General features: G+C 40.8%; 1 protein-coding gene across 1 annotated transcript; it reads left to right on the plus strand.

The window, feature by feature from the left end:
- Positions 1-8951: 8951 nt before the first annotated feature.
- Positions 8952-58559, plus strand: BUB1B (BUB1 mitotic checkpoint serine/threonine kinase B). Its single transcript, XM_032417298.1, has 23 exons — positions 8952-9136; positions 12440-12586; positions 18003-18062; positions 18700-18844; positions 22680-22876; positions 31065-31234; positions 32918-33132; positions 33305-33396; positions 39324-39553; positions 41259-41371; positions 42078-42193; positions 42904-42950; positions 44506-44566; positions 44688-44793; positions 46773-47047; positions 48663-48817; positions 49091-49231; positions 49716-49816; positions 51853-52002; positions 53957-54099; positions 55582-55753; positions 56554-56660; positions 58045-58559. Exons 1-23 carry the CDS (start codon positions 9102-9104, stop codon positions 58274-58276), a joined length of 3210 nt encoding a protein of 1069 aa, XP_032273189.1. The 5' UTR covers positions 8952-9101; the 3' UTR covers positions 58277-58559.
- Positions 58560-72089: the final 13530 nt, after the last annotated feature.

The following is a 72089-nucleotide window of genomic DNA, read 5'->3' on the forward strand; positions in this document are numbered from 1 at the left end:
TCTGGACTTATTTCTCTGGATCGACACATTAGCTGTCTAGATATCTCCCATCAGAATGCACAGACACCACAGGTGGAGGTTATCATAAGAAAAAACCCGTTGGCATTACTGAGGAAAATTCTCTGGTGTTTACGATTAGCCACCCTCAGAAAAAAGTGTCTGGGGAAGGGGCACACAGGAGAGGTAAGTTTTGACATGGATAGGAAAGAAAGTCTGAAACCAAGTATACTGTCCAGGTACTCTGGGACAGTTGAGATTCTGTGAGAAATAGCGAGGGGCAAGGAGCCTGGATAACTGGAATAGAGGGGACATAGAGACAGTGGGGAATTGTGGGGACACAGAAAGCCACCAGAGAAATCATCAGTTGTTCCTCTGTGTCTAGCAGAATAGTTGAGCACAAGGAGCCAGGCTGTGGATCACAGAAGGACAGAGGGGCAGGGATGGGGCCAACATCCTGGCTAGCGGCCTGATGGGAGGTCCCTCTGGGCAGCAGCTTGTCAAGATGCTGCCCAGAGCCATTGGCCTTCTGCTGTGACACTCCAGGGGATGGTCCTCAGGGTCCTTGCAAGGCTGAAGCTGAACAGAAGAGGAAAGACCCTGTCCTCCATGCTTTCCAGATCCCCCCCTCCACTAGGACTCTGCACAGAGTCAGACCCGAGGCAAGTGGCATTCTTCCCAGGGCACCTACTTTTGTCTTTTTGCATAACCTGTCATGTTCTCTCCCCCTCACAGATATTTTTGCTCTAAGTACAATGGCATTACTTTATTATTAGTCACTCACCCTAAGTGATTCACTTTTTCTTTCTTTCTTTTAACCCCAGGTACATTGGATTAATCGCAGTCCTTGGTCTATAGCCCTCTCTCTTCTTTGATCCAGGCATGGCCCACCTTTGTGGTTATTTGTGTTTAGTTAATTATTTATTTCAAAACAATATAAAAAGCACCCATGAACACCCAGGGCTAGAACTAAAATATGGACAGACTCATATCTACCTATGAGTTCCTCCTATGTCCTATCCCTCTCCCTGCCATCCCACTACCCACCCTTGATTTTCTAAAATTTGATCTCCAAGGCTTATAAAGTATCACAACCACTACCAGAGTTTATTCTCTGGGAGCACACCCAGTCCTTCTGATTTCTAACTGGCTGGATACGTTCACGCTCAGAGAGGCCTGAGCTTCAGGCAATGACATGTGTTCACGGCAATGTGGCCAGGGTCACCCACTTGCAGTGAAGTCACACGGCACACACATATATTTCACATTGTTTTAAAATTTTATCTAAGCCAGTGTTTCTCAACCCTGGCACTACCGACCCTTTGGGCTGGATCCTTCCTTGTGAGTGGCTGTCCTGTCTGCCGTAGGATGTCTAACAGTGTACCTCTACCCACCAGATGCCAGGAGCAGCCCTGTCCCTGCCCCCCCCCCAGTTGTGACAGTCAAAAATGTCTCCTGGGGAGGAGACAAAAACCACTCCTGCTTGAAAGCCACCAATCTGAGCAAATATTTGGCAATATCCAGTCGAACAAATTCTGCAGTTCAAATGACCTAAAGGAACACCCATGCATGTACATTTGAGCCGTCCGCCTCGCGAGACACAGTGTGGTCCTGAAGCAGCAACCTGCACACCTGGGAGCTCATCAGAAATGCAGAATCTCAGGCCCCACCCTGGTCCTGCTGAATCGGGATCTGCATTTCAACAAGATCCCCAGGCGATTCATGAAGTTTGAGAAGCTCTGCTGCAGAGACTACACAAATTCTGCTTCTCTGAATAAAGTGGGCCCAGACACAGCGTTCCTCAGTGGGGGAAGTTACTGCCATTTTGGGTGGGACAATCCTACTGTTGTGTGGGGTTGTCCTTCGCTTTGCAGGACATCCCTGTCCCATCCCTATTAAATGCCCACAGCGCTCGCTCCCCAGTCCCCAAGAGAGAGCACTTTGTCTGATGGTAGGGCTGCCTCAGTCTGCAGACACGTCCAGGAGGCAAGGAAAGATGCAAAAGTGAAAACAGCCCCGTGCCCTTCATCACATCCTCAAGGTGGGAGGGCTATGGTGCCAAGGGATGAGCACTGGTCCCCTGGGGCCAACGGGAATGCGTCAGAGCTGGGCACAGCAAGGGGAGCAGGGAGCCCTCTGGGAGAGACAGGAGCTCTGACCTGCAGCCCAACCAGTTAGACCAGCTGGGGCAGTTCCCCCTGGTCCTGGCAGCCTTGATGGATGGCCTCATTGGGATAAAGCAAATGAGTGAAAACAGCTTGGCATCTGAGAGGTGTGTCTGAGGTGTGGAAGGGAATGCATCCAGGTGGGACGGGGGAGGTACCCATTCTGTGCCCTGTCCCCTTCTCACCTGGGACAATCTTCAGGATTTCCCCCAGCCAAGAAGATAGGTGGCTCCATGCATAGCTGGGAAACTTGAGAACCCACGGGGGAGAGACCCAGCTTCCAGGCTGCAGCTGGACACCACCCTACACTGGGAGCAGAAGGAGCTGAGCTTGCCCTCCAACCTTTCTGTTGGCCAGGCACAGCAAGTCTGGGGCCTCCCTGGCCAGATCCCCCCCCACCGACCCCAAGCTTCCACCATTATGATTCCCTGCAGCCCCACAGACCCCCAGAACACTTACTCTCTTGCCAACCTGTGTTAGACGTGTGGTTCCTTCTGGCTAGAAAGCCCTTCCTTTCCTTCGAATAACTGCTAGGCATTTTCCGAGACCCCTCTTGGGAGCAACAGTGTCACGCATTCACTATTCTCTTTTCTTCATTTCTGTCAGTCACTCAGTGAACCGGTGCTTATTGAGCACCTGCCTCGGGCCAGGTCCTGAGGATCTGATGAGCAGTGAGAGCTGCCACATCCCCCCTTGTGGCTCTTACCCATTCTTGCCGGGGGGGGGGGGGGGCTCAGGAGAGCGGTGGGGGGCAGAGCCTTTGGCTGCTGCGAGGAGCCAGCAGATCCAATCTCTTCGTTTGCAGTTGTGGAGGAAACGGCAGCCCATAGATTGGAGGGATAAACCTCTCTCAGACCTGTCTGGGTGGTGGGGTCTGCCCCACGACAGCCCCGTGGCTAATGCTGTCCACTGCCTGTCTGGCCCTGGCAAACATTCCCCCCCGCCGCCCCGGCAGAAGCCAGCCTCTCAAATGCCACCACTCCCCTGGTGAAAACACAGGGACTGCAGCTAGCCTGGCTCCCTGTCCCTGCTCTCAGGATGCCCACCGCCTTCCCTAACTCCTCCAAGGGGGCCTGGATGGAAACTCAGAAACAGGATCAGGTCAATCCACTTCTGTCTTTCGGCTCTTAGGGGAAGATGTTTTTCTCACTTTGCCTGTCTCTGGACTCTCTTCTCCCTGCTTCAGTTTGGGAGCCTGTGTTGGAAGAAAGGCATTCAAACTTCCTAGAGGTAACGCGTCCCGAAGACCTCTGTGGGAGAAGGGAAGCTTGTGTGGTTCTGTCCTGGCTCAAGAGACTGGGATTCGCATCACTGGCAAGTTCAAGCCCAGCAGTGAGCCTCAGATTCTGAAATGGGAAGAATTCCTCTAATGTTGCTCGAGAAGGTTCCCAAATTTAGGTCTCCCATTGGCCCTCAGACTCAGAATTGTTTTAAGAAAGGAAGAATGTTGGCCAATCCTGGGGAGGACCCACACCTTCAGACAGGGGGAAAAAAAAAGCTGGGAGGGAGGAGGGTAGAGTTGGAACAGAGGCCAAATAGCTTCTCACCTCACTTAACTCCTCTCTGAATCATCCCATTCTAGCCACGGTCAACTTCTCACGGTGCGATCCAAACAGCTCCATGTTGGCTCCCACATCCAGCCAAACTAAGTTGTTTCCCAACATCCCATCCTCTTCCAGCCTGTGGTCCCCTGACCTCTGGCCTTTCCTTGGAAGAGCCATGCAGAGCCCAGGAATGCCTCCCATGGCTGGGCCTCTCAGAATGTCAGAAGCGAACTTCCTACAGTGTGCACCAGGCCCCGGAGACAACATCTGGGAGAGGGAACAAGGAAGCCTGAGTGGCAGAGAAGCACTGGGAGCACCAACGTACCCACCCCCAGCCACGCCATCCTCCTGCCAGCTTCCCCACATTGCGTGGCTCTGCCAAGAACCATCCCAACTGTTGTTCACCTATCATGGGATCACCACCCCCTCCCATAAGGATAGACAGGCCTCACTGCTGTGGAGCTACATGAACGCAAGTGAGGAAGACTCCACTGGCTCCTCCATAAAATCCGCTAGGCCCAGGGCCACAGGGAGCAGACACGGTGCTTTCCGTGACTTAGAAAAAGGAGGCCCCTCTGAGCAGAAGAACTTTTAGAAGTGCCTCCTCTGAGTGAGCAAAGCAGGAAAAAGTGTCCCATCTGTGCCTCTGGATGGGTGCTCTTGGGCATGGCATAATTTGTATAGCTAAGTATGTGGTCCTGATTCAGCCCCCCTTTCACAGCCTCCCCTAGGTGGTCTGGGTATCTTCCAGAGCTCTTGGGCTCATCAACGAGTCATCCCCGCAGTTACTGCCCAGCATCTGCCACACTCTTCCTTTCCTGCTTCAGTTCCCTGGTTGATGGCTCTACCTCTGAGGCCACTGGAGGATATTTCACCTCTGCTGGAGCCTGCTGGGAGGGTGCTGATGTCCAGACACGGAGTAGCCCCCCAGTGCTCTCCCAGGCCTTCCTGGAGCACAAAACTCTGATCAGGATAATGGCAGGGCAAAACAGCCCAAATGTGTACTTCCTATTAGCTACATAGTTTATTGAGCATCGCATCTTACCCCATTTCTCAACAGCCCTGCCGTATGATTGCTCCAGTTCTCAGCTTGTGGTCCATTCCGACCTTTTGTTGTTGTTGTTTTTTCTGCCAGTTGAAGAAAAGTTGATACCTGGTATTGCCTTGTTCAGCATGTATATTTTTTGCATATATCAGTATGGAAATTCTGGGTCAGGCAATTCCCAATGGTTTGAGAAGACCCATGAAAAGTAGGGTAGTTCTGCAGAAAAGCAGAAACATAGTTCAGAAAAGAGTTTCCATGGAATTGAAGAGAGAGAAGCCCAGCTCCTTGGAGCATTCCCTAATCCCCTGTCAGCAACAGCTACTGTGAGATGCAACTGGGTAGCTGCCAGTAGTCCCCAGCCCTGGGCTAACGCATCTTTTCACCCTTCACCTCCCTTCCTCCTGCAAACACAAGATGGTTTGGATTATTATGCTTCCTTCTCATTGGTTCTTCTACCTCAAGACACCTCATCACTGGTAAAGACAAGATGCAGCTCCTGCCCTGATTGGCTGATCTGTTGCTGGGGTAAAGGCCAGCAGGGTGATTCTGCTTTCCCAGATGTGGTCTCCTTCAGGCCCTGAAGATACACACCCCCATTCAGTCTCTCTTGACCTTCCTCCCACCCCCAGATAGTCCCTCCTTCCTCTTGTGGTTACACAGTAAACAATCAGGCCATCCAAGGGTTCCCTGGGGAGACCCAGAGGTTTTCATCTTTGCAGTGGTTAGCCTGCTAAAGTAGGATTTCATATAATCCACGAAGGCAAAATTGGGGGAAATCAACCTTTGATAATCAAGAACACACACATCTCCACAAGACCAAGCAAGAGGTCATAGATTTCCTGACAACTAAATCCCTCTAACAGCCACTAATGCAGATTAAGTATGGCTTTGCATGTAAAGCAAATGTGTAAAAACGCAGGGCTTGCTAGTCCCCAACTGCTACCAGTCGCCACTGTGCCTGAAATTCTACCATTAAGATTTATTCCTTTATGAATTTTCTTCTCCTGGGGCTGACTGTTAAAATACAAAGAGCCCAAAGTCTGTTCTGAAAAATGTGCGAAAAGCGTGGCCAAATGAGTTCAGAGACACCAACATGTTTTAGCACCCCCCGCGATAGGCGGAATCGTGGCCCCTAAAGATGTCCACGTCCTAATCCATGGAACCTGTGGCAAAAGGGACTTGGCAGATGTGATTAACATTCAGGACTTTGAGATAGAAAGGTTAGCCTGGATTATCTGGATGGGTCCAATATAATTACATGAGCCTTTAAAAGCAGAGAGATTTTCCTGACTATGGTCAGAGAAAGAGACATGGTAATACAGAAGCCAAATCAGACAGATGCGTGTTGCTGGCTTTGAAGATGTCGGAAGGGGGCCACCAGTGAAGGAATACTTGTGAATGCCTCTAAAAATTGGAAAAAAGGAAACAAATTCTCCCAAAGGGCTTCCAGAAACACAGTCCTATCAGCACCTTGTTTAACCCAGTGAGGCTCGAGGCAAACTTCTGACCTGTCAAATTGTAAGATTATAAATCTGTGTTGTTTTAAGCTACTAAGTTTATGGTATTTTGTTGCAGCAGCAATAGAAAACTAAAAGGGAAGGGGTACCTTCCCTTAGAGATTCAAAGTGCATGTTGGCATATTAAAGGCTCGAGGGAGCCTTTCAGTAAAGATACCCATGTAAGTCAGCATTTCAGAAACTTATTTGAAAACCACACCTTTTATTCCCCTGTAACATCTGCTAACATCTTAGAACATGATGTGGAAAATACTGCAGTAAAGCATTAACTGCTATTAACATCTCAGTGTGACTTAGTTCCTGTTTTCAATGTGATAGCTAGGTGAGAGAGAACAGCACACAGGACAGGCAAGTTTTAGTGGGCCGACACGGAGGTCTAAAGGGCTGAGCTCTGGGTACAGGAAGTCAGTGGAGAGAGTGGGGAATGAAGAGGAAGTGGACACATACTAGAGAGAAACTTCAGCTGCGACTCAGCCTGTGTTGCTCAATAGTTTGTGCCAAACCTCCCCTACCTTTCAGGTTGGCCATCTTCTCTACAAAATTTGCCCTGACCTCCTCCTCTCCCCCACGCCTGGGCTGGAAGGTCCTCCATGTACCTCCATGGCCTCTTGTGTTTATTTACCTCTGGTTGTGGCAGCAATGTAGTGAAATTACCTGTTTATTTGTCTGTCTCTCCCACTAGCCTGAAGTTGCTAGAGGACAAGAGCTGTGTCTGGTTCACTGTTCACATCTTCTGTGTCCCACCATGCCCGGCATATTGAAGGACTCAGGCTGAGCCTCTGTCTTACCCTCTTTGGACCAGAAATGTGTATGAGCTTAATCCTGACTTTCTTCACGATCAGTGAGTGCTGTTGAGGGTCATATCACCACTCAGCCACAGTCCAGCCCAACAAGAACTCACCTTCCCAGTAAGACCATACAGCACATTCTGTCATACCTTTTTTAAAAAAAAACCTGTCTCCCTTCTCTGGTGAAACAAGCAGAGTTTAGCCTGAAAGTGTTCCATGTTGTACCACAATTTATGGAGCTTCTGACTAGGTTATGAGCAAGACAGATCAAAAGAGCAAACGTTACATCTTCCAAGATGGTTTATAGGAAGCAAACGGAATTAAGGAGTTGTGGTTGTGAACAGGACACTCTGGGGAAAGGAAATGAGGGGCTAGGTCAGTACTGGTGTGAGGTGAGAGATAAAATGAGCCAAAGAGAGAATCCCATATATCACCTCTCCCATAATCCAGGAAGTCTTTTTGGATGTAAAACACTTAGAAGTAAAGAGAAACCAAAATTTCCTGTAGGGAACCACCCCTTCCCCTCTCTCCTCCCAAGATGAAACACATGATCTGGGCTTGAACAATTAGAGCCCTGAATCTGCTAGTTCCAATGACGGGGGCGGGGGGCGGGGGGTGGGGGGGCGTGGCAAATGAGAGTGACTTCTGAGTCTGAACTTGAACCTGGAAAGACAAAGTCCTATAGCTGTTATTCAATGGAGAATGACAATAAACTAACATAAAGAAGAGCAGAGGTGAGAAATGGAGAGGGTCCCAGTCCTGGTGACACCACATGAGTCCTGGGTTAAGTGTCATCTGAAGTCTTTCATATATGAGCCAATAAACTCCCTTTTCTGAGGAAGTCAGTTCGAGTTGGATTCCCATTCCATTGCAATCAAGAGTCTTGAGGATGTGGAAGAAAGAAGAGCTTACATAGTATGAGAAAATGGTGGAGGGGCACCCAGCTGGCTCAGTCAGTAGAGCCTGCAACTCTTGATATCGGGGTTGTAAGTTCGAGCCCCATGTTGGGTGTAGAGATTACTTAAAAATAAAATCTTAAAAAAAATGGTGGAGAAATCTGAGAACCAAGAGGCAAGGAGCAGTGAACACCTACTCCCAGCTCCCCTCTCTGGGAACTGCCACCTCTCACCACCCTCAAGTTCACAGGAGGATGACTCCCTTGTACCTGGGTTTGTTCAAAAGCCCCTGCTCCCCTGGCCACAACTGAGCCCACCATATTTTCTTCCTCAGGAAACTGGAACGGGGACTAAGAGTCCAGTGCCAGTGGAGGCTGCTGCCCTGAAGAGGAAAAGACGCCAAACCTTGGGAGATGAGACATAGCTGTATTTTCTGCCTGTGGACTGTGCAGTAGAGATGAGAAATTTGAAGGTCAGAGAGACTATATGGCTTTGCCTAAGGATGCACACTTGTTACGATTTTCACAGAACTAGATTCCAGCTTTTCTGAATTCAAAATTAGACAGGAAACAGCTGGGTCAGGGTGCCCTAAGAACTCTAGACGTGGGAGCAACTTGAATCAGACAGCAAGGGGTGATCTCAGCCTGGCCAGCCACCCAAGAAGTTTCAAGCCAAGGGCAAGCACTCAAAGGTATCTCGCTATGCTCAAAACATCAAAGAAATTCTGGTGCTTGAAATGTCCCTCGATGGGCTCAGAGACTTGCTTTAGAGCACTTGCAGAGAATTTACACTGCCTCAACCTGCGCCTACTGAGCGGCCACGGACTCCCCGGAAACTACAACTCCCATTATGCATCGCGACTGCGTGGACTAAACCTGGGATAAACTACAAGCCCCAGAATTCCTTGGGGGAGAGAGAGATACGCGAGTACGAAGGGGCGGAGGGGCGTATTCACGTCAGCCGCGCGGGACCGTTAAATTTGAAATTTGGAGGGTTTGAGGTGGCTGGTTTGCCAAGGAGGCAGGTGCAAACTTTTGTCCCTCTGGTCGCTTCGTTACTCGAAGGGCAAGTTGCAGAAGGAAGCCCAGGCGGTCTGCGGCCCTGAAGAAAGGCCTGCGGCAGGACGAGGGCCCGAACCGGGAATGCAGGATGGCGGCGATGAAGAAGGAAGGGGGTGCCCTGAGGTAGGTACCCGAGAAAGGTTGCCGGGAGCTGTGCCTGCGAGACCCGATGGTGTAGCCGGTGACAGAGGCTCCGCTCAGAGCAGTCCAGAGGAACACGGTCGGGAGAAGAGCGGCCCGGCTGGAGCCTCCTTCCTGCTGGAGTTGGGCGCAAGGGTTGGAGGTGAAGACAGGGTTAGTTAGCATCGACCTCGGTGGGGTGAGGGCACGTGAGAACCCTGCTGCACCCAGCTTCAAAGCAAAGGAGTCTGTGCGACCCCAATGGCACAAAGAATTTGGAATTTATAGTGTGGTCTGTGTATCTCCGCTCAGCCATTTGCTGGGTCTTTGACCTTGGACTCGTCTTAGTATGGAAAATGCTGGTGGGGGGGTGGGTGGCGTAACTGGGTGATGGGCTTTAAGGAGAGCACTTGATTTAATGAGCACTGACTGGGTGTTATATGCAACTGATGAGTCAGTGAATTCTACCTCTAAAACTAATAATACAGTATGTTAATTAAATTGAATTTAAATAAAAAAGGATAGCAGAGATATAATAAATTGCTACTTAAATTGAAATCATACTGTAATCTTGTAAATAAAATCAGTTATCTTTTTTTAAAAAAAAATTGAAAATGCTGATGAATTCAAAGTATGTGTAAAGTAACTGCTTCCAAATAAGTGCCAAACAAATGGTAGGTGCTTCCATGTCAATGGCATACTTAGAAATATAAAAAGCCCTTCTCTGCATGCTTGCTGCTTTTCCTTATATAAATACGTATCAGTTCTTCTAGGTTGGACTTCTGAATGCATTTTTTTTTTTTAAAAGATTTTATTTATTTATTTGAGAGAGAATGTGAAAGAGAGAGAGCAGGGGGAGGGGCAGAGGGACAAGCAGACTCCCTGCTGAGTGGGGAGCCCTTGCGGGGGGGAACGGCCCCATCCCAAGACCCTGAGATCATGACCTGAGCCAAGTCAGATGCTTAACCTGCTGAGCTACCCAGGCACCCCAAGCTACGCATTTTCATTATGGGGTGCACAATACTTAGATAAATGCCATGTGGAGAACTCTTTAACTCGTTCGACAAATATTTATTGACTACCTCCTAAGCACTAAATATGGCAAATAAACAAAAGACACAAAAATCCCTGCCCTTGTGCAATTTAGTTTCTGGGGTGGGATGAGGGTGGGGGCAGCAGACAATAAACAAGATCAATAAACTAAAAGCTAGATGGTCAGTATGAAAAGAACTAAAACGATGGGGAGCAGGGGGATTGGTGCAATTTTAGACAATTTTGAACAGGGGGCCTCACTGAGAAGGTGTCATCTGGGTCAAGACTTGAAGGAAACTGCCCCGCGTTGGGTTCCCTGCTCAGCGTGGAGTCTGCTTCTCCCTCTCCCTTTGCCGCTTCCCCTGCTTCTGCTCTCTCTCTCTCTCAAATAAATAAATAAATAAAATCTTAAAAAAAAAAGACTTGAAGGAAACTTAAGAGCTAGTCAACACGTATCTGGGGGAAGTACAGAAATTTGGAGGGTGAGGGTTGGGGGAGGGAGCTGCACCTGGCAAGTAGCTGGAGCCAAGTGAACCAGAAGAGTAAAAGGAAATGAAGGATGAGGTAAAGGCAAGGATGTGGAGATTGTAAAGACTTGGTTTTTACTCTGGTTCAAAAGTCAGTGGAAGGTTTTGAGCAGAGGAAAGACAGGATCTGATACGAGTTTCAATAGGATCATTGGCTGCAGTGTTGAAAAGACTAAGGCAGAAAAGGATGAAAGCAGGGAGACCAGTTATGAGGTTATTAAAATAATCCAGGCAAGAGAAGATATTAGCTTGAGCCAGGCTAGAAACAGTGGAGATGATAAGAGGTTGATTTCTGAATCTATTTCGAAGGTAGAGCTAGTAGGATTTGCCAGGTAACTGGAGGTGGGGGATAATGAGAGGGGTGTCAGGGTTGGCACTGTGATTTTGGCTTGAGCAACTGGAAACTAAACGAGATGATGCATTTAGTGGTAAGCAACTGGAAAAATGAAAGTGCCATTTATTTGAGATGAAGGAAGACTGTGGGAGGAGCAGGTCTGGAAGGAAGCAAGGGGAGCAAGGAGGGAGGGGAGCAGTCCCAGCTCAGTTTGGGACATTAGCTGAGGTAGTTTAATTGCTATTTCAAGATCAAGAGAAGACATTCAGATGAACTCCGCAAACATTTATTCAGTGCTTACTAGAGTCAGATCCTATATTAGACCATCGGGGTTGTGAAAATAAATGACAAGGCCCTTACAATTATAAGATTCACACAATATGGTTAAAAAGATGTGAGTAGTTACAACCTAAATTATTAATCACTTACAGTTTACCTTCTTGAGTGTTTTCAGCTCTCATCTAGACTGAGGTCACATGTAACTTTCACTTTATTTTGAAGATTAGTGCCTGTTTCTCTGTTTTAAGCCCAGAGATTGTGTCTCTCAGACAGAAGTAGGCTTCTATCTGTCAGTTGCAGAGCTCTGAAGTTCAGAGCACATACCCCATATGGTGATTGCCTCCAAAAAACTTGTGGGAATTTCCCCATCAGTAGGCTTGATGGAGTGGGGGGGGGGGGCAGTTGTGACCAGTAAATTGTATTTTTGTCTGCTTCTGCTCTGGGCTACCTGTATATACATATACACTTCAGTTTTAAGTCACCAGTTGAAACATGGGGTGTTAGTCTGACAAACTGCTTATTTTTTTTAAAAAGATTTTATTTATTTATTTATTTGAGAGTGAGAGAGAGAGAGCACACAAGCAAGGGGAGGGGCAGAGGGAGAGGGACAAGCAGACTCCATGCTGAGCAGAGCCCAACGTGGGCCTCAGTCCCAAAACCCTGAGATCATGACCTGAGCCTCAATCAAGAGTCAGATGCTTAACCGGCTGAGCCACCCCGGCACCCCGGTTTGCTAATTTTAAACTAAACGAGATGATGCATTTAGTGGTAAGCATAGAACTGCTTTTTGTCTACCTTGCCAAATTTATAATTTTTTCCCCTTCTTTTCTTCCTGCCTTAAACTTTATTCTCATAACTGTCCACAGTACCCTAGTTAGATTCTCTCTTCTGTTAGGCAATACTACAGCCATAAACTTGGAATCCAGGTCACAGAAAGGCTCAGACACTTAGGAGTGTAAGAACACTACTCATGTGCCAGCCCACCATATTCAGCCCAAAGATCATGAATAGTCACTTATTTGAAAACATTTACAATAATCTAGTGATATAATAATACTTACACGTATATATGTTTATATATATACTTACATATACGTGTAAGTATGAAATTTACTTTTATTTCTCTCTTTACAGTGAAGCCATGTCCTTGGAGGGAGATGAGTGGGAGCTGAGTAAAGAAAATGTCCAACCGCTAAGGCAGGGGCGGATCATGTCCACACTTCAGGGCGCGTTGGCGCAGCAAGAATCTGCCTCTAACACTACTCTTCAGCAGCAGAAACGGTGTGTAGAACGGTGGGGGATCACCCTGTCATCATTCATCGTCAAGGCGGGATGGTAATGGAGATGTGGATCCATGCAGATTGGCATAAGAAATACTTTTCAAAAATTGATAGTGTGAGAATCTGTTCGCCACCTGCTTTTTCATCACACAACAGCTACCTAAAGATCTCCTTGAGTATGATTAAGAACACGAGCTATAGGATTTCATTTCATTATGGAGCAGCCAAACTCTTGTATCAATAGAAATAGATCTTATACAGGGGACAATGAGAAGCAAAGTAAAATAAGTATCATATTAAACAGTATTTATCAAAAGTATAATGTCATGCTGGATCCCTAAATGGAATTAATTCTTTAATAGTAATCAGTTAAAGAAATTGCTTCCTTGGATTCCGAGTAGTGAGGGAGAGGGGAATCTGCTATCTTGCATGTGTACTCAATTTTTAACTTTCTAGGAAAGCATTTTTGAGAGTATGCCAAAAAGAAATAGTGATCTCCAAAGAAAATATAAACCTGAGAGAAATTAAATTTATACTAGAATGTTTCTCATGAATGATTTAATGAAGTCTGAAAAAGGAAGCTGAAAAATACTACAGTTGGCCCTTGAACAATACAGGGATTAGGGGTGCTGACCCTCCGTGCAGTAGAAAATCCACGTATAAATTTTGACTCCCAAAACTTAAAAGCCTCTTGACTGGAAACCTTACCAATAACATAAACAGTTAACACATATTTTGTATGTTATATATATCATATACTGTATTCTTATAATAAAGTAAGCTAGAGAAAAGAAAATGTTAAAAAAATCATAAAGAGAAAATATGCTTACGGTACTGTACACTATTTACTTGAAAAAAATCCACATATAAGTAGACCCGTGTAGTTGAAACCCATGTTGTTCAAGGGTCAACTGTACTATGTTATTCAAATGGACCTACAGAACTTGCTTTCCTTTGACTAATACATGTTTTGATAAGTACGCTTTTTTCAAAAAAGTGAACTAAAGCATCAGTTTCTACCTTTAATCTCTGACAAAAAAATTTCACTGTCATAGGCAATTTTCAGAACTTCAGGTTATAATGTAATGAATATCCTCACTCATCTCATTGGATCTTTAAAAGCATTGAGTTTTATTTCAGAGATGGTGGTATTCTATTCTTAACTCTTCTTCCTGGTTTCTGTGACATTTTACTAGTGTTCCCACTTCTCTAACCTTCCTTTTTTCTTATTGGCTTCCTACTGCATTTTACCTAAGTCTTTTGTTCATTGCTCTATGTGTCCTTACAAATTTCACATTTTTCAGGATTGTTTAACTACTGTTTACATCTCTTATTTGCCTTCTAAATGTCTTTTTATCTACCTGTAATATATAATCAGTAGTGTATTAAATACGGAATCTCTTCTCTCATAAATGACCTTTCCATTTTGGTTAATGGTACCAAAACTCACTTGAATGATTTTACTCGTTGCCCTCTCATCCTAATTTTATTTAGTCAGTTACTAAGGTCTGGGGATTTTTTTTTCTTAAAGTATAATTTACATGCTATGAAATGCTCAGATTTTTAAGTTTACCATTTAATCAATTTTGACATGCATTTCAAGACAGAGAACATTTTTATTACCTCCAAAAGTTCTCTCAATGCCCATTCCCAGTCAACGTTCTTCCCCTCCTCATGAAGCAACCAGTGATCAGATATCTATCATCATAGGTTATTTTTGCTTATTCTAGAAGATTATATGAATGGGGTCATAGGTTCTTTCACTCAGCATGTTTTATTAGGCCTTTCGTGTTGCATGATCAGTAGATTATTCCTTTTTATTACTGAGCTGTATTCCATTTGTTTATCCATTTATCAATTGATGGACATTAGATGCTTTACAGTTTTGTGCTTCATGAATAAAGCTGCTGTAGACATTCTTGTACAAGGATTTTTGTGAACATTTTCATTTCTCTTAGAATAGAACTGATGGGTCAAAGAATAAACGTGTGTTTAACTTTTAAGAAACTGGCAGTTTTCCAAAGAGATTATAACATTTTACACTTCTGTCAGCAATGTATGAGAGTTCGCTTGCTCCAAATCCACTTCAGTATATGGTGGTGTCAGTCTTTTTTCCTTTTAGCCATTTCGGTGGGTATGTAATAGTATCTCATTATGGTTTTATTTGTCATTTCCCTGGTGACTAATGATGTGAGCACTTTTTCACATGGTTATTGGCCTTTTATATATCTTCTTTTGTGGTATATTTGTTCAGACATTTTGCCCAGTTTTAGAATTGGGTTACAAGAGACCTTTATAGGGCGCCTGGGTGGCTCAGTCGTTAAGCGTCTGCCTTCGGCTCAGGTCATGATCCCAGGGTCCTGGGATCGAGTCCCACATCGGGCTCCCTGCTTGACAGGAAGCCTGCTTCTCCCTCTCCCACTCCCCCTGCTTGTGTTCCTGCTCTCACTATCTCTCTCTCTGTCAAATAAATAAATAAACAAAATCTTTATAAAAAACAAAAAAAACAAAAAAAATACAAGAGACCTTTATATAGTCTGTATATAAGACCTTTATCAAATAATGTGTTGCAAACATTTTCTTCCAGTTCATGGCTACCTATTTTCATGGGGGTGTTTTCTGATAAGCAGAAGTTTTTCATTTAGATGAAGTTTAATGAATTACTGTTTTTCTTTTACGGTTAGTGCTTTTTCTGTCTTTAGATCTTTGCAGAGATCCAAATTTGCAAAGATATTCTCCTGTGTTTTCTTCTAGTAGCTTTATTGTTTTAGCTTTTATGTTTCAGTCTATGATTCATCTTAAATTTATCCTTGTGTATAGTGTAAGGCTGGGGTAAAAGTTCTTCCCCCACCCCCCATAAGGATTTCTAGTTGTTCTGCCTCCATTTGTTGGAAGAGATTATTTTCTTTTCCCCCACTGAATTGCTCTATGAAAATTCCCTTGTGAAAAAAGAAATCATTTGATTGTATATGTGTGGATTATTTCTGGCCTCTCTGTTCTCTTCCATTGATCTAATTGCTTATCCTTTCACCAATTACACATTTTCTTGATTAGCTTTTTTAAAATTTTTTTATTGTTATGTTAATCCCCATACATTACATCATTAGTTTTAGATATAGTGTTCCATGATTCATTGTTTGTGCATAACACTTGATTAGCTTTATATAATAAATCTTGACTTCGGGCAGAGTGAGTTCTCCAACTTTTGTTGTTCTTTTTCAGAATTATTTTGGCTATTTTTGGTCCTTTGCTTTTCCAAACAAATTTTAAAATCATCTTGTCAGTTTCTAGAAAAGAGTCTTGTGAGATTTTGGTTGGATTGCATTGCATTTATAGATACATTGGGAGGATTGCTGATTTTATTTTGTCTTAGATTTTATTTTTTCACCATTTCTGTAGGTAGTCGCCTCATTATCTCATACTTAAATCACCATATTAGCTTCATAATTGTGGTTCCTTTTCTAATTTCTTCTATTCTTAAAATATTAATTGATCTTTTTGAAATCTTTACTTAACATATTCAGGATACTCTCCAATTAAAGAACCAGTAGTGGCTTGAGCAGGTGGAATCCAAAGTCTTTATTTTTAATTTAGTTTTATTTTTTTGAAGTAATCTTTATGCCCAACGTGGAGCTTGAACTCACAACCCTGAGCTGCATGCTCCGCAGACTGAGCCAGCCAGGTGCCCAAAGTCTTTAAATTTACATTTAAAACATGCCCTTCTTGGGGTGCCTGGGTGGCTCAGTCAGTTAAGCATCTGCCTTTGGCTCAGGTCATGATCCCAGGGTCCTGGGATTGAGCCCCGCATCAAGCTCCTTGCTCAGCGGGGAGTCTGTTTCTCCCTCTCCCTCTGACTGCTGCTCCCCCTGCTTGTGTTCTCTCTGTCAAATAAATAAATAAAATCTTAAAAAAAACAAACAAACATGCCCTTCTTACTTCTCCAGTAGGCATTCTAACGTAGTGTTAGACTACTACTGACCTCCTGACAATATGTCAGAAGGAGGATCATCTGCTCCTGGAGCACGGTTATATGTATATATGTACATCATTGTAAGGTTAATCCCTTACTATTCCTATCTCCATTTATTCCTAATACTAACTGTATCTTATAGCTCAGTTTCCTCTGGATAAACTCTCCCACTTTTACAACTTTATTCAATACTGATTTCTTGGAAATCTTGGAAAACTCCATTTTTCTTTCAAATTTTATGGTTCCTTCAGAGTCCCACCTTCTGACGCTGCTTCTGTGATACCTCCTTTTGACTTATCAAAGCTTTTACTATCCATTCTTGGCAATTATAATATACTATCCTGCTTTGTATTGTTAGTTAATTTTCCCTTTGTGTACTTTGTCTTTCTTATTAGAGTATAAATTCCTTTGTGTCAGGAACTATTTTATAGTTCTTTGTATCAAATGTAACCCTTTCTACAGTTTTTATTGATGAAACATTTATCTAAATTGTGGTTTACTACTCAGTACTTCCTATCATTTATTGAGTGCTTATTATGTCTAAACACTTTATACTAAGCGTAATCAACCTAATAAGATAGGTGCTACAGTAGTCCTGCCTGATCTGTGATTTCACTTTCCTCAGTTTCACTTACCTGCTGTCAACTGTGGCCCAGGAGCAGATGATCGATCCTCCTTATGACATTTTGTCAGGAGGTCAGTAGTAGTCTAACACTACATTAGAATGCCTACATCATTCACCTCACTTCGTCTCATTGTGTAGGCATTTTATCATCTCACATCATCACAAGAAGATGAAAGATGAGTACAGTACAAGATAGTTTGAGAGAGAGAGACCACATTCACATAACTCTTATTATAGTATATTGTTACAGTTGTTCTATTTTGTTATTGTTGTTAATCCCTTACTATGACTAATATATAAGTTGAAGTTTCTCATAGATATGTATGTACAGGAATAAAACATAGTATATATAAGTTTCAGAAGTATCCTCAATTTCAGGCATCCATTGGAGGTCTTGGAAACTATCCCCCTGCAGATAAAGGGGGGATTTCTTTATAATTATCCCCATTTTACAGATGAGAAGACTGAAAATAGAATTTAAACGACTTGTCTAATGTCACTCTGCTAGTGATTAGTAGAGCTGCTAATTTGAACCTAGGGAGTCTTGTTCCAGAGCCTTAAACTGCTGTGTAATTCTGTTTTTCTATATGTTATTTTGGAATTTGTTTATCTAATTTCCCCATGTTTTGTCCTTCCTGTTATATTATCAGGCAGTATCTTGATTATTTCTATGTTTCTTCCTGTTTAATAAATCCTCAAACTCCAGTGCAGTTATTTGGATCAATATTAAACACTTAAAAAATGAATAAAAATGAAGGTGACACTTGTTTATTTGGCTGTTATCCCCATTGCTAATGCTAACATTTTCTGTTTAAATTTCAGGGCATTTGAATCTGAAATTCGATTTTACACTGGAAATGACCCTCTGGATGTTTGGGATAGGTGGGTCTTTTTTCATTTAACAAGGGCACTAGAAACTTAACAGATGAGTCCTTACGGCCATGCTTCTCAAATTAGGGCGTACAGAGCAATGTCAGAGTACAAAGTGGTATCTTGGGGACACAGAGAGACAGATTAATCACAGTGTTTCTTTCTGAGGTGTTCACGACTGAAGAAATTTCAAATTTGTGGCATGCACCTGAGAACTACACCCTTTTATCCCCAAACCCATTATTTCCCAGAGGCACATGTTAGCAATATTTGGAAAAGTTTGAGGGATATAGGTTTAGGATATGAGGGCCTCTCTAAATAAACATACTTTCAAATTAGATATTTCTGCTTAAGAAAGTCAAGAATGGGTCTTGGTGCAAGAATAAAAGTACACATTAAACTTTAAAATTATTCTTTTGTGGCACCTGTGTGGCTCAGTTGGCTAAGAATCTGCCTTCGGCTCAGGTCATGATCCCAGGGAGTCCTAGGATCGAGTCCCGCAGCGGGCTCCCTGCTCAGGAGGAAGTCTGCTTCTCCCTCTCCCCCTGCTCCTTCTCTTGCTCCCTCTCTCTCTCAAGTAAAATCTTTAAAAGTAAATAAGTGAGTAAATAAATAAATAAATAAAATTATTCTTTCCCTTTCCATTCAGGTATATTAATTGGACAGAGCAGAACTATCCTCAGGGGGGGAAAGAGAGTAATATGTCAACATTATTAGAAAGAGCTGTTGAAGCACTACAAGGAGAAAAACGATACTATAATGATCCCCGATTTCTTAGTCTCTGGCTTAAATTGGTAAGTCTTTCTTAAGTGCTGTTTGAATGTAAAATATTAAGCCAGGAGATTTTCTCTAGAGCTTTCTGGTACACACCAAAAAAATGGCAAAACCTGAGCCATTTAGTAAGTACTAAACATTTAATACATGCTCGATATTTGTTAAATTGGTTCTACTTAAAGATGGATTTTAATGTAAAGGTTTTTTTAACCCCTTTAAAAGTTATCAGAAGGCCTGTATACCTCCTCATGGGAGTGGAGTATTTATTTCAAATATAATTGGGCCATGCACCTGTACTGGGGGAGGTCGTGTAGGAGCCAACACATGGCAGTAGTATGATTGTGAAAAAGTTTTTGTAGGTGGTTCTGGTATCCCTTTGTCCCCTTTCTGAGAATCAACACCATGAAAAGGTAATGTTTTTTATGTAGTATATTGCTACATCCAAAAATATCTGCCTGACCACTTTATACTTTCTCATTTGACATGTAGTTCTTTTATTTCTAGAACACTCTTGAGGATTTTTTATGAAAACATCTTCAAATAAGATAATGACCAGAATTTCTTAGATACTAATTTCATTGCCTTTATCCTAAAAGAGATTAGAAAAAGTAAGTGATAAATATTTAGAATAGAATGTTAGATAATAGATAATTAGATAATGGATAACTAGATACTTATAAAAATAAATTATTTTTATTAAAAATAAAAAATGAACTATAAAAATAGATAATTATATAATAGAATTCTAAATAATAGAATATTTACAACAACCATTGTAATATGATAAAATATTGACATTTGAAATTGATAAAATTTCTGGCTAAAATATATCTCTTGAGGAGAACTTATCTTAAACCTTAAATATCACTAAAAAAGGAAATTAGGTGAGTCCTGAAGGCATAAGCTATCTTGGTTTCCATAGGACATTTGACATATGTTGGCATCATTATTAACAAGTTGGAGAAATTATCTGTAGAGTATTAGTGACAGGAGTCTATGACAAAGGATGGTACCCAAAGCATGTTGTTAGCATGGAGACTATGGTCCCTGGTAGCTTACTAATGGATTTTGTTCTTCATTCCATCCTACATAATATTCTTATCCTAAATAACATTCTTATATGTGATTTACTAAAAGTTTGGACTAGATAAACCTCTAAAGTAATTCTTTATCCCAGAATTCTATGATTATATTTAGTTGGAGCTATTAAAAGTAACAATTAGTTGGAATAATTTTTCTGTTCATAAATGCTAACCTGGTGCTGGTACTGAAGAGTAATATTATCATAAAATAAAAAGCATAGTCTAGACCAGAGCTACTGAAGAATGGTCTGCAGACTGTTCAAGATAAGTATAAAAGTTCAGAGCAAGCATTTAGAAGTTTTGCTAAGTTTTGTTAACAAATTTGACATTGCCACAACATCCAAACACATCATCATTTTTCTAGTAACTTCTATTTTTATTGTATTTTTTAAAAATGCTAGTCAACAATGGGGAAAAAGAATACCAGTCAATAGTGGAATGGAAACTTGAAACACACACCAAAACTAGCCCCTTTCCCACAGGCAATCTGAGAATCGCTGGTCTAGACAACCCTCAGATTCAGATGATCAGCCCTAGTATGATCAGCAATAATCTGAACTTTGTAGATGGTTAACAGGGTGCATATTGAACTATTTTGCTGAGGTTTTTCTCTTTATGGAATGGTCAAGAGGAGTTAACAGTTGGGTTCCTCACACTACTTTCTTTGCTTTGCAGAAAAATCTCTCCAGTCTAAGAGTTATTTTTGTAAGGGATAACTACAATCTAGCTAAGGAAAAAATTGTTTTTAGGAAATATCCAGGATTTTTAGTTAAAAGTGTAAAATTGTTTTAGTTGGCTTGTTAGAGGTTACCAAAAAGATTTGTTTAACTTATGGATATATTAATCTAACCATGTGGTCCTTTTATTTATGTTATTTCTTAAGTAATCTCATTCAGACTCTAGAATAACCTGATATTTATTGGCTGTTTCATGCTGAACCAGAGCTATTTAGAAAACCATTAACAAGTGCAGTCAATGTTAACCTTTATTTATGTAGTAACAGATATCAAGGACTGGATCTGATACTGATAACATATTCAGAATTAGAACTTTGCTTGAATTGCCATCACATATGGGAAAACATCACTCATTTGGATAAGTGAAAAACTCTATTTACTGAATTACTACAGAATTAAACTATAAAATACTAATTGTTTTGTCGAAGATGTAAGTGGAGCATTTCATTTATTCAATTTTCTACCAGACCCTGGCTAGGGATTCGGATATAGTGGATAGTAATGTTTTGTGCCTTTGTGGAGCTTACTTTATTGGAAAAGACAGATGTTAAGCATTTAATTGTCACAAAAGAGAAAGCAGGAAAGTATTGAGTTGCATAGGAGGGAATACATACAAGGAGGACTTAACCTAGGCTAGACAATCAGGAACAGATAGAGATGAGAGAAAATATATCTAGTAAATAAACAGGAGAAAATGTTAGCCTCCTTAGTAGTATAAGAACTCCTAATTAGAACACTGAAATGCAATTTTTATATGAAATTAGAAACTTAAAAATAGGTATTTTCTGTGAAATTAGTATTTGGAAATAACTACTAGCATTTTAAATTTGTACAAACCCTCTTAGAAAGCAAGTTGTTACTTTTTAGGGTGCCTGGGTGGCTCAGTTGGTTAGGCGGCTGCCTTCGGCTCAGGTCATGATCCTGGAGTCCTGGGATCAAGTCCCACATCGGGCTCCCTGCTCCTCAGGGAGTCTGCTTCCCCCTCTGCTGCTCCCCCTGCTCCCCCTGCTCGTGCTCTCTCTCTCTCTCTCTCTGTCAAATAAATAAATAGATAAAAATCTTTAAAAAAAAAAAAAGCAATTTGTTACTTTTTAACATAGTTCTAGTTCTGGAAATTTATCTTAAGGCAGTAATATGAACATGAAGGGTTGTGTGCATGACGATATTTGTTATAGAATTATATGTAATTGGGCAAAGTAGAAGCTGTATATCCAAAAAATAGGGGAGTGGCTAAATGATGGAAGATTATTGGATGGAACATTATTTATCTAAAAATAATAAAGAATAAGCAGCAGCATGGAAAAATGAACGATGGATGGTTCGATGGACAGTTAAGTAGAATAAAAGCAAATTTTCTTATGATTAAAACTTTATAAAATGATAAAAACCCTTTTATGCTGTATAAAATGATATATGTTCTTTTTTTCCTCGAGGAAAAAATATATATCAAACTGTTAATAATGTGGGATTTTTATTGACTCATTACCCTATCTTCTTACTACTAGAATTATCTACATTTTATCTGGTCTTATAAGATCCTTCTAAAATACAGATTTGACCATGTCATTCCTTTGCTTATAGCTCTCCCACCCCAACACACATGCATTCACTATCAGGTAGGTTTAAAATTAATTATCTTGACATTTAAGACCTGCCACACCCTTTTTTCCAAGCTCATGTCTTGTCTGCATCTCTATAAACTTTTAGTTTCTGTCTTTGCTTATACCATTTTCTCTGTGTAGAATGCCTTCCTTTCCCATTCTCCACCAGATGTAAGTCTGTTCCTCCCTCAAGGCCACACTCAAAAATGTCATACCTTCTTGAAGTCTTTCCGTCTCATCCCTTTTTCTTACAAATTAATCTCTTTTGTCTACTTTTTAACTCTTCCAGTATAGTCCTTATAACATTGTATTATAATAGATAAATATTTTTTCAATGCAGAAACTACATATAGTAACTCCAGTGATTACTTGGCACATAAAAGACAGTAAGTGAATAGAAATTGGTTAACTGTTAATGCTTTTAATTTGTTACAGGGACGTTTATGCAATGAGCCTTTGGATATGTACAGTTATTTACACAGCCAAGGGATCGGTGTTTCACTTGCTCAGTTCTATATCTCATGGGCTGAAGAATATGAAGCTAGAGAAAACTTTAAGAAAGCAGATAACATATTTCAGGAAGGGATTCAACAGAAGGCCGAACCACTGGAACGACTGCAGTCACAGCACCGGTAAACTTCTCGAGCTTGTCTTCACTCTTTAAAACTAATAGATAAAAATAGTTGGTTTTGCATCTGAATAAAATGCTCTCATGGATTGGCAAATTTACTTAGTTACTATTTAATTTTTTAAAAGACCAATTTTTATTTAACATTTAGTAAAATCTACTCTTTGGTGTACAATTCTGTAAGTTTTCACAAATGAATAGAGACATGTAACCATTACCATGATCAAATTTCATCACTCCATAGAATTTCCTTATGCTCTCTCCCTTCGTAGTTTAACACTTACTCTCATTCCCAAACCCTGGCAACCACTGATCTAGTCTCTAGCCCTGTAGTTTTGCCTTTTCCGTGATATCACATAAATGGCATCATACAATGTAGCCTTTTGAGTCTGACTACTTTCATTTAGCATAATGCATTTCAGTTGTTAAATTGGTTCTACTTTAAAGATGGATTTTATATGTATATTCTGAATACAAGTCTTTTGTCAGGTATGTGACTTGTAAATCTTCTCCCAGTTTAACTGTGACTGTTTGTTCTCTTAGCAGTGTGTTTTATAGAACAGAATTTTTAATTTTGAAGAAGTCTAACTTACTTATTTTTTGTGTGAATCATGCTCTTGGTATATCTGAGAACTCTGTTTAGCGAAAGGTTGCAAACATTTTGTTCTCATCTTGAAATTTTTAAAAAAAATTTTTGAGTATAGTTGATACACAACTGTTGCATTAGCTTCAGGTGTATAACATAGTGATTCTACAAGTTGATACATTATGCTGTACTCATTGCAAGTATAGCTATTATCTGTCACCATACAAAGCCCTTACAATATCACTGACTATATTTCTTATGCTGTACCTTTTATTCCCATGACTTACTCATTCTATAACTGGAAGCCTGTGTCTCCCTCTCCTTTTCGCTCATTTTGCCCAGCCCACGCGTCCCCGTCCCCTCTGGCAACCATCAGTTTGTTCTCTGTATTTATAGGTCTTAGTCTGCTTTTTGTTTGTTTATTCCTTTTTTTTTTCTTTTAGATTCCACATGAGTGAAATCATATGGTATTTTTCTTTCTCAGTCTGACTTATTTCACTTAGCATAATGTGCTGTAGGTACATCATGTTGTCACCAGTGGCACCATCTCAAGCTTTTTTATGGCTCCCTAATATTCCATTATATATACATATCTTCCTTATCTATTTGACTATTGATAGACACTTAGGTTGCTTCTATATCTTAGCTATTGTAAATACTGCAATAAACATAGGTGTGCATATATCTTTTTGAATTAGTGGTTTTGTTTTCTTTGGGTAAATACCCAGTAGTAGAATTATTGTATTATATGGTATTTCTATGTTTAATTTTTTCTTAAAGATTTATTTATTTATTTTAGAGAGAGAGAGCACACTAGTAGGGGTAGGGGCAGAGGTAGAGAAATCTTCACTCCCCCCTGAGGGCGGAGCCCGACATGGGCTTAATCCCATGACCTGTGAGATCATGACCTGAAACCAAGAGCTGGACGCCCAACAGATTGAACCACCCAGGCGCCTCAGTCTTGAAGTTTTTGTAGTTTTATTTTTTATATTTAGCTCTCTGATCCATTTTGAGTTAATTTTTGTAGAAAGTATTGATCAAAAAAAAAAAAGTATTGATCAAGGTTCTTTTTTTTTGCATACGAACCCCCATTTGTTCTTGTACCACTTGTTGAAAAGATTTTCTCCATTGAATTGACTTTGCACCTTTGTCAAAAATCATATTTGACATAAAAAAAAAAGTATTTGTGTAGGTTTATTTCTGTTATTCTGTTCTTTTGATCTGTGTATCTGTTAATTAGTGTACCATGGTATCTAGGTTGCTGTACCTTTATAGTAAGTCTAGAAATCGGGTAAATATGAGACCTCCACCTTCGTTCTTCTTTTTAGCCCTTCTGGTTCTTTGACTTTCTGTATAAGTGTTAGAATTAGCTTCCAGAAATTGGATAGCCACATGCAGAAGAATGAAACTGGACCATTTCCTTACACCACACACAAAAATAGACTCCAAATGGTTGAAAGACCTCAATGTGAGACAGGAGTCCATCAAAATCCTAAAGGAGAACACAGGCAGCAACCTCTTCGACCTCAGCCACAGCAACTTCTTCCTAGAAACATCACCAAAGGCAAGGGAAGGAAGGGCAAAAATGAACCACTGGGACTTCATCAAGATAAAAAGCTTTTGCAAAGCAAAGGCAACAGTCAACAAAACCAAAAGACAACTGACAGAATGGGAGAAGATATTTGCAAATGACATATCAGATAAAGGGCTAGTATCCAAAATCTATAAAGAACTTATCAAACTCAACACCCAAAGAACAAAGAATCCAATCAAGAAATGGGCAGAAGACATGAACAGACATTTTTCCAAAGAAGACATCCAAATGGCCAACAGACACATGAAAAAGTGCTCAATATCGCTCGGCATCAGGGAAATCCAAATCAAAACCTCAATGAGATACCACCTCACACCAGTCAGAATGGCTAAAATTAACAAGTCAGGAGACGACAGATGTTGGCGGGGATGCGGAGAAAGGGGAACCCTCCTACACTGTTGGTGGGAATGCAAGCTGGTGCAGCCACTCTGGAAAACAGTATGGAGGTTCCTCAAAAAGTTGAAAATAGAGCTACCATAACATCCAGCAATTACACTACTGGGTATTTACCCCAAAGATACAAAAGTAGGGATCCGAAAGGGTACGTGCACCCCGATGTTTATAGCAGCAATGTCCACAATAGCCAAACTGTGGAAAGAGCCAAGATGTCCATCGACAGATGAATGAACAAAGAAGATGTGGTATATTTATACAATGGAATATTATGCAGCCATCAAAAGGAATGAGATCTTGCCATTTGCAACGACGTGGATGGAACTGGAGGGTATTATGCTGAGCGAAATAAGTCAAACAGAGAAAGACATGTATCATATGACCTCACTGATATGAGGAATTCTTAATCTCAGGAAACAAACTGAGGGTTGCTGGAGTGGGGGGTGGGGTGGGAGGGATGGGCTGCCTGGGTGATAGACACTGGGGAGGGTGGAGGGTATGTGCTCTGGTAAGCGCTATGAATTGTGCAAGACTGTTGAATCTCAGATCTGTACCTCTGAAACAAATAATGCAATATATGTGAAGGAAAAAAAAAAGAAGAAGATAGCAGGAGGGGAAGAATGAAGGGGGGGAAGTCGGAGGGGTAGATGAACCATGAGAGACGATGGACTCTGAAAAACAAACTGAGGGTTCTAGAGGAGAGGGGGGTGGGAGGATGGGTTAGCCTGGTGATGGGTATTGAGGAGGGCACGTTCTGCATGGAGCACTGGGTGTTATGCACAAACAATGAATCATGAAACACTACATCTAAAACTAATGATGTAATGTATGGGGATTAACATAACAATAAAAAATTTAAAAAAAAAAGAATTAGCTTCCAGGATTTTGACTAGTATTTTGCATAAACTTGGTATATTTCTCCATTTATTTAGATCTTTGATTTCTTTGAGTAAGCTTTGGTAGTATTTGTCTTTTGAGGAATTGACTCATTTCATCTATGAGGTTATGAGCATAGAGTTGTTTATAGTATTTATTTTCCTATTGATGTTTGTAGGTTATATAGTGATCTCCCCTCTTTCATTCCTGATATTGGTAATTTGTGTCTTCTCTTTTTTCCCTCAGTCTGGCTAGAAGTTTATCGATTTTATTGATCTTTTTAGAGAACCAGCTTTTGGTTTCATTGCTTTTTCTTGATTGATTTTTTCTTCTTATTTTTATTAATTTCTGCTTTTTATTATTTCCTTCTTTGTGCTTGCTTTGAGTTTAACTTGCTCTTTTTTTGGTTTAAGATGATAGCCTATTTCACTAATTCTAGATCTTCTTATCTAATATAAAACTTTCTTTCTAAACACTGCTTTAGCTATCTTCCACAAATTCTGACATAATACTGTATTTTTCATTTTCATTCAGAACAACATTTTTTAATTTCCCATATGTTGTCCCTTTGACTCATGGGTTATTTAGAAGTATATTAATTTAATTGGGAAATGTTTAGAGATTTTTCAGATGTCTCTCTGTTACTGATTTCTAGTTTAATTCCATTATGGTCAGAGAACATAATTTGTATGGTTTCAGTTTTTTTTAATTTATTAAGTTTTGTTTTATGGCCCAGAATATGGTCTGTCATTGGTGAATATTCCATGGACACTTGAAAAATATGTGTTTTCTGCTGTTTAGGGGTGGAATGTTTTTTATATGTTACGTAGGTCAAGTTGATAGGTAGTCTGTTCTGTTCTTCTGTTTCCTTGCTGATTTTCTATCTACTTGTTCTATCAGTTACTGAGAGAGGAATTTTGAAGTCCCTTTTATTATGAATTTGTCTATTTTTCCCTAAGTCCCATTAGTTTTGCTTTATATATTTTGAAGTTCTGAAGCATACACATTTAGAATTGACCCCTTTGTCATTATATAACGTCTCTCTTTATCCCTGGTCATACACATTCTGAAGTCTCCTTGGTCTGCTGCTAGTGCAGCCACTCTGGCGTCCTTTTGTTTATATGCTATATCTTTTTCCTTCCCTTTTTTTTTTTTTTTTTAACAGTTTTAGAGTTGTGTGACCATCACCACTATCTAATTTTAGAACATATTTAACACCCCAAAATGAACCCCATACTCATTAGCACTCACTCCCCATTCCTTCTCACCCACTTCCAGGCAACCAGTTATCTGCTTTCTCTCCCTAGATTTGCCTATTCTGGGCTTTGCACATAGATGGAATCCTGTGTTATGTGGTCTGTTGTGACTGGCTTCTTTCACTTAGCATACTGTTTGGAAGGGTCATCATAGTATATTCATCACTGATGAACATAGTTGTGTCATATATTAGTATTTCATTCCTTTCTATTGCTCAGTAATAACCCATTCAGTGACTATGCCACATTTTGCTTATCCATTCCTCAAATAATGAACATTTAGGTTGTTTCCATTTTTTGGCTCTTGTGAAATAATACTGCTGCAAACATTCATGATGCAGGCTTTTGTATGGATTTTCTTTCACTCTTATTCCATGTCTTCATATTTAAAGTGGGTTTTTTATCACAGCAAATAGTTGGGTCTTGTTTTTTCCTCAGCTCTCACAATATCTTTTTAAATGGTGTATTTAGAACATTTACTTTAATTATTAATTTTATTGGATTTAGATCTATTATTTTCTTATTTGTTCTCAATTTGTTCTCTATCTTTTGTTCCTCTTTTGCCTCTTTCCTGCCTTCTTTTGGATTGTCTGAATATTTTTTAATATTTCATTTTAATTTATTTTATTGGCTTTTTTTTGTCTGTTACTGTTTTTTTTAGTGGTTGTCTAGGGTATATTATAAACAGACCTGACCTTTCATGGTCTACTTAGGGTTGATATTTTACCACTTCAAGTAAAAAAATAAAGAAGCTTTATAACCATATAGGTCCCTTGATCTTCCCTACTTTTTTGGTATACTTGTCATATGTATTACATCTACATACATTGAAAACCCCACCAGACAATGTTATAATTTTTGTTTTCAACAGCCTTACATATTTAAAGAACTTTGGAGGAAAATGGTCTTTTGTATTTATCATTTTTGTTCTTCCTTCATTCCTGAAGTCCCAAGTTCTCCTCTACTATAATTTCCCTTTAGCCTGAAGAGGTTTGTTTAGCCATTCATTTAGAGTGAGCCTATGGCTAATAAATTCCCTTAGTTTTTCTTCATCTGAGAATGATTTCATTTCATCCTCATTCCTGAAGGATATTTTCACTGGATGTAGAATTCTGGGTCAACAGTTCTTTTCTTTTTTCTCTTTTTAAATTTAATTTATTTATTTGAGAGAGAGAGAGAGCATGAGCAGTGGGGAGGGGCAGAGGGCAAGGGAGAGCCGGAAGCGGGGCTCCATCCCAGGACCCTGGGATCATGACCTGAGATGAAGGCAGACGCTTAATGACTGAGCCACCCAGACACCCCTCAGTAGTTCTTTAATTTCGATGCTTTAAAGATTTTGTTGCACTGTCTTCTGGACTCCATGATTTCTGATGAGAATGGTTCCTTCTCTATATGTAATATGTTGATTTTCTCTGGGTGCATTTAAGATTTTTCTCTTTTCTTTTTTTAAGATGTTATTTATTTGACAGAGAAAAAGAGCGTGCGCATAAGCCAGGGGTGGGGGTTGTAGAGGGAGAAGCAGACTTCCCGCTGAGCAGGGAGCCTGATGCGGGACTTGATCCCAGGACCCTGGGATCATGACCTGAGCCGAAGGTAGACGCTTTTTTGTTTTTTTTAAGATTTTATTTATTTATTTGACAGAGAGAGAGAGAAAGTGAGAGAGCACAAGCAAGGGGAGAGGGAGAAGCAGGCTTCCCGCTGAGCAAGGAGCCCAATGCAAGACTCGATCCCAGGACCCTGGGATCATGACCTGAGCTGAGGCAGATGCTTAACCAACTGAGCCACCCAGGCGCCCCTGTTTTTGTTTTTAATTTTTTAACCTTTCTTTTTTCTGTTCTTCAGAATGGCTAATTTTTATTGATTGGTCCTCAAGTTCATTTACTCTTTCCTTAGCCATCTCCATTCTGATATTGAGTTCATCCAGTGAATTTTTTATTTCAGATAATGTGTTTTTCAGGTCTAAATTTTCCATTCGATTCTTTTTTATAGCGTTTGTGTCTCTGCTGAGAACTTCTGTCTTTCTATTTATTTCAGATATTTTTACCTTTATCTCTCAGAACGTCGTTATAATAGCTGCTTTTAAATTTCTGTCTGGAAATTCCCAACACCTAGGTCATCTTGATTTTGATTGATTGCCTTTTTCTTTGAGAATTGATCACATTTTCCTGGTTCTTTGTCTGTCAGGTCATTTTGGATTATATCCTGGACATTTATCCTGTTACTATGTTATTAGACTCTGAGTCCTAATGGTTGATATTCTCTGGGGAATGTTGATATTTTTGTCTTAGTAGGCAACCAACCCTCAGATATCACAAGTTCTTTCTCTGATGGATAGTGGTTACATTGACAGTTCAATTTTCAAGACATTTGGGTCTATCCCACATGTAGGCTGCTCAGGGGTTAGTCTAGGACTTGGGCAATGGTTTATATCATAGTTCAGTTCTCAAAGCCTTTTTTGTGCTACTTTGGGCCTGCCTTCTGCATGCATAGCTCAGGAGTGAGTCCAGGGCTTGTGCCAATTCATGTAGAGAATTAGGAGATCCCCTTCTTCAGCTCGTCCTCTCTAGTATCTCTCCCACATTTGTTGGCCCTCAGAGTCCCCTTTTCCCAGTACTCTGGACAGAAAGATGAGGTTTTAGCTTCCCACACCATCGTTGCAACAATTTTAAACCACAAGAGAAAAGAGAAGAAGAAAAAAAAAAAAAAACAGGAAACAACCCTGTGTGGTTTGTTTCTTCAAGTTTGACTCCTCTCTACAGTCCACTTGCTTTTGTTTACTTTTCAGAGGCCTCAGTTGCTTTTTTTGTATTTTGTTTAGAGTTTTTAATTCTACCCAGTGAGAGAGAGGCTATCACGGGCTTATTCCGTCTTGGCCAGCACTTGCAGTTTATTCTGGTTTTTTACCCTTTTGATAATACGTAAAGCTTTGACAGCAGCACAGGAAGTTAAATCTTCAAACTTCTGCCAGCTGTGCTAAAGTAAAATGACATGTGGGATACAACTTCATTTCATATGGTTTGGGAAAAAATGGTATGGAGCTGAGCAATGTGCCTAGAGAGAGCAAGAGACATAGACAGTGATAAAAGAGATGTGGCAAGACATTGACAGTTGTGAATCTAGGTGAAGAGTATATGGGTGCTCATTTACTCTTCCAACTATTTTGTAAGTTTAAAAAGTTGATGGGAAACCCCGGCCTTAATAAATTCTTTAATCTTAGTCACCCTGATCTGATCCTCAGATCAGCCTAATGGTGCTCTTCAGAGTATGCTAATTGGTCGAACGTGGACATTTAAAGGGGAAGTTAAATCATCCTATTCCAAACTTTCTCTGATTTCAAGGTAGCTTTCTTTATTCCTGAGAGAATAAACACTTTCTTTGGGCTGTTTCTCTATATTCCTTCTCCCTTGTTTAATAAATTAGAAATTTTGATTCTGGTGAGTAGTGTTCATCTCCCCCAAAAGTTAATTGTCCATTCTCTTACTTTTAGCCAATTCCAAGCTCGAGTGTCTCGGCAAACTGTTTTGGCACTTGAGAAAGAAGAGGAGGAGGAAGTTTTTGGATCTTCTGTACCACAACGAAGCACACTGGCTGAACTAAAAAGCAAAGGAAAAAAGACAGCAAGAGCTCCAATCAGCCGTGTAGGAGGTGCTCTTAAGGGTAAGTTTGTTAAGTGTTATTATGGGAAGCTCTTAGTCTCGGGTGGTAGGCAAATTATGTAAAGAGATAATGTATAAATATATATGTGGACGCTGTCCTAGTTTTCTGAATACTAGGTAGCAAAAAGAAGGAAGTCTTCAGAGAGCTGAGATTACAGTATGCAGTAAAAGCAAAACATGTCAGCAATTTTGTGTCTTAATTAAGAAAAACCTAATATATAGGAAGCATCAAGAGTTTCTGAGTTTGAATTGTTAGTCGAAAGAAGAATGCAATAATATAGCCAGTATTGTCAGAGTGAAGCTTATATGTATCAGAGCCTCAGAGAATGTATTAATATTCTTCAGGTTTGGGGGGCCAGAAATTGGACTCTCTTTGTATACCTAAAGATGATCACTAATAAGCTTTCTTTCTTTCTTTCTTTCTTTTTTTTTTTTAATTAACTATGTTTAGGGAAGTTTTAGATTCACAGCAAAATTGAGTAGAAAGTACAGAGAGCAGTAAGCTTTTACTAACTACATTTATAGCAGTTAGACAGATAGACCAGAATTTAAAAAACTCTCTTATTCCTTTTACGGTATCAACTTACCAGTATTCAAAATATTACTTGTAGATCCTAGAATTAGGGTATAGGGAGTATATAGACCTAAAGAATATTTCATCCAGGGGTGCCTGGGTGGCTCAGTCTAAGCGTCTGCCTTCAGCTGAGGTCATGATCCCAGGGTCCTGGGATCGAGCCCCGCATCAGGCTCCCTGCTCAGCGGGAAGCCTGCTTCTCCCTCTCCCACTACCCCTGCTTGTGTTCCTCTCTGGCTGTGTCTCTCTGTGTCAAATAAATAAATAAAATCTTTAAAAAAAAAAAAAAGAGTATTTTATCCAGATCATAATGAAGCTTGATTGTAATAAGGAGCCCCACAACAGAGAACACCCCTAATAAATGGGCTAATTTGTCTTCTCTAGATTCAGCACATTTCAGCTGATTTCCATTGAGAGAAAAATTTTAAATTGACAAATGAGGATTTAGGTTAGGGTAGTCTCTGAGAAAACTAGATAGTGTTAGAATGATGATTGAAGGAAGATGTAGAATTTTTTTTTTTAAGATTTTATTTATTTATTTGTCAGAGAGAGAGAGTGATCAGCTTCCTACTGAGCAAGGAGCCCAATGTGGGACTCAAACCCAGGACCCTGGGATCATGACCTGAGCCGAAGGCAGACGTTTAACCATCTGAACCACCCAGACATCCCAAGTTTTTTTTAACATATCTATAAATAAAAGACTGGAGGTGAGGGAAAGGAGGGAGAGTATAAGTAACAAACAGAATGGATTAAAAAGTTAATTTAAGGGACGCCTGGGTGGCTCAGTTGGTTAAGCCTCTGCCTTCAGCTCAGGTCATGATCCCAGGGTCCTGGGATCGAGTCCCACATCGGGCTCCTTGCTCAGCAAGGAGCCTGCTTCTCCCTCTGCCTGCCTCTGTCTCTCTCTCTCTGATAAGTAAATAAAATCTTTAAAAAAAAAAAAAAAAGTTAATTCATGTAAAGTTTTAAAAAAATTGTTTAAAAAAATCTCTTTGTTTCTATGGTGGTAGAGGTAATCTCCTTGATTTTAGGAAGGATTAGGTATTCCTTATCTGGCATCTGAGTTGATAATTAAAGATTTTACATAAAATTTTAATATTTTTCTCCTAGCTCCAAACCAGAACAGAGGACTCCAAAATCCAGTTCCTCAACAGATGCAAAGTAATTCCAGAATTACTATTTTTGATGAAAATGCTGATGAGGCTTCTAGAGCAGAGTTGTCTAAGCCTACAGTTCAGCCATGGATAGCACCCCCTGTGTCCAGGGCCAAAGAGAACGAGCTGCAGCCAGGCCCTTGGAACACAGGCAGGCCTTTGGAATACCGGGTAAGGACTCTTAGATCCAGTGTACTTGCCAACATAACAAAAACTTCAGATTTAGAGTAGAGGAGTGTTTTTAGCATCTCTTTTGATTCCTCCTGAATGATTAGGCCTGACCTGCATATACTTTGTCAGAATGTATAACTGTGGTAATTGTCATCTTCTTCTTCATCGCCAGCCTCATGGTGGTACAGCTTCTGTGACCACTATACCCTCTCTGCTTCCCAGTTTTACTCCATATGTTGAAGAAACTGCACAACAGCCAGTGATGTGAGTTTGATTTCCTGATATTTTGAGGTGGGAATTATTAAGAGTGAGCAGGAGCACCTATTCTGGTTCCCAAAAGCATTTCCTTCTTTGTGGGGATGAAAGTAACCAGACAAATTGTGTTTTTTAAATGTCTATATTCTTTAGAATATGTTAGGGCCAAAAGACCATTTGGTAATATTCTTATTAAGGAATAAACTTCATAGGCTTAAATTTACATTGTTTTAGTCAAAGATAATCACTTTGACTTAAGTGAGATGTTCTACCTTTGTTATTGACAGTAATTAGAAATTATGATAGTTTTTCCTTTTACCCTGCTCTTTCCTTCTGGATGTCTTTTTCTTTTTCTTCCTAACCCTTAGTATTTCTGTTATAAGAAAAAGAATGATAGGTGATACTTAGATCATTAGGCAGTGTGAGATCTACTCTAATACACACTGCAGAGCATATAATACTAGGGTCAGAGTCTGTGTCCCAGTGCAAGAGTTTTCTCATAACTAATCTATAACGCCTCATCACTATATGCTAGGTACTATAGGAATGCAAAAATAGATAAGATTTATAGCAAAAAATTCTGCCTGATATGAGTTCAACACAAGGGAGGATATTCTTTTTTTTTTTTTTTTTTAAGATTTATTTATTTATTTATTTGACAGAGATACAGCGAGAGAGGGAACACAAGCAGGGGGAGAGGGAGAGGGAGAAGCAGGCTTCCTGCTGAGCAGGGAGCCCAACACGGGGCTCGATCCCAGGACCCTGGGATCATGACCCGAGCCGAAGGCAGATGCCCAACGACTGAGCCACCCAGGCGCCCCAAAGGAGGATATTCTTAAGAAATTTCTATGAGGGGCACCTGGGTGGTACAGTTGGTTGGGTGTCTGACTCTTGGTTTTGGGTCAGGTTGTGATCTCAGGGTCTTGGGATCGTCTGAGGGAGACTGCTTGAGACTTTCCCCTGCTCCTCCCCACTGCACTTGCTCTCTCAAGCAGATGAATAAATCTTTTAAAAAAAGAAGAAAAGAAAAAAATCCTATGAGCCTTTACAAAGGATTACTGGAAGAAATTGATTGCACACATTTGTGGATATTTAATTTTTCGAATGTTTCAAATCACCTATAGATAGAATTATGGCAAAATAAATATGGTATAGAAAATGTTGAACTTTATTTTTATTTGAACTCTTCTTCATGGCTGTCTTATTTGACCTGTCTGCAACATTTTCTTTAGTTTGTGTTTTTCTTAATGGTATGTTCCAGGGGCTCTTTATAAATTATATATACATGTTATTAGAGATTAAGCTAATCAGCTAAAATCTTTAATAGGAGTTGTGAATATTTCCCCCTAATTTGTCACTTGTTTTTGATATTGTTTAGCAGTAACCATTACAAATATATTTCTAATTCCTATATAGATTTAACAGTCTTTTTTATGGTTTCTGTGTCTCCATCATTCTTTGCTGGGATTACTGCAAGCTACCTAATCTTTCTACTTCTAGTGTTACTCATCCCATTCATTCTTTAGGCTGTGACAGGTCTGCATTGCAAATCTGATTGTTTCATTTTCCTGATCAGAATCCCTTACTAGGTCCCCATAACCTTTGGGATGAACCCAAAACTCCTTAAGATTAATTATAAGACTGTTCTTGATTTGGCCTCTGCTAACATCTCCAGTTTCCTTGTTTGTTTGTTTTTTAAGATTTTATTTCTTTTTTTGAGAGAGAGAAAGCAAGAGACAGAGCATGAGCATAGAGGGAAAGGCAGAGGGAGAGGGAGAAGCAGACTCCCCACTGAGCAGGGAGCCCGATGTGGGGCTCCGTCCCAGGACCCCAGGATCATGACCTGAGCTGAAGGCAGACGCTTAACTGACTGAGTCACCCAGGCGCCCCTTAACATCTCCAGTTTCCTCCCCTCATATAGTCAAACCAGACTGTTTGCAAGTTCCTGAACTTGTCTAGAACAGCTACCCTTTGGACGTTTGGGTTGTTTTTACTTTTTGGCTAATTATGAATAATGCTTCTGTGAACATTTGTGTAAATGGTTTTTTTGTGGACATATGTTTTCATTTCCTATGAGTATATACCTCGGAAGGGAATTGCTGAGTCATATAGTAACTCCATGTTTAACATTTTCAGGAACTGTCAAAACTGTTTTCCAAAGAGGTGGCACCATTTTCTGTTCCCAAATTGCCATAATGAATGAGGGCTCCAATTTCTCCACATCCTCACCAACACTTGTTATTATTCACTTTCTTTTGGTTTTGTTTTTTTGGTTATTGCCATCCTATTGGGTGTGAAGTGGTATCTCATTGTGGTTTTGATTTGCATTTTTCTAATGATTAATGATGTTGAACATCTTTTCATGGGCTTATTAGCCATTTGTATTTCTTTGGAGAAGTGCCTATTCAAATCCTTTGCCTATTTTTCAACTGGATTATTTGTCTTTTATTTATTTTTTTATCGATTTTATTTGAGAGAGAGAGAGTGTGAGTGGGGGGGAGGGGCAGAGAGAGAGGGAGAAAATCCCAAGTGGACTCTACACTGATGTCTGAGCCTGATGCAGGGCTTGATCCCATGACCCTGAGATCATGCCCTGAGGTGAAATCAAGAGTTGGTCGCCCAACCCACTGAGCCACCCAGCTGCCCCTGTCTTTTTGAATTGTAAGAATTTATATATTCTGAGTATAAGTCCCTTAGCAGATACACGATTTGCAAATATTTTTTCCCATTCTGTCAGTTGTCTTTTCACTTTCTTTGTTTTTCTTTTCACTTTCTTGATGTTATTTTTTGAATCCCAAAAGGTTTAAAAATTTTGATGAAGTGTAATTTATTTTTTCTTTTGTTTCTTACATTTTTGGCGTTGTATTCAAGAAGGCTTTGCCTAACTCAAGGTCATGAAGATTTACTCCTGTGTTTTCTTCTGAAAGTTCTATAGTTCTAGCTCTTACATTTAGGTCTGTGATCCATTCTTAGCTAATGTTGGTGTGTGATATAAGGAAGGAGTCCTACTTCATTCTTCTGCATGTGGATATACAGTTGTTGCTTGAAAAAACTTCTTTCATCATTAGATGGTCTTGGTACTCTTCTTCTTCTTCTTTTTTCTTTTTTTTCAGAGAGGGGGTGGGGAGGGACAGAGGGAGAGAGAGAGAATCTCAAGCAGGCTCCACACCCAGTGCAGAGCCTGCTGCAGGGCTCAGTCTCACAACCCTGAGATCATGACCTGAGCCGAAATCAAGAGTCGTACGCTTAACTGACTGAGACACCCAGGTGCCACAAATGGTCTTGGTACTCTTGTTGAAAATCAGCTGACCATAATGTATGGGTTTATTTTTGAGACTTTTCTATTCCATTGATGTACATGTGTCCTTATGCCATAGCCTTGATTACTGTGGATTTGTTGTAACTTTTGAAATCTAGAAGTTTGAGTCTCCCAACTTAGTTCTTTTTAAAGATTGTTTTGACCATTCTGGTCCCCTTGCAATTCCATCTGAATTTTAGGATTGTTTTGGTAATTTCTGCAAAATAACCGCTGGGATTGTGTTACAGATTGTGCTCTGAATTTGTTGATCAATGTAATGAATATTGCCATCTTAATACTATTGAATCTTCTGATCCATGGACATGAAATATCTTTTATTTATATCTTCTTTCATTTCTTACAACAGTGTTTCATAGTTTTCAGAGTACAAGTTTTGCACTTTTTAAAAAAATGAATAGGTGTTATTTTTTGAGCTATTTTAGGTGTATAGAAAACTTGTACAGAAAGTACAGAGAGTTCCCATATACTTCCTCCTCCCCAACCCCATACACAGTTCTCCCTATTAATATCTTGCATCAGTGTGGTTCGTTTGTTGTAATTGATACATTATTAACCAATGTTCATAGTTTACATTAGGGTTCACTCCAATGTGTTTTACAGTTCTATGGGTTTTTCATGTGTCCATCATTACAGTGTCACATAAAATAGTTTCAGTGCCTTAAAACTTTCCTCTACTCCGCCTGTTCATTTATCCTCCCCTCAAATCCCTGGCAATCATTGATCTTTATATTGTCTTTACAATTCTGCCTTTTCCAGAAGTCCTATAGTTGGAAATAAACAGTATGGAAGCTTTTCAGACTGGCTTTTCTCAGTAATATGCATTTAAGGTTTCTTCATGTCTTTTTTTGTGGCTTAATAGCTCATTTATTTTTAGTACTGAATGATATTCCATTGTGTGGATGTTTATCCATTTATGGGAGGACATCTTGGTTGCTTCCAATTTTGGCAATTATGAATAAAGTTGCTATAAACCCTTGTGTGCAGGGTTTTATGTGGACATAAGTTTTCAACTCATATAGCTGGATTCTATCATAAGACTCAGTTTTGTAAGAAAGTGCCAAACTCTTCCAAAGTGGCTGTACCATTTTGCATTCATTCATATCTCCACATCCTTGGCAATACTTGGTGTTGTCAATAGTTTAGATTTAAACCATTCTAATAGTTGTGTAGTGGTATCTCATTATTTTAATTGTAATTTCTTGATAACATATGATATTGAATATCTTTTATATGTTTATTTGCCTTCTGTATATCTTCTTTGGTGTCTGTCTATTCACACTTCTTTTTAAAAAATTTATTCTGAAGTACTTCATTCTTTTTGGTGCTTCTGTAAATAGTAATGTTTTCTTAATTTCCTTTTCCGTTCATTGCAAGTGTATAAAATACAGTTGATTTTCATATGTTGATTTTATATCCTACTTCTTTGGTGAACTCATTATTAGCCCTAGTAGTTTTTATAGATTCTTAGGATTTTCTATATATAAGATCATGTCATCTGCAAGTAGAGATCATTTTACTTCTTTTCCCACTTGGATGTCTTGTTTCTTTTTTTTTTTTCTGATTGCCCTGGCTAGAAATTCCAGGACAGTTTTGAATAGAAGTGGCAAGAATGGACATTCTTATCTTGTTCCTGATCTTAGAGGAGAAGCGTTCAGTCTTTTATCATTAAGTATGATGTTTGTGTGGGTTTTTTGTAGATGTCCTTTATCAGGTTGAACAAGTTGAGGAAGCGTTTTAGGTATGTAGATGTTTAGATCCTATCATTAAAGGTTCTGATTTAGTGATCTGGGGTAAGGACGAGATGTCTGGTTTTTTTTGTTTTGTTTTGTTTTTTAAGATTTTATTTATTTGTTTATTTAAAGAAAGCATGAGCAGGGGGAGAGGCAAAGGGAGAGGGGGAGAGAGAGAGAATCTCAAGCAGACTCCGCACTGAGCGCGGAGCCTAACGGGCTCCATCTCAGGACCCTTAGATCATGACCTGAGCCATAATCAAGAGTCGGATGCTTAACTGACTTAACCAGGTACCCCGGGACCAGATATCTTTTGTTGTAAAAAGGCACATATAAATAAAATAAAAGGTATATAAGTAATTCTGTCCATAGCCAGGATTGAGAATATCTGCCCTATTTTCATTGAAGTACTTCATGCTTCATTCTTTTCAAACCTGTATTATCACTTCCATTCTTCCCCCTCAGCTGAGAACCTTGAACTTGTCACATTGTCAATTCCCTAAATGTTGTATTCCTAACTCAAATTATTTTTGGTGATAAACAGTAGCAAATAGGCTATATTGCATAGGTTAATTTTCTTTCATACACTGGGTTTGATTAAGATATGATATTCAGATTTATTTTACCTATAAGGAATATAAGCTATCTGATGACCCTAACTTATGGCTAATTTCATTCTTCATCATAACAGAGTAGTACTCAGAAATAATTGTTGATAATCCATGTAAATTATTTTTTAGCCTCTTTTCTCAATCTTCTTTGTTTTTATTTTTTGAAATCAGTTATACATAGTCTTGCTACTGACATTGTCCCTGTGTTCTGTCAAAACAGGTAAGAAATAACTCATTTGACCTGTATGGTGAATAATAATTATTTTGCTTCTTTAGGACACCATGTAAAATTGAACCTAGTATAAACCACATTCTAAGCACAAGGAAGCCTGGAAAGGAAGAAGGAGATCCCCTGCGAAGAGTTCAAAGCCATCAGCAAGAGTCTCAGGAGAAGAAAGAGAAGATGATGTATTGTAAGGAAAAGATTTATGCCGGAGTGGGGGAGTTCTCCTTTGAAGAGATCCGGGCTGAAGTTTTCCGGAAGAAATTAAAAGAGCGAAGGGAAGGTATGTATATTGATCTAGTTCACAGCAAAATTTCTTGGGAATTGTAATCTTTGTCACTGCCCATTATTTTCTCAAGCATTCCCTCTATTCCAGTGAAGCAGCTCTGATCATGGTCACCAGAAACCTCCTTTTCGCCAAATCCAGTGGCCGTTTATCAGTCTTGATCTTTTTTGATCTCTTGGCTTCATTTAACACAATTGATGAAATGCTTGTTTATGAAATGCTTCTCTTGGCTTTTTCCTTGGTGCATATTATCCCTCTCAGTTTCCTTCACTGCTATTCCTGAGGCCCAGGATAGAGTCTTGGAATATTCCAATCACAACTATCACTAGGTAATGGATTAAATACTCTTTACAAGCTGGGGACTCTCAAATTTATATCTCTATCCCTGACATTTCACCTGAACTCCAGACTCCTATTTAGTTACCTATATCTATTGGCTATTCCGACAGACATTTTAAACTCAACATAGCCAGAACAGAATTACTGATTTCTGCCAAAAACCACACCCCAACACATACCACAGGCTTACCCATTTCAGTAAAAGGGAACACCATGCACCCAGTTGGTTCAAGCCAAAAAACCCCATAAGTCATCTCTGATCCCTCTTTCTGTACCATTCTCCCACATCTAATGAATAAGCCTATCAACTGTACCACCAAAAAATTTCCCAGATCTTTCATTTATCACCATTCTCATTAATCCAAACTGCCATCTTTTAGGTAGACTACTGCAGCTAGACTTTCTGCAAACTTCAGTCTGGCCTTACTACAGTCCATTTTGCTCATAGCAGATGATCTTTATAAAAAGTCCAGGTCCTATCATTACTTTACTTAAAATTCTTCAGTGTTTTCTCATTGTCTTACCATGCAGTACGAACTCTACCCACCCATGCCTTGGCTCCTGCCTACCTCTCCAACCTCATCTTTTACTTTTCTCCCTCTTACTTTGCTACAGTCATACTGGCCTTCCCTGGAACTCACTCTTGAGCACAGTGGCCTTGTTCCTGCATTAAAGCCTTTGTGCCAGCTCTGGCCTAGAATCTTTCCCCAGATCTTTATATGACTGGCTCCTTGTCATTCGGGTTACAACCTTATGAATGTCCCTCTCTTAAAATGATCTTCCCTGCTCACCTGTCTTAAGTAGCTCTTGACCTCCATCCTCCTACTCAGTCACACATTCTCACATCACCTATTTTATTTTATTTATTTATTTGAGATAGAGAGTGAGAGCAAGAGCTGGGAGACAGAGGGGGAGGGAGAAGCGGCTCCCCGCGGAGCAGGGAGCCCGATGCGGGGCTCCATCCCAGGACGCTGGGACCATGACCTGAGCCGAAGGCAGATGCTCAATCGACTGAGCTACCCAGGCGCCCCCCCTATTTTATTTTTAACACTGATTTTCTTATTAATTTGTGTGTCTTCCCCAAATTGAATGTTAGGGTCACATGACTAAGGACTTTGTATTATGCACCACTGACATGTAAATGCTCTGAATTGTTCTTGGCACATCATAGATATTCTGGTTCTTATTGATTAAATAAATGAAAGAATAGAGACCTAGACCTCAAGTAGAGGACTTTGCTCCATTTATATTATTCTCATCTGTAATATTAGCATGTATGTTGAAGCCATGAGCTCCAAAGACAGTTTTTGACAGAATAAATTGCTATAAGGAGTAATGCATTAGCCAACCTTACTGTTTCTAGCTGAGCTACTGACCAGTGCAGAGAAGAGAGCAGAAATGCAGAAACAGATTGAAGAGATGGAGAAGAAGCTGAAAGAAATTCAAACTACTCAGCGAGAAAGAACGGGTGATCAGGTCATTTCTCTCTCTCTTTTTTTTTTTTTTTTTTAAGATTTATTTATTTATTTTAGAGGGAGAGTGTGTGCAAGCAGGGAGAAGGGCAGAGGGTGTCATGCAGGGCTCCATCTCACACCCTGAGATCATGACCTGAGCTGAAACCAAGAGTCACACGCTTAACCGTGCCACCCAGATGCCCCCATTTCTCTTTTTTTTAATACAGAAAACTATACTTATTGAAACAAATTTAAACAATATAAAAGCATAGAAGATAAAAATCCTCCCAACCCCCATTCAGAGTTTCTGGTAGTTTCATAGCTATTAGTGGCAACAAAGTCCAGCAGGAAAGTAATTTAACAAGGGACCTCAAATGGAACTTGTGTCACTAGAAGTGATGCAATTTATTGACTTCTTAGTTAGACTCTAAACCGTTGTTTTATAACTTCTGGACTTTAGCTTTTTATTCTAATCATGTTGCATTGAAATGGGGTCACCCAAAGAAATTTGGTATATGCTTGGCACTGCTCAGTTGAGTACAACAGAAACGGTTTATCCTAGGAATGTAAATTATTAGAAAGAACTTTTATAGTATAGATATTTTATATGGTTAGTGGGTATCTAGGCGAAGAGTATAGTAAACCTAATTTTGGAACTAAAGCTTGAAAATAGGTAGGATTTTTTAGATAGGAGGGACACATTGATTTTGTTTCTTTAATGCAAATAGCAAGAAGAGAAGATGCCTACAAAGGAGACAGCTGAACTGCAAATTGCTTCAGAGTCTCAGGAAATACCAGGAATGGCTCTATCCAATTCTGTTTGTCCAGTAAACTCTTGTGCCAGGTAGGACTGCATTGGTGGGAGGGATGATTCTTATAGGAGGGCACTTAAAACCAACCTTTGACTCTAATGACTTGAAGTCTTTTATAATATTAAGACAATGTTTGCAAGTCTCTGTCACAACATAAGCTCTGATACTGATGAGGTAAGACAGGGTACTGACATTTTTCTGTTAAAAAAAATACATGTTTCTTACAGAAACAATCAAATACAATTTTTAAATTAAAAACAAATTTTTTAAAGTAGTCTTCACGCCCAGCATGGAGCCCAACATGGGGCTTGACCTCACGACCCTGAGATTAAGACCAGAACCGAGATCAAGAGTCAGAGGCTTAACCGACTGAGCCACCCAGTCACTCCTCAAATATAATTTTTTAAAGATAAAACCACCCATTTTTACCACCAAGTGATTACTGTTATTAACATATGTATATCCTTATGTGTTCTGTTTTTTGTTTTATTTGATAAAAATGAGAGTTTGCCATCGCTTATACTGTTAATGTTATAACATCTATTATCAAATATACTTCTATAACAATTTTAATGACTGAAGGTTCGATCTTCTTAAAGAATTTGGATTGACAGTACTAGAATTTTTTTTTATCTAGAGTGAAGAAGATTATATTTAATGAAAAAGCCTCTTGTACTTATAAGAATTAAATAATTCTTTTTGTGGGTACTTAGGACATATTTTAAAACAAGTTTCTTTACAGGGAGACTTCACTTGCAGAAAACTTTTGGCAAGAACCTCATTCTAAAGGTGAGTTATATTTGATAATGTCATGAAAAACTTACCAGTAACAAACACATTATGTAATATGTGGTAAATATTTTTCTTAATTATGGTAAAGGGAGTTGTAAGAAGACAGAGGGGAACTAAGATCTTATCGTATCTTTGAATCATGGAATTCAGTTAAGCATATGATTTGAGATAGGATTGGCATTTAAAAGAGTGTTTTTGTAAGATTCCTCAGTGCTTTGAAATGTTTAGTTTAAATGTAAATTTAAATTTATATTAACTACCAAATACTATCTTCCACCTTAGCAGTGTACACTGAGCTAAACCTATCAGTAGTATCCAGCAGCCAAGAAAGTAGTTTTTCAGAAGAAAGAAAAAATGTCTAAAACTAAAGCTATTTAGGGGCACCTGGGTGGCTCAGACGGTTAAGCGTCTGCCTTCAGCTCAGGTCATGATCCCAGGGTCCTGGGATCGAGCCCCGCATCGGGCTCCCTGGTCAGCGGGGAGCCTGCTTCTCCCACTGCCGCTCCCCCTGCTTGTGCCCTCTCTCTCTCTCTCAAATAAAATAAGTAAAATAAAATAAAATCTTAAAAAAAAACCAAAACTAGAGGTATTTATACTCAAATCTATTCTTTTTTTTTTTTTAAGATTTTATTTATTTGACAGAGAGAGCAAGCAGGGGAGTGGCAGGCAGAGGGAGAGGGAGAAGCAGGCTCCCCAGCTCCCCATGGAGCAGGGAGCCCAATGCAGGGCTCGATCCCAGGATTCTGGGATCATGACCTGAGCCGAAGGCAGACGCCTAACCAACTGAGCCACCCAGGTGCCCCAAATTTATTCTCTTCATTTAAAAATACGTTAAAAGTGGTAAAGACATGAATATCTACCTAGTAGTAGTTGAAAACAAATTAAATAGAATCTGATTAAACCTCTAACTCTTACCACCAATTTATAGGAAATACAAAGCATGGAGGAACATGTTAAACAACATAGGAAGATGTAATTGGCAAAAAATCCACCATTATGGGGCAAACAACCCAGTTTCTTCAACAGAAAATTACTAAAACAACAACAAACCCTATAGAATCAAAGTGATTTAGGAGGTATTTCAACCAGTCACAGTATATGAATCTGCATTCCCAATTCAAACTTTCTAAATAATTTTGGTAAAATATGAGTCTTCTGATTGAAGATATTATACTCAGAAATTATTAATCCTATAGGTATGGTTATGTTTTGAGATTATGCTTTTTTGAACGAGTCTCTCTCTTTTAGAATTACATCCTGAAATATTTACAAATGAAATGATATGATGTCTTAGATTTGCTTTAAGATAATTCAGAGTTGGGTTGGGTTTGGAAAGTAGTGGTAGTGGTGGGGAATAAAGAAAGATGAGACACAGTCATCCATGTTTAGATAACTTATTAAATGATGTCTACTTTTATATGTTTGAAATTGTTCATTATAAAGAACAGGTTGCCTTTCTGCTTCCAAACAGCACAAAATATTAATTGACCTAGATGTCTTGAAAAATAGGCATTTACTCTTAGGAGCATAAATCTGTTCTCTTTTTCTATAGGTCCCAGTATACCTTTCTCCATTTTTGATGAGTTTCTTCTTTCAGACAAAAAAAATACCAGGTTTGAAGTTTTTTGTTTTGTTTTGATACTTAAAAGTCTTCTATTATTATAAATGAGGATGCAATAAGGGTTACTGTTATCTATGTGAACAGAAAAATAAGTGGGGTATGTTTTTTTCCAGTCATCCTGCAGATCCCCCACGGGTTTTAGCCCAACGAAGACCCTTTGCAATTCTCAAAGCTTCAGAAAGCATCAACTCAAATGAGGATGTGTCTCCAGATGTTTGTGTAAGGAACAGTATTCCTAAGTTAATATAAGCAGACCGATGAATTGTTTCATTCAGTTCTCATAAAGTTAGGGTTAAAATTAAAATCACTGGCTTGGGGCCCCTGGGTGGTTCAGTCAGTTAAGCGTCTGCCTTTGGCTCGGGTCATGATCCTAGGGTCCTGGGATCGAGTTCCGCTTTGGCCTCTCTGCTCGGCGGGGAGTCTGCTTCTCCCTCTGCCTGTCACTCTGCCTACTTGTGCGCGCGCTCTCTCTGTCAAATAAATAAATAAAATCTTAAAAATAAATAAATAAATAAAAATAAAAACACTGGCTTAAAATTTAAGCACATGAAAAGATGCTTAACGTCATTATTCATTAGAGAATGTAGATCCACAACCACAGTGAGATACTACTTCACATGCACTGTGATGGCTATAATCAAAGAAAATAACAAATGTTGGTGAGGATGTGGAGAAATTAGAACCCTCATACAGTGCTGGTAGGATTATAAAATGGTGCAGCCACTTTGGAAAACAGCTTGGTAGTCTCTCAAAATGTTAAACATAGAGTTACCATATGTATGACCTAGCAATTCTCTCCTAGGTATATATCCAAGACAATTAAAAACATGTTTACATTTTTAAAAATACTGTACATGAATGATCACAGCAACATTATTTATAATAGCCAAAATATACTAGCGTATATGCTATAATTTTACTTGTTATAAAACCCCTTATTTATTTTTTATTTATTTATTTTTTTTAAGTAGGCTCCACACGCAACACGGAGCTTGAACTCATGACCCCAAGACCAAGAGTCACGTGCTCCACCAACTGAGCCAGCCAAATGGCCCTAAAACCCCTTTTTAAAGTATATGCGCTTAAATGTATGCATGTAACCTACCAGATATGTATGGTAACAACCGTTGCCTCTGGGGAATAGTAATTGGAGGGGAGATGGGGGTCAAGTGCCAGAGGGAGACTTTTTCACTATATATCCTTTTCAACTAGTTGACTTTTTAAACCATATACATGTATTACTTTGTTTTTTGTTTTTTGTGTTTTTTTAAAGATTTTATTTTATTTTATTTTGACAGAGAGAGACCCAGCGAGAGAGGGAACACAAGCAGGGGGAGTGGGAGAGGGAGAAGCAGGCTTCCCGCAGAGCAGGGAGCCCGATGCGGGGCTTGATCCCAGGACTCTGGGATCATGACCTGAGCCAAAGGCAGACACTTAACGACTGAGCCACCTAGGCGCCCCAACATGTATTACTTTGAAAGACAAAGGGGTGGCTGATTCAGTTAAGTGTCTGGGTGGCTGATTCAGTTAAGTGTCTGACTCCTGATTTCAGCTGAGGTCATGATCTCGGGACCCTGGGATGGAGCCTCCTGTGTCAGGCTCCACGTTCATCCAGGGAGTGTGCTTGAGATTCTCTCTCTCCCTTTGCCCCTTCCCCTGCTTGCACATACACGGTCTCTAAAATAAATAAATAAATCTTTGAAAGACAAAGGAATATTTTAAAATTTTTCCATTTTTTTATACTTTGTATTCCATATTTTCTACCGTGACTGTGAATTATCTTTAAGAAATAAAATAAAAATTCAATATTTGGTGTAGAAGAAAACTTAAAAGCTAGGAGGATAGCAGATTATCAGAACATTTTCTAGGTCAAAGCCAGTAGAAAAATATTATTCCTCTAGTTCTTAGGTGAAATTGGTTGGGCAAAAAATCATTATCCAGTATTTTTCCTTTGGAGAACCCTCATAGTATATATTTTTGATAATACATAGTTTGCTATTTTCATGATATAAAACTTTTTTCCTCAGATATTATGATGTGCTTTTTAAAATTATCTTTCCTAGAGATTCTAATATGCTACTTCTGTACCCTATGTTGAAAATCACTTATCTAATGTTTGTCTCTCTGAGTAAAAAACGTAGGTCCTCCATATTCTCACTGAAATATTTCAGCTAAACTTTATGTGTTTTTTATTTCAGGATGAATTTACAGGAATTGAGCCCTTGAGTGAGGATGCTATTATCACAGGTTTCAGGAATGTAACTATATGTCCTAACCCAGAAGACACTTGTGACTTCGCCAGAGCAGCTCGTTTTGTATCCACTCCTTTTCATGAGATAGTGTCCTTGAAGGATCTCCCTTCTGATCCTGAGAGACTGCTGCAGGAGGAGGATCTAGATGTGAAGATCTCTGAGGACCAGCAGACTGCTTGTGGCACCATCTACAATCCAACTCTCAGCGTCAAGAAGCTCAGGTGATTGTAGGTTGCACAAACCAGATTGTTTGAGTGATCTCTTATTCTGTGTGTGCTTGTCAGAGCGATCATTTATCAGGTTCTCACTACCTGCCAGGTACCATGCTAAGTGCTTTACATGACAGTAGGACTCCCCCTGATAAAGTGGTGGTGGGATTTGCTAATTGATTTGAGTATGAGGGTTAGAAGAAGTAAATTTTGATGGTTATGAGACTGAGAGCCCCCGGAGGATTCTGGTGTCTTTGAGAAAACTTGGCAAAGTATACCTGATGGGGAGACAGGGGGCATTTTATTTTTCCTTTAATATTAAATTTTAAATAATGGTAAAATAGCTTGATACTAATTTCAGATAGGCAACTAGAAGTGTACTTTTTTTTTTTTTTTTTTTAAGATTTTATTTATTTGAGAGAGAGAGAGATCACGAGCTTGGGGCGGGGGGTGGGGGAGTGGGGCAGAGGGAGAAGCAGAGTCCCTGCTAAGCAGGGAGCCGGATGTGGGACTCGATCCCACGACCCTGGGATCATGACCTGAGCTGAAGGCAGAAGCTTAACCCACTGAGCCACCCAGGTGCCCAGAAGTGTACTTTTTTAAAGTATCTTTTAGGGGCGCCTGGGTGGCTCAGTCAGTTAAGTATCCGACTCTTGATTTCAGCTCAGGTTATGATCTCAGGGTCATGAGATCAGGCCCCGGGTCAGGCTCCATGCTTAGTGTGAAGTCTGCCTGAGATTCTCCCTCTGCCTGTGCCCCTCCCCCTGCTCTCTCTCTCTCTCTCTCTCTCTCTCTCTCTCTCTCAAAAATAAATAAATAAATAGATAGATGGATAAAATCTTTATTTTTTTTAAAGAGTTTACTTATTTATTTGACAGAGAGAGAGACAATGAGAGAGGGAACACAAGCAAGGGGAGTGAGAGAGGGAGAAGCATGCTTCCCGCCGAGCAGGGAGCCCAATGCAGGGCTCGATACCAGGACCCTGAGATCATGACCTGAGCCGAAGGCAGACGTTTAATGGCTGAGCCACCCAGGTGCCCCTAAATAAAATCTTTAAAAAAAAAATAAAGTCTCTTTTAATGGAGAGGTGGAAATGAATAAAGAATGGTATGAAGGAATCGCATAGAATCTATATATTTAAAAGTTGGCTAAATGAATGTTGGTTTTAGGAATATTCTTTAATTTGCCAATTTGTGCTTTTAAAACTGCATTTTCAAATTTTTGTCCAATAAACTTTTTATCACATTTGCTTAGCATGTATTCACCTTGAGTGATTTGGGTTTCCCTTTTTCTTTCTTGATCTTTTCTTATTAAAGAGTAAAATGTCTAGAGAAAGGATAAACAAGAAAAAAGTTAGTATCTTAGTCAATGTTTCTCAGTAGTTTAGAATAGATGTAGATTAGGCATTTGCTATAGATTAGGTAAATAAAGCATAAATTTAGAAAATCTAATGCTGAGCATTGCCTGTCAACCAGGGTAGATAAATTCTGATTATGAATCTATATCTGTTTCAGGAAGATAATAGACTTTGAAAATTAGACTAATGAATATCAAATAAAATAAAATAACAAAGATAAAGTGATATCTGTTATCCCTATGAGGACTGACTTATTTGTGGTTCTTTCAGCCCAATTATTGAAGACAGCCGCGAAGCCACACACTCCTCTGGGCTCTCAGGGTCTTCTGCCTCAGTTACAAGTTCCTCCTCCATCAGATGTCTTCAAATTCCTGAGAAACTGGAGCTTACTAATGAGACTGCAAGTAGCTTCATACATACCACTTGTAAGCAAACCTCTACCTCCATGTCTACTGAACACTTATTTATATCTCAGCAAACTGAGCTATGTGGTTTTTTTCTCTAGAAAAGTTCCCATAAGTTGTGCAATTTCTAGAATGAATCAGTATTAACTGAACACCATAAAGACCTGAAGTAGATGAGTTTTGTTAGGTTAGCCGTGTTGATTGTGCAGTCTTGTGTTTTTTCCTCTCCTCTGATTATAACACCCATTTTAGGTTTGGGGGGTGATGGGTTTTTTAACTTTTTTTTCCCCCCAGACAACCCTACTCAGTCACCCTGGTGTCCACAGTATCGCAGACAACTACTAAAATCTCTAATGGAGCTGAGGGCCTCTGCAGAGTTTTTTATAGAAGATAGACCAATGCCTAAGTTGGAAATAGAAAAGGAAATTGAATTGGGTAAGTATCATTGAACGAATGGGGTTTTTTTTTGTATGACACTATACAAGTAAGTGATTATTTGTACTTGAGCTTGTTGCTTGAGCACAGTAAGTATTTTTAGATTAGAAGAAATAGCATTATAGGGTCACCTGGCTGGCTCAATCAGTAGAGCATGCAACTCTTGATCTCAGGGTCGTAAGTTCGAGCCCCACATTGGGGGTAGAGTTTACTTAATTAAAACAAAACAAAAAAACTCATGTAAAAAGACAAATGAAAAAGAAACAGATTATAGAGGTTGACACATTGATAAGTTCATGTCCCGGTAACAATATGGAGTCTGTCTTCCCCTCTTTCAACTTTTAACAAATGATTTTGAAAAGTATTCTAACTGACTGCTCACTGGCAGATATAAAGTACCTTTAGCCCTTAAACCAGGAGGTAAAAGCTAAGGGGCTGTACATATTCACAGTGATTTTTAAATGGAATCAAACCTTCTCAACAGGTAATGAAGATTATTGCATTAAACAAGAATACCTAATATGTGAAGATTACAGATTATTCTGGGTGACACCAAGAAACTCTGCAGAGTTAACCATAATAAAGGTGGGACTGATTCTTTGTCATTTCAGTTACCTTTTAAAAAAATAATGTGGGTTGAAGCAGTAACTATGGCCCCATGGTACCATCAAATCCTTTGAATAGTCCATAAGCTTCTTGATAGAAAAGTCGGTGAGACATCAAAAAATCACTCAGCATTTTGTGCCAGGATCAGATATCAAAAAGGAGAGGCAATCATGTAAATCTCTTAATATGTCCAAACATACTAAATATTCTATTAATTCTGTCTTTTTGAGGAAATATCCTGAAATTTTCTGGCCTGCTCCAATCTGGACAGATTACATTCTGGGACACACACACACACACACACACACACACACCTTTTGACATTTCCATTCACCATTATCCTAGGGAATCACATTACCTCTTTCTTATGTTAGACGCCCAGTAATATTGGCTCCCATTTTTATTTCTTTTTGGTTTAAGCCCTCATATTTTAGTAGCCTCCCGAGAAAGGATGCATGGGATATAAATTTTTTTGAAACCTTTCATGTCAGAAAATTTTTTATTCCACATCTTTACTTGATTGGTAGTTTGGCTGGATATTAGAATTCTAGGTTCAAAACTTTTTTTCCTTGGAATTTTGAAGATAAGGTTTATTATCTTTTGGCTTGTGGCCTTTCTTTTTAAAGTCTTTTGCCATTTTTTGTGTAAGACTATTTTTCCCTCTCCCTGAATCCTTGTAGAATCTTCTTCTGTTTATCCCCAGAATTGTCCCCAGTATTCTGAAATTCCACAAATACATGTTTTGGTAAAAATCTATTATTGCCCATATGCTAGACACTGGATGGCCATTTCAATGTGGAAACTCCTTCAGTTTTGAGAAATTTTCTTCAAAGAATAAATTATTTCTTCTTTTCAGTCTTCTGTTCTCTCCTTCTAGAATTCCTTTTATTAGGATATGGGGTATCTTAGAGATCCTTTAAAAATCTTATCTTTTTTTCTCCTTTTCTCTTTGTCTTTTTGCTTTACTTTCTGGAATGTTTTGTCAGCTTTATTTTCAGACTTGTTATTGGGTTTTTCATTTCTTTTGTCATGCATTTGATTTGCCAGAGCTCTTTTTTATTCTCAGAATTTTCTTCTTTAAAACATTCTGCACTTCATTTCAAAGATGGAATATTCTTTATTTCTCTGCGTGCATTTACGATGCTTTAAACTTTTTTCTCCCTGCATCATCTGTTTCCTTTTGTCTGTTTTGAGCTCTGTCTTTCATATTAGAGGCTTTCCTCAAGTCTTTGACTCTCTATTCATATTTAAGTGTGGGACTCTAAAAGCTAATTGAAAGCTCTGTGTATACAGGACCTGGATAGCTGTTGGGCCTCACTGTAAGAAGATCTTGCTTAGCCATTCAATAAAAGGCCTCAATCTTTGAGGTCTTTTCTTTTGAGCTGATCAGATCCTTCAGAGAAAACTTCTAACATCCTTTCTGGAGCATATAATCCTGGTTGCTAGCTTCTTGGAAGCTAAGTAGGAAAATTAGTCTGGAGAGTGGAGGGGCGGACAGGTGCATCTTAACATTTGATGTATAAACTCCCCCCAACCCCCGTTAACAGTGTCTGGTGACCTCTAGCCCAGAGCCCTTCTGCTTTATACTTTCTAGGGGTAAACTTCTGGTCTTCTAGAATGGAGGAGAGGCAGGGGAATCTGGGGTTTAACTTCCTCCTAATACAGTTCAACCACTCCTGTGGTAGCCCCACCTCCACCCTTCTCTAGGTAATTGGTGCCATCAGTTTTATACTGTGGGAAGATGGTCCTGTAGTGTAAATTTGGTTGCCCTCAGCTTTCTCTACTGCTAGAATCAGCTTTCCTTGGGTCAGCTAAGTGGATTGTTACCTCTTACTGTTCTCTTTCCAGCTTCCAGAATTTGTTGCTGCTGTGTTTTTTATTATAGATTTATGACTTTTAAAACATTCCTTTACTATTATTTCTGTTGGGGTATCATAAAGGCTGGAGGGAATGTTTTCAACCTGCCAGCCATAATCAGAGATTCTAATAGCTCTTATTTTTAAAATTTCTTGCAGGTATCAGCTCAACCTGTCCCATGGGACTTTTATATCAACCTCAAGTTAAAGGAACGTTTAAATGAGGAGTATGATCATCTGTGCAGCTGTTACCAGTACCAAGATGGTTGTATTGTTTGGCACCAGTATATAAACTGCTTCACCCTTCAGGTTTGAATAATATAAATAGAGTCCTTAAATAGAGAGATTTGTGCTCCATTTACCAAGGGAATTTAGTGCAAAATTCCTGTTAACCTTCTAGAAATAGACCAACTAAATTATAAACTAAAAGCATTGATCATTTTCCTTTCCCAAGTTGTTTTGGCCAAAAACTTCTTTGGTATTTTTTTTTTAACTTTTTATTATGTCAGTTTTCTTTTTCTTTTCTTTTTTTAAAAGATTTATTTATTTACATAATCTCTATACCCAAGAAAGATGGGGCTCGAACTTATGACACTGAGGCCAAGAGTCACGCGCTCCACTGACTGAGCCAGGCAGGCACCCCTATTATGTCAGTTTTCAAACATGGACAAAAATAGACAGAATTGTGCAATGACCCAGTCATCTAACTGTGTTCATCATCGGCTCATGGCCACTCTTATGTTAAATTCCTGGTGTGATAATTCCAATATTCTTTCCATGTCTGGTTTTGATATTTGCTTTGTCTCTGCGAATTGTGTTTTTGGACTTTTAGTGTATCATAAAATTTTTCTTTTTCTTTTTTAAAGATTTACTTATTTGAGAGAGAGCACATGCACGTGTGTGAGTGGGAGGAGGGGCAGAGGGAGAGAATCTCAAGCAGACTCCCTGCTGAGCCCAGAGCCTGAGGCGGGGCTCCATCTCACCACCCATGAGATCATGACCTGAGCCAAAACCAAGAGGCAACACTTAACTGACTGAGCCACCCAGGCGCCCCTAATTTTTCCTGATAGCCAGACATGAAGTACTGGGTAAAAGGAATTGCTATAAATAGGCCTTTAATAATGTGGTGATAAGGTGTGAAGGGAAGGAAAGCATTGCATAATTCTGTGCTTTATGTTCTTTTATAGTGAGCCTATGCCTCTGGACTGTGCCCCTCACAAGTATTTCTCCTCCCTGAGGTGGGACATGATGGCAAGAGTGGGCTGGAGTTGGGTATTTCCCTTCCCCAGGTCAAGTAGGCTCAGATAATACTCTAGGAGGTTAGGCTCCAGTTAACTAGTTTCTCCTGACGACAGAGCTTTTTAAGAACAGAGTGCTCTGGCCTGTTTCAAAATGGTTCCTCTCTCCCTCCACCTCTGGAAGCACAAGGAGAATTTTTCTCCAACATTTGCTGTGAGAACCTGATCTAGCTCCTAGACATAAAACTCACAGAAGTGTGAGGAACCCCCTCCACCACCACCACCATGCTTACAGATCCTAGAAGAGTTGATTTTTCAGTCTGTTCAGCTTTTTATTTGTTAGGACAGAGTGGCAACTTTCAAACTCTTTACATAAGGAATGGTCTATTTTTGCTACTCTTGTTTTATCTATGCTGTCCCCCAGTAGATTATTTTTAGAACCCAAACACAGTATATCATTTTATTCTTAGGAATGTTCTTTTTTTTTTTTTAAGATTTTATTTATTTGAGAGAGAGAGAGCGTGCATGCATGTGCATGCCAAGGAAGGGGGAGGAGCAGAGGGGGAGGGAGGGGGACAGACTCTGTGCTGAGTGCGGAGTCTAATGCAGGGCTTGATCCCAGAACCCTGAGATCATGACCTGAGTCAAAATCAAGAGTTGGCCGCTCAACTGACTGAGCCACCCAGGTGCCCCTGGAATGTTCTTAAGAGGTGTTGTTGCATATTTTGATGGTAATATGAATTTTCTAAAAAGGTTGGAATGAGGGTATTTTGAAACTACCATTTATAGAGCACCTATTATGGGCCTGGCTAATCCTCAATGGTCTTCATCCCTTATTTCAATAAATCCTTATAGTCTTAGAGGAGAGCAGTGTTGTTAGAACTGGGACAAAGACCCAGCCTGTGAAAGAGCCAGATCCTAGTAGAGAGCAACAAGGAGTACAAAGCGGCAGGTGGCAAGGTATTGAGGGTAAGTACAGTCACCGCAACTTAAGAAATAGTGAATTTTCTGTCCTTTGTTTCTAGGATCTTCTTGAACACAGTGAACTTATTACCCATGAAATAATAGTGTTGGTTATTTATAACCTTTTGACAATAGTGGAGAAATTACACAGAGCAGAAATAATCCATGGTGACTTGAGTCCGAGGAGTCTGATTCTTAGAAACAGGTTGGTCCTTTTCATTCTCTTAAAATTCTGTCAACTTTCTCTTAAAATATGGACAGTTTCCATTTCCTTTTGCCTCTCGATAAATGCCATATTGAGGAACACAGTATGTTAAAGTATTTGCTATCTAAAAGTCAGTAATCAAGGGGAATAGTTTAAAAGAGTTCAAAGAAAAAAATACATTGAGGAAATACATTAATTCAGAAAAAAAAAATTGACCACTCTGAGTATTGTGATGATTCCTGGCAAGAAGAGATATAAAATATGAAGATTTGGAGGACTGTGAAATAGATTGTGTAGTCTTTCTTTGAGTGGGGCCAGTGCGGATTGAGGGAGGATGCTAGCAAAACCAGGGCACTTCTCAGTTTCAAAACCAAAGCTTAAGTCAGGCCAAATTGAGGTAATTGCCAAGAGAAGTGGCTAAACCAGAGTGCAAATGCAAACTATGCCAAGAAAAGGGGCTTAGTGTTCAAATTAAACCCCGTTTAGCCATCAAATGCAAGGGGTGAACACAGAGCAGCAAATAAATAGTTTTATCATGGCCAAAAAATGTTGTATCTTGTGCTATGGAAAAATGGGAGCAATTGTAAATTTTAAAGTAAAATATATCATTCTGTGCTGTGGAGGTATGTGATGGGATTAGTCAAACCCTGTATTTAAAAATATAGCATCTATCACTGATACTAATCAGGGATTTGAGGAAACTGAGGAAAGCAGAGACAAGGAACACAAAAATAATTCATTCTTTTCTCTCACATAAATAGTTATATGTCTCCTTGGAGAGTAGCTTTATTGCATGGGATAGATAAACCCAAGGAAAATATAATTAGTAGTGAGTTATTGTTATTAGGTTTTCTTTTGTTTGTTTGTTTTGGGGGTTAGTAAATAACGGTTGGCATTACAGATAAGAGTAAGAGAGAATATGGTGTTAGTTTAATAAAAACAGGATAGTTTACAGTATAGGTAGCATCTTACACAAAAACAGCCTTATTGTTATTTCAGTTAAACTCTGAGAAGGAGGAATCTGAATGACACTTGGAAAGCCTAATCTATAGTAGTGAACAAGAAAGGCTATGACATCTATAAAAGCTTAATTTCTTCCATAATTCTCATCAGTGTGTAAATCATTGCTGTTGTTCATATTAATGTGTCTAGTATAAGACAGAGGCTTGTACTCTACTTCCAGTACTTGTTTTATGTAATAAATATAATATGATAAATGTTTTGTGGTGGCTGTACATTATGGTTTAGATATCCTTGTGTCACTAGGCTAATCTCAACATTCCCCCCTTAGCTGGACACCGCCACTGCTCTTACAGTTGCATTTTCATAGCTAACCACTGGAGGGAGCTGTTGGCATAGCTAAGATGCACCTGCAATACCTTTTTTTTTTCTTTTTTTTTTCCTCTTTTTTTTTAAAGAGCAGCTCTGCAGCTTCTTTCATGGCCTATTTTTATTATCTCTTTCTCTTAAATCTGGGCTTAGAATCCACGATCCCTATGATTATAATAAGAACGATCAAGCTTTGAAGATAGTGGACTTTTCCTACAGTGTTGACCTCAAGGTGCAGCCTGATGTTTTTATCCTCAGTGGCTTTCGGACTGTACACATCCTGGAAGGACAAAAGATCCTGGCTAACTGTTCTTCTCCCTACCAGGTAAGTGTAAAACAAGCCTGAGCAAATATGGAGAGGGTTTCTTAATCTCTTTCTTCCATAGATAAACCATGAAAGCTAGTGTTTACTGATATTGTCTCCCCTGGAATAGATGACCTAGTTTTCAAATTTCACCAAGTCAAGCAAAATATACCATTTTTCTGTCACAGCATTGAAGACTGTACACATACACGTGCAGACACATGACTAACTCAGTAACCTAAGTGTCAGGGCCATTTCCATCACTCATCTGTGTGATCTTTTGTAAGTAATTTTCTGTAATCTTTGTAAAATAAGGATAACAATCTGCTCTGTGTGTATCAGAATTGTTGCGAGGATTAAATGAAATAATGTATATAAAAAGAACATTACAAGTGTAAAGTGCTTTGTATGGTAGCGTTATATACAAAACCCCTTCTGACTCATCTCTGGATGTTTGGCATTTGCTGATTGAAAATGTATCATGAACTTGAACTAGTCATGTGGACCACGTTTAGATCACAGCTAGAGTCCATGCACATTCAGTAGGTCTACAAATTTGAATTTGACAGTCCGTATATTTTTGTTCTTCAGGATAATTTTGTTCTCATCTTTTGTTCTTAAGGATAATTCCTAGAGTTAGCTCTATTGATCACTTCTTTGGGGAGCTTCTCCCTTTATGGTAAGGGTAGGGAACAGTCTACTAAAATGTATGTCGTAAGATAAACTTAAACACTATAATAACTTTCAACTTTCTACATAAATAGATTGCCATGATAGTAGCAGAGAATTATTTTAGCTGATGGTGCTTTTTGTGATTTCAGGTAGATCTGTTTGGTATAGCAGATTTAGCACATTTACTATTGTTCAAGGAACACCTACAGGTCTTCTGGGATGGGTCCCTCTGGAAACTTAGCCAAAATATTTCTGAGTAAGTATTGGCTATTTCAGGGTCTTTGCCTATCCAAATAATTTTCTCTTACTCTTGGGTGCCCTCTGCTTGGGCAGCCTTAGTTTTCTTAGTCCAAATGCCATGATTCCATTAATTTCAACCAGTTTTCACTAGAGTGTCAGTGGAGCATCTAGCACAGAACAAAGGAATTGCTAATTAAAAATAAGAATCAAACCATTCAGACTTCAGGACATCATTCTGGACCTAGATGTATCCTATAGACTGTGACTGTGGTGCGGAAGCCTCTCATTCTAGAAGTGTTAATAGAAACATTTTGTGAGAATAATTTTATAATCAATTGACGTTAGTCTTATACCCCTTTTTAATAGCTATTGTTATCAAAGTTAATAAGCATCTCTTGAAGAGAATTAAATTTCTAAATTATATACTAATTTTAGGCTGTTATTTATTTAATGAATGGGAACCAAAGCAGAGAACTGAGTCTCCTTGGAGAACTAAATGCTCCCGTCATAAGAGCTTCTTGGTCTCAGAACCATAGTATTCTCTCAAGCCTTCTTATAAAACTTATTAAATATCCCATGTTCCACTTTAGCTTATCATAGCTAATAACTTCCCAGAATAAGCTCCCCATCTATCAACTTATTTGTATATTCTTTGGCTCAAAAAAAAAACAAAACAAGAAAACAGTGTTGGGAATTTAATACCCCTTCTCCATTCCCCCTACTCCCAACAAGTGAATTGTATTTTTTTATTTATTTAATTCAGAATTTGGCCAGTCTTATTTGTCTCTGAAACATACTTTATTAAAAATAGGCTTTAAGTATAATGTAAGACCTGTAGATAAATTCAGGTATCTCCAGTGGGCTGTGGTCCTAGGTGGGTTGAACACAAACAAACAGGTAGGGTCAGCTGGGGTTTCCTAACAACCCTGCCTTGTACGATAATAGAAGCTTCTCTTATTTAAAAAACCAAGGAAGTTAAACATCATAGCAGTAGTTACTTCAGTCAAGCTTAGGATTCTCGGAGGACTGTGAAGATAATAAAACTCTGGGCAGGGGGAAAAGGAGAACTGCAGTCTGTCTAATGACCTAGACTTTAGGAAAGTTAGAGGAGAGGAGCAAAATTCGCTTGTCTTCTTTTTGTAGAGCAGTACTGCATCTTAGCACACAGAGGCAATGTGTGGATTCAGATCAGAGACTTTCTCTTTACGTGCATTGTATTACGGCTCTCCTCTCTTTTTCATAGTTCCACCCTGGGCTTTGAAAGGATTACTTGAATGAGTTCTAACCCTAGACTTTTAGCTATTACCTTAAATCATTTAGTGCATATATGTACCACTGATTTAAATACAGAATTCTTTTATATGTCTAATCTTGATGGAAATGGTTTTATATATTTTTAGGCTAAAAGATGGTGAATTGTGGAGTAAATTCTTTGTACGGATTCTGAATGCCAGTGATGAGTCCACAGTGTCTGTTCTGAGGGAACTTGGAGCAGCAATGAGTGGGGTGTTTGACACCACGTTCCAAAATCACCTGAACAAAGCTTTGTGGAAGGTAGGGAAGTTAATCAGTCCCGGGGCTTTGCTCTTTCAGCAGGATAGGCAACCAAATCTCTCACAGATTCCTGCCTAAAACCAATGGTTGTATTGTAGAACACTGGACCTGTGTATGCTATAATTCAGTTTAGGACATGTTTAGATACACTACCAACACATTGCTACTTTTTAGTAAAGATATATTTCTAGGTAACTGGCATTTTCTGCATAGCGCTGTATCTATCCTTGGCCTTGTCTAACTAACAAAGAAGTGTTTTATTCTTAATGGACTCCATATGAATGGGTACCTTATTGTCATTTAACACATTTGTCTCTACTTTTCCCTGTACATTTTTCTTTTGTAATTTGTGACATGTGCCCTTACGATCACTATGTATTTTTTTTGATCACTATGTATTTTTAAGTAATAAAATAGTATTTGTTAAATTTGTGCTTCTAACATCTCATCCACTTTTTGCCAACTAAGATAATAAATGGCTTGATTTCACAGACAGGAGCTGTTGTACCATGGAAATTTATATATCCTAAACATGGAACTGCCATGATAGAATCATAACAAGACAGAATAGCCAACCAATCCTTTGGGTGTTCTTGACCTTCCACTAAGTGGTCTAGATTTAAAAGTAGATAAAATGATTTAATACAAGGCCAAATTTTCTTAAATTTCAAGTGGCGAAGTTGGTTGTTCTGATTCTATTTTAATATTTTCATTTTTTTATCCACCAAACCCTTTCGTCTATTTATATAATCTCGTGGTGCTGCGGCTACTGGGTCTCTTGATTAGAACTGTGGCTGTTAGAAAGGAAGAGAAAAGGTTTTGAATGGGGTGTAGCAACCTTTCAGAAATAGGACAATCACCCTTCTACTACCTGCAGAATGACTTGGTGGGGCCAGAGTTAATAAAGGAATGGAAGGAAGTTTTGTTGATTGGAAGATTTGAAGAGATAGAGGCCAGGATAAAAAGATAACTTGGAAGCATGTAATAATTCGGGAGAGACTAGATCTAGAAGAGGATTAGATCCCCAAACAGAAGCATGGATTATACCTGGCTTTGGGTAGAGGGAGGAAAATTGGAAGAAAGGGGCAATGAAAATCATCTATTTCATATCCAAATATCAAAATTCTCAACTGTGCCTCCCTCCATTGCTGGTGCCTGATTTTTTTTTTTTTTTTCCTTTACTCTAGTTGTCACTGTTACTGCTCTAAGATTGCTGGAAAGCAGAAAATTCTAAGTATATCTCAACTAAAAATATTTAAGCATATATAGTTGATGCACTGAAATATGACTTGAGTCTGAAAGATAATCAACTTAGAAATTTTTGCTCTTAACCAAAATACAACTTTTCAAACATTTTTATGTTTGCTTCTTGTACAACTGATGATGTAAAATTACATATCTGTATCTTTGCTGTAATTGAGCCCTTCTACCCCTCTGCTCTCCTCATTTCTCAGTCCACCGTTTCGACACATAAAACCCTTAGTCTGAGGATGGACAGTAAATTTAGATTCTTTCTTAACATAGGCTTAGCTATCGATTAGTGACTTCTTCCAGAACCTTGGCAGCAAGGCTGAAAAACCAGAGCTTTGTCTCTGAAAGGAAAGGGAAGAGAATCTGGGGAAGTTCCTTTATCAGAGAACTCGCAACTGTTGTGCCACCTCTCCCTCCATTCCCCATCTCCTCCAACCCTGACCCTTCTCTGTAGGGGGAAGAAAACAGGACCTGTGATGTCTTAGTTTCCTCTTTGCCTGGGCATAAAACCACAAAGTGGGCACGCTTCCATTTCCCTTGTATTTTATGCTTGTTTGTCTTGGAAGAAGGAAGCCTCTGTTTTTTGGCAGAAGCTTCAAATGGTTCTTATTTCTTGTCTCACTAAGGCAGAAGTAGCACAACAATGGACCTGGCAGGGGAAACAGCTGAAAAGACAGGATTTTTACTTTTGTCTGAAAAGAGACCATGGAATATATAGTGCCCCACCATTCACGAAGGCTGCACCCACTAATCTTCTACCACTGTTAGAGCCCTCGTCTTTCTGTGCCGCTTGAATAAGAAACCTTCCATCCGAGTCAAAGTGCTCTAACTGATGCCAAACCTGAATCTGGAAATAAAAAGGTTTTCCTATAGGAGTAGGACTTTAGACTATTAGTTGAGCTATTATCTCAAAGTAGATAAGGAAGCCTTCCAGATGGTAAGCACAGGGCTCTTTGAAATGACGCTTGATGTGTTTAAGCTGAGGTCTTTAAGCAAAGACACCAAAGAAAGGCTTCTTTTCTGTTGCATTGGAAAATGTGGGATTCTTCCTCCAATTGCACCAACTCTTTCTAACATGCCAAAATTGCTGCCAGTCTCCAAAATTAAGACTTCCCTAGTGAGGAAGATGTATTTTAAAAACTTTTTTAATATGGCAAACTTTGACCTTAATGAGGTCCTTGGTTCCACCAAAGACAGAAGAAGCTATGAATACTTAATAGGACAAAGGTGGCATTTCATATCAGTGTGGGAAAAGATAGAGTATTCAATAACTGGTGTTCAAACAATGGGTTAGAGTTTGAACTCTGTCACCAGTGCCACCACGAGTCATACCTTTGTGCAAATTAGACAAAGGCCCCTTCCTCTAGTGGATTCTGTACCTCCCAGTGTGCTGTAGCCTTACTGGATTTCAGCCCCCACTTAGCCCGTCAGCCTGCTGCCCTTGTTTGCATAGCCGTATGTAGTGGGCTTGCCTGTTTCACTGCTAATCTGCAAAACCATCTTAGATCAAAAACGTTAATGGAAAAAAATGAAAATGTAAAATATTAGGGGCGCCTGGGTGGCACAGTCGGTTAAGCATCCAACTCTTGGTTTTGGCTCAGGTCGTGATCTCAGTGTCGTGAGATTGAGCCCTGCATTGGGCTCTGCACACACGTGCTCAGTGCAGAGTCTGCTTGAGATTCTCTCTCCTTCTCCCTCTGCCCCACCTGCTCGTGCTCTCTCTCTAAAATAAATAAATCTTTGAAAAATAAATAAATAAATAAAATAAATCTTTGAAAAAAAAAGAAAATATAAAATACTAGATGACTTTGTAATCTTTTGTCGTTGTGACGTAAAACCAAGATATAGGGAAGAATATCGCTATTTATTACTATAGTAGATAAAAACCAAAATCTAATGGCTACCTATCTCTCCCCTCCAAAAAAAAAAAAAAAATACCATAAACTGAAACTAGGAAAAATAACTTGCAACATATATTTGCATCATCTTTCAATTGCATTATTTCAAGGTCTCATAACTGATCTCTATGCTTCCCTACCCACCCTCAGTCATAACAGAACCCTTATTACAGCCTGTGAGACCCTACCGGTCTGCCCCACTATCCCCTGACTTCTTCCCTGACTCTCCTTTTCCTCACTCACTCCTCCCTAGCCTGTCCACCTCCTCCTAGTTTCTCTCTTATTGGCCTTTTAGCCTGCCATTTCTTCTGCCTGTATCTTCACATGGATTACTCCCTTCAGAGAGTAGTCGCCACCTTATCAGAGAGGTCTTCCCTGGCCATTCTGTACACAGCAGCATCCCCCCCACACACACTGCTGCTACTTTCTGTCCCTTTTTACCTGCTTTGTTTTTTCCAAAGCACCTATCACAACCTTGTGTGTGTGTAAATTTTTTTTTCTGTATCCCACTACTAGAATTTAACTTCCTTAAAGGTGGGGATTTACTTTGTTTCCTGTTTTAACCCAAGTGTCTGAATGGATAAAATATTGACAAAGCACTATTTAACCCTAAAGTACAAAGAACTCCTTAAAAATTTTTGAAAACCAATAGAAATAGACAAAGGACATAATCCATTAAAAACATTTTAATGGCCCACTTACCTGAGATAGTCACCCTTCATTCCTAACTAAATAAAATGCAAAATAAACCTGAAATTTTTATCATTCACATAGGAAATAGTTGAAAATTGTATTTGTGACAGTGAAGGGAAGCAGGTACCCATATATTATTTGTATTATTAGCTGGAGTGCAAATTGTACATTATCAGAAGGTGATTTGGCAATATTTATTAAATTTAAATATTCCCTCCAGCTGAGAAATTTTTCTAAGAACTTATCTTAAAGAAAGATTGACACAGGTTGGCACACTCAAAGAAAAGCACCATTTGTATTGTTGTCTTCCTGCTTGCAAGGCTCCTTAGTCCCAAAGGGATGATCAGTATGACAGACCCCAGGAAAACAGGAGCCCTGGACAGTGCAGAGGTGGCATGGGACCATTTGTGTAAACCGCAGGGGTGCTCTGGCACCGGTGCTGAAAACCAGTCTTCCCGTTTGGCATAGAGATGGCAGAACTTGCCTTAGGCTTGGAGGGGGAAGCTCCAGACGTTTTCAGCCTTGGTTAAAAACAAAAAAGAAGCTGAAGAGGAAACGTGATTACCTTTGGGGAGAGCCATAGGAGTGGGGAGAGAAAAGAACGAAGGCTTTTACTTTTCATTTTGTGCATTTCTGGACCTTAGGAATTTTCTGACCATACCCATGGATTACTTTTTTCTTTTTTTTTGTCTATTGTCTAAGAAATGATGGGCCATAGTTTTGTGATCTTTTCTTTATATTAAGAAATAAAAAGCCTAATAACTATCAGTTTTGTTTTGTTTTGTTTTGTTTTTAATGGGAAATTTGGGAAGCTTTATCATCTAAATATCAAAGCAAGACTAATTTGGAATTAAAATGAGGGACTGAGGGGCGCCTGGGTGGCTCAGTGTGTTAAGCATCTTGCCTTTGGCTCAGGTCATGATCTCAGGGTCCTGGGACCAAGCCCCACATCAGGCTCCCTGATGAGTGGGGAGTCTGCTTCTCCTTCTCCCTCTGCCCCTCCCGCCTGCTCATGCTCTCTCTTGCTCTCTCTCAAATAAATAAAATCTTTTAAGAAAATAAGAGAAAGTATTTTAAATAATTAAAGATAATATATCTAAACTTACATTTTTAGTATGCTAAAAATTCATATATATTCAAATATCTTGTAATTTTTCTATTTGAGACATGCTTTCCAAAATTACCATCTTCCTTATATTATAATTTCCTATGTCTGTGAACAAGGGAGTGAATTACATAAAACTTGACTTTTTTCAAAACAAAATGCATTTTATGGCTTTCATATAGAAACTTGAGCTTCTACAGACTGACATTAAGAAAGGAACAGACAGACCATGATGAACTTAGGCTAAACTTCTACAAACATATACCTTTTCTCTTTTTTCTTTTTTTTTTTTTAAAGATTTTATTTATTTATTTGGCAGAGAGAGACATAGCGAGAGAGGGAACACAAGCAGGAGGAGCGGGAGAGGGAGAAGCAGGCTTCCAGAACGCAGAGCAGGAAGCCCGATGCGGGGCTCGATCCCAGGACCCTGGGATCATGACCTGAGCTGAAGGCAGACGCTTAACGACTGAGCCACCCAGGCACCCCAAACATATGCCTTTTTTCTATCAAAGCATACCACTGTCAAGAATCCTGCTCCTCAGAAGCTCCGGGGGCAGATTTTCGGCTGCTGAGCAGTATTGTCCCATAAGTTCAGATTGGCTTCTCTATGGGAATGGAGTGGCTGCCCAAACTGCTGTTTCTCAAACCCCCTGTGAACAAAGGACTATGTATCTGTTAATTTTATATACTCCCAGAAATTAGCACATAGTTTTCAAAAATAAGTCGTGAATTAAAATGTTGGAAAAGAGCAGCTATGAGTTCAAAAACTAGTTGCACTGGAGCCTTGGGGAGGGGGGGTAAAATCTATCCTCGGCTCTAGATGCGCATGGCACCTTCTCACTTTTCTGTGTCACTTTATGTATGTTCCATAACCTTTTGTTGTTATTGACTGCTGACCTTACGTTGTGATTCATTTCGTTGTCCTGTTTACTCCTTTCAAAATTAAATGTTATTTCCACAGGTGTATTTATTCCACTGGAATGTGTACTTTATTTCCCACATGTGTTTAATTCAGCCTCACATTCATTTGAAAGTTATGTGAATCCGCGTATGCTGCGATTTCAAGCTTACTGGCCTGGTCATGTGATGTGTTTCTAGTTAATTGCTTCACTCCTGCAATTAGCCAAGTGAGAATGGCATGTCATAAAACCAAATACCCATTAAAATCTGTGAACAAAAAGATGAATATATACATTTACTTGTTTGCTTTTGCATTTTTTTTCAAACAAAATTGAAAAATCTGGTAATGTTAGAATCAGGTGATAAAAACATTGAAAAGGTGACATGTGAACCTTCAATGAGATTGGCTCATTCAAGGAAATGAGATGGTACAGTGGAGTCAAGGAGTCCCAGCAAATCGAGGGGGTTAGGCGGGCAGGAATAGGAGCTAGGAGGCAAAGTACATGAAAGTTAACTAGTGTTGCTGGGAGATACCTTCCCCGTCAACTGGACTCCATCATTGAATAGATAGGGAAGCCACTCCCCTTGCTCAGGACTCACCCAGACAGGCACATCCAGCATCCTAGCACGTGGGGACCCGTGGTTGAGGTTCCACGGTAGAGGCCACTAGGGGCCGCCCCATAGCTCCTACCTGTACCATTTCCCGGCTGCATTACAGGCGCAGGTACAAGCCTTACCTCTCTCACTCAGATGAGCTCTTGGGGACAAGATCTGTGGGGTTTTTTTATACCTTAGTTATAACTTGTATGTAGTGCTCATATTATAGGGGGTCAATTGCACAGGCCCAGGGCTTGCTAGAACGTCCTCAGTATTGAGGTGGCTCCTGCCTATGGTGCCGAATCAAATACTAGCATGGTGGTTAGAAATGCGTCGAGAGCCAGAATACCTACGCTTGAGTCCTGGCTGTGTGGCATTGAACAATTACTTACCCGTTCTGAGCTAGTGTCCTCTGTGAAATGAGGATAGCATGAGTGCCTACCTTATAGAAAATTGGGAATGAAAGTTTTTAGTACAGATAACTTGTAGATAGCTGTATTGATTTAGTTCTAATGTTGCTTGAACGGTCTAAAGTTCTCTGGAGTCCTCTCAAGTACATTGGGATCCCAGCTAGTTGATTCTACCTTTACTGTCTTTTGAGTTCATTTATAGTATAGCCAAATCTGTAATATAAAGGTAGGCGAAAGAAGCATGGTGTTCTGTAATCTAAAGATAAGGGGAAAGGAGTTGTTTCTGTTGGAGGTGACCTTCAGGAAACCAAATCTTTGTCCTTAAGACTAAGTCTCAAGATCAGCCAAGTAACCAAGCTATCAGGAAGCTCCGTCTGGTCCCCAGTCTTCAGTCCACAAGGGCATTTCAGTCTGTAGGGTCTCCTCTGGCTTATGGCTCTCTGCTGCTTCTGTGCCATGTTCAAAACACAGGAATCCTTAAAGGGCTGCCTCTGGTCAGTTTGTTCTGACGCATCAGGCAGGGTCTTGCTGCCCTTGGGTGGTGGGCAGCAGGATGCAGATTTCCTTCCCTCTAGCCACTGACAGATCGGGCTCACTCCCCTCCCCCACCAGGGGAAAGACTGTCCAGCTTAGGGAGCAGGGCCTACTCACCCCACTTAAGGCCAAGACATTTAGTCTCTTTCTGAGGCTGACATTCTTCCTGCTAGAGCTTAGGCTTTTGGAAACGATTTCTGTTTTACCCTCTGCTATCTCCCTCTCCTGAGCTAATGAGTAAAAGATAGACTGCTTGCTTAATAGGAAAAAGAAAAAGGGGAACAGAGGGAGCCCTATAAACTCAATTCAGGAACTAGAAAACTTGGACTCAAACCCTAGGTCTGCTCCTTACCCGCTACTTGAGCTGGGCAGGTCATTCTGTCATCTAGAAACTACTGCATGGCTCCTACCCCAAAGGGCCATTGTGAGAATTAAAAATAAGATGTGGTTGCTCCGCATGAAAGTTCCTGGGCTCATAGCAAGCAGCAGATTCCTCTGTCTCCGCAGCAGCCCCCAGAGCTGGGTGCATAGGAGGAAGTTGGAGCTGGTGTCACCCACTAGGGAGTCTAAGCCAAGATGGAGACGCCTGACATTCTTACTCACTCAGGCCTCCAGCTGCAACCTGTTGACGCCTGTTTTATTCTTTGTTGAAATGTGTTCATTTACCCCTCTAGGGCAGCAAATAATCTCTCAGAATGTGTCAAAGAAGATGAGCCAAGAAATATTTATTAAGCTCTACTGGGGTTCCATATTAATGACAAGCACCACGAAGGGCAGATAGAAATGTAAGGATGCTCACTCCCTTCAGGGAGTTTATGATTTAGTTAGAGAAACAGGATATTACAGGTTAAAACCAATAGATGTAGGGAGAAAAAAGTCAAAGGACATCTCAAGGTAAGCGACCAAAGGTCAAAGGAGTGGAGCAGATGTGTTTGAAGACACTCAGGAAGTGAGGGCCAGACGAGGTTGGGATGTCATTGCGTGGCAGGGATTGGAGCTGGTTGGTGTTAGGAAGTTTTCAGCTACAGAAGTCAGAAAAACAATCCAAAATTTCATAAGGGGTAAGAATATCTGTTATCTCATAACAAGCCTGCAGCTCAGCAAATGCGGAGGGCCCAAGTTTCTAGTCTGCCATCTTCAGCATGTTGGCTTTAGTCCTCAGGCTGGTCACCTTATGGAACCCAGCTGGTGACCACAGTTCCCAGAGCCACAACTTGGAACAGCACAAGAAAACTTTGCCCAGAAACCGTCCCAGCAAACTTCCCCCCTTGTCATCCACATGGGGGATCCCTGGGGCCTAAACTAACCCCTGGCAACAGGAAGGGAATTACGAAGATTAGTTAAAACTAATCACCATTCAATCGTGGGGCTGAGGCTGGGAAGGGGCCCTTCCCCGAGCACACAGGTATGAAAGGGTACATCCAAATAAACTGGGTTTCTCCCAGCAAGTAAGAAGGGAGACGGATTCAGAGAGGTAACCAATAGTGTCTGCCACATGGGTGGTGTTGGGAAGAAAAGAAGGAAGCATTTGGTAGCAAAGAGCATGCTGGATTCTGAAACAGATTGCCTGGATTCAATGCCCTGCCCTGTCACTTAGTGACCTGAGCAAGTAAGTTAAATTCAGGAGGCCTTAGTTTTCTCATCTCTGGAATGGGATAATAGGTCCTACCTAGATTGTAAACTTCATGAGGACAGCGACTTGTCTTGTTCACTGAGTTATCCTCAGCACCTAGCACAGAGCTTTGCACCTAGCAGGTACTCAATAGGTATTTGTTGAATGGATTCATAAATTAGATTGTTGTGAGGATTAATTGAGTTAATATATGGCAAGGGTTTAGCACAATGCATAGCCTATACATTGTGCCCAAGGAAATGAGCTTTTAGTCACATTATAGAGACCGTGGGAACCCTCCACAATTGTCCTCTTGCTGCTTTGTTTCACCTGGGCTGCCACATTGTTCATGAAAGCCGTTGCTCATGCAGAAGCTGAGATGTGTCGAGAAGGCTCTGCTCCTGGTGAACTGGGGCTGGGACAGCAAAGGCCCATCACATCCTTGGCTGGAAAGAGGATAACACTTGTGAGTCCAATACTTGGGACTCTGCAGTTTGTAGCTCTGACCAGTTTCTGAGCTGGCCTTCACATTGTTGTTAACCCCTCAGGGTCAATCCCCTGAACCGCCTCTCTTCTTGCTCCCCCTGGATGGCCCAGAGGCAGGGGCACTGTGGGGATGGAGGCATGGGGGGTGCTAAACCAGTTTCTCAGGGAATAATCCCTGTCTTCCCTCAAACTGCACTATGGTCCCTTGACCTCCTCCCGGCTTCCCGTGCCCATTGGTATCCAGACAGGGTCTGCGACCCAGACTGGGCCCCTGGAAAGCCTCGGCATTCCCTCCTCACTTTCAGGGCAGCACTGGGCCTTCTGATCAAGGCCAGAGGGTCAGCGGCCAGGCAGCAAGCCTGCTAGCCAGCGGCAGTAGTAACTCCACCTGGGCTTTCCCAATTTGCTTTCGTTGAGGAGCAATCCCTTAATCGGCAGCCCGCAGGCATGCCTACCCCCATGGAGTCCCGGCAGAGAAAATTCCCTGCCACCAGCTGTCTTCCACGCACCTTGCGCAGCCCCCAGGTCACCTCACTACCTGGGCTCCCTGCCCCCCACCCCCAGGATGGACGGAGGAGCAGGGCCAGAGAGAGGGCACCAAAGGGACCCAGCGCATCCCTATCTGACAGGGCCCTTAAGCTGCCTTCCCACTGAGGACCCCCTCAGGACTTGACCTTTACTTGACCATCTTCCCCTTTACTACCAACCCCTTGGAGGGCGGGCAGAGATCCTGGAAACCTCCGCTTCCCAGGCAGCCCACCTGCCATGAAGAAAGCCATCTGGGAAAATCTCTTGAAGGTGGGCCTCTCCCTTGGTCTGGTTCTCCTGGAGGCCCAAGGTTTAGGGGCACCTCTGAGGTGAGGCCGCCCCAGAGTGCAGGACACACGCACTCATTAATCCAAGCCCTTCCTTTCCCGGTAGGGGATGAAGGTGGGACGGATCTGTCCCTCCCTTCCTGGCCCTGCAATAGTGCGGTTGACAAGTGTAGGCAGGTGGAGACAGGCCCACACAGCCATTAGGAAGGTCTTCGTAAGGCTTCCTAGATACACGGCACAAGGGCAAGTGTGGGGAAGAACCTAAATATCTGGAAAAAATCGTCTGGAAAAAGGAATTCTTGCCACGGACTAGAACCCTCGATTTTGTTTCTGAAAGTTTTCATCCTCTGGGAAAACCTGGGAAGCATTCGTTTATCAAACATTCGGATGTCACTGCTGCATGGCCTTTCTGAGCACGTCCCCACTGGTTTCCTTAAACCACGCAGCGGGACACTGTTGATGTCAGCAATCATCCCAGCTGCACCCGACTGAACCAAAACGAGGCACGTTACCTTGGAGGCTCTAAGAACATCTCCATTGTCAAGAACAAAAGAATAAAGTGGAAAACTGCTATGAAGAGATCGTAAGGCCACCATCTTGGCAGATTCGCCATGACTGCCACTCCCAGGGAGCCGAGACTGAAAGGCGGAAAGGCCTCCGGGGTGACACCACCACCTCTGCCTTTCACTGAATGACGGAGATGTCACACACTCAGGCCGGGCGGAGTGGGCCTGTGCGGGCAGCAAAGGGAACCATCCGAGCCTGCGAGGAGGGAAAGAGAGTTCCAGTCATGACTCTGCCTCTCATTTCCTCTGCAGCTTTGCTGAGTCACTTAATCTCTCGGGGCTGCAGTTTTCACACCTGTTGAACCCGGGGGGCGGGTAGGTGCTGGTGATTCTAGAGTCCCTTTCAGCTCCGTGATTCACCGTATTCTAAGTAAGGCTGGCCAGAGCACAGAACCTCTTCAGATGTTCATTCATTCCACCACGTTTCCAGGAGCGTTTACTATGTGCCAAGCCCCATGCTGGCTTTCCTGCCCTGGGGAGCTCGGAGCTTGCTGGAACTAGCAGAGACGTGACTCGCCTGGGATAAAGGAGGGCAACAGGGCGCAGCCACTGGCCCAGGAACATCTGGGCATCTGCCCACCCATCCCTGCCACAGGCAGTCACGCTTCGTAGGGGGTCTTCCAATGGCTGGCAGGTCCCTCTGCCCCTTGTACAACCTCTGAAAGAAATGGATCTCGGTGGGCAGGTTTTCTCACCAAATCAGTAAGTCATGCCACATGATGGAGCAGAGGAGTAGGTCTCCGTTTGGGCAGGCCATCAGTTGTCAGAAGCTCAGGAAGATAAGAAGAAGAAAAGAATCAGCAATTACTGATTATCATGCTCGGGAATTGAAAATGAATAGAAAAAAAGAGCAAAGGGGCGCCTGGGTGGCTCAGTCATTAAGCGTCTGCCTTCTGCTCAGGTCATGGTCTCAGGGTCCTGGGATCGAGCCCCGCATCGGGCTCCCTGCTCCTCGGGGAGTCTGCTTCTCCCTCTCCCTGTGCCTGCCGCTGCCCCTGCTCATGCACACTTGTGCGCACTCGCTCTCTCTCTGACAAATAAATAAAATCTTTTTAAAAAAATAGCAAAGATGCTGTTTTGAGCATCAGCTGGTTTTTGGCCCCCAGCACCCGTTCCCCTTTCCTTCAATAACAGCACCCTACTTTTCTTCCCCACCTCATGTGTGGGAACAGGAGCACCGTGCCCAGGGTGCCCCCCCGCACGTGACCTGAGCCTCTGCACGTGACCACTCCCTTGCTCTTGCAGTAGATACAGAGGTGCCCCCGGTGGGGCACGTGGTAGGGGCACCTTCCGGCCAGGTGCGGTCAATCCTGATGCCTGGAGCACTGGCTTCTGCCTTGGACTTACTTGATTCTCCAGACTTCTCATCAGTGCTAGGATTTAGTTACCTGACAGCCATCAAAAAATTCCTTTCCTGCTCAGGATGGAGCTGGAGTAGGTTTCCACCGCTGGTAGTTGGGGGACCTGACTCATCGAAATTTTTATGCTTAATGCCATGAGGTCCAGTATTGTGCAGTTCAGTCAAAGTGTCTATGTGTGCAGCTTGAGACCTTAGCTCAGGAGGTGACTGAGGGGGTCATGGTTTTGGAAGGTGAACCTGCCGCCATTCGGTGGATGGCTAAGGATGAGCAACACTCACCATAAGATTAGTGTTTATTTAAGCTCTCAGGATGAGCAGTCCCTGTGCCAGGAGCTTTGTTCACTTAATTCCCACAGCCCTCTGAGGCAGGTGAAATTATCCCCATTTTGTGGATGAGGAAATTGAGTTCAGCTGGTTAAAGGTCACTCGGCTGAGGACCAGCAGAGCTGGGATGTGAACTCGGGACTGGGAAAACTCAGAACCTGGGCTTTTAACCAGACGCCACAGCACTTCACTATGAAAGATTTATGAGAGAGTTCTCAAAAATAATACGAGCAGCCCAGTGCCACCTTGGATATAGGGCCGAGGGCTGGGAAGAGCCCAGGAGGACAGCGGCCCCCGTCCGGCTGTCAGCAACAGTGGGCGCTCGGAGCAGGGGCTGCCTCATCAGGGGTGGTGTCTGCTGCGGGGCAGCCAGACACGGGTTCTGCGGGGGCCTGTCCAGGTTGACAAAGCCACAGGGAAGATGGGGTCTCGGCGAGTGTGGTGAGAGAGGAGCAGGGGGCCAACCCCGGGGGCCCCACACTTGGACGCTGGCTGGAGGAAAGGAGCTAGGGAAGGAACCCGAGGGGCTCAGAAACCAGGAGGGCATTTTGGAAGGCCAGCTCCACCTAGTGTATTCAGGGGAGCTGGCCTGTGGGTGCCCAGAGGGGCTCAGGCCGCTGACCCGCACATGCCCCTGGTTCTGAAGGGTCTGGCTGAGTGGCTGGCTTCTGGCCCCTGCCAACCCAGGAAGCTGGCGCCCATGCTGCCCAGCACCCACTGTGTGCCGCCCTCCCCGTGCCCTTCACGGCAACACCAGCTGAGACCCTGCAAGGGGAGTTCGGCCCAGCTGCGGCCAGGGCCAGCCAGTTCTGTGGTGTGGGGAGCCTGGGGGCTTGGGGGGTGGGTCTGGCTTCTGCGGGCTGGGGGAGGCTTCCACTGAGCCTGGCAGGCAGCCCTTCCTTTCCCTCCCCCTCAGTCAAGGAAGGCAGGGAAAAACGTGTTTTTATAAATAGCTCCAGCCCCAGCTGATTTGTAAATTCAGTGGGTTTTTTGTGTCAATGACATCACCCTCCTCCCCATAGCAACCCCCGACGATATCAAAATTGCCAAGCAACGTTGGAGCAGCTCAGCGCCCCAAACGAGCAGGTCGTTGCCTGAGGATTTAATGGAGAAATCCCAAAGTGAGCCTGGGTGCGTGGTGGAGGAGGGGCGTGCTGCGGTTGGGAAGGAGGCCCGAGGAGCTCAAGGAGCTCGCGGTCCAGCCTGCCAGGCAGCCCCGGGCCAGCTGGCGCTCCCCGGCCAAGGCCACGCTCCCTTTGACAGCCCTGCTGTCGACAGCAGATGGGGGAGGGCACTGGCCTGATGTGCCAGGAGCTGGGAGCAGCCATCCAGGTGACTAA

This window comes from Phoca vitulina, unplaced genomic scaffold, assembly GCF_004348235.1.
Source record: "Phoca vitulina isolate PV1807 unplaced genomic scaffold, GSC_HSeal_1.0 scaffold20, whole genome shotgun sequence".
Taxonomy (NCBI): domain Eukaryota; kingdom Metazoa; phylum Chordata; class Mammalia; order Carnivora; family Phocidae; genus Phoca; species Phoca vitulina.

Coding starts and splice junctions, on each gene's coding strand:
- BUB1B (XM_032417298.1), top strand. CDS start 9,102: ATGGCGGCGATGAAGAAGGAAGGGGGTGCCCTGAG. Junction 12,587..18,002: donor ACTCTTCAGCAGCAGAAACG/GTGTGTAGAACG, acceptor TTTAAATTTCAG/GGCATTTGAATCTGAAATTC. Junction 33,397..39,323: donor ACTGCACAACAGCCAGTGAT/GTGAGTTTGATT, acceptor TTGCTTCTTTAG/GACACCATGTAAAATTGAAC.